This window comes from Arvicola amphibius, chromosome 10, assembly GCF_903992535.2.
Source record: "Arvicola amphibius chromosome 10, mArvAmp1.2, whole genome shotgun sequence".
Taxonomy (NCBI): Eukaryota; Metazoa; Chordata; class Mammalia; order Rodentia; family Cricetidae; genus Arvicola; species Arvicola amphibius.
This window is the reverse complement of record NC_052056.1, coordinates 61,474,786-61,545,167: the sequence shown is the minus strand read 5'-3', so window position 1 is coordinate 61,545,167 and position 70,382 is coordinate 61,474,786. Positions and strand designations below refer to the sequence as shown.

General features: G+C 45.1%; 3 protein-coding genes across 3 annotated transcripts in view; 2 read left to right on the top strand and 1 right to left on the bottom strand.

The window, feature by feature from the left end:
• Window positions 1-9,692: 9,692 nt before the first annotated feature.
• Pcyt1a (phosphate cytidylyltransferase 1A, choline) lies at window positions 9,693-39,920 on the top strand. Its single transcript, XM_038345303.1, is given in 10 exon segments — window positions 9,693-9,759; window positions 9,762-9,808; window position 9,882; window positions 14,726-14,824; window positions 22,703-22,819; window positions 23,887-24,038; window positions 26,753-26,831; window positions 27,381-27,523; window positions 36,003-36,191; window positions 37,374-39,920. Coding segments are annotated over 10 exon segments (1,101 nt in total). The 3' UTR covers window positions 37,581-39,920.
• Window positions 39,921-41,819: 1,899 nt separating this feature from the next.
• Window positions 41,820-46,585, bottom strand: Slc51a (solute carrier family 51 subunit alpha). Its single transcript, XM_038344414.2, has 7 exons — window positions 46,349-46,585; window positions 45,234-45,307; window positions 44,547-44,705; window positions 43,624-43,735; window positions 43,246-43,392; window positions 42,381-42,486; window positions 41,820-41,956 (listed from the first exon to the last, which is right to left on the bottom strand). Exons 1-7 carry the CDS (start codon window positions 46,583-46,585, stop codon window positions 41,820-41,822), a joined length of 972 nt encoding a protein of 323 aa, XP_038200342.2.
• Window positions 46,586-69,045: 22,460 nt separating this feature from the next.
• Zdhhc19 (zinc finger DHHC-type palmitoyltransferase 19) overlaps window positions 69,046-70,382 on the top strand; it is an 8,676-nt gene continuing 7,339 nt past the window's right edge. Inside the window, exons 1-3 of the mRNA XM_042055822.1 lie at window positions 69,046-69,188; window positions 69,537-69,658; window positions 70,193-70,332. Of these exons, the coding sequence (XP_041911756.1) occupies window positions 69,046-69,188; window positions 69,537-69,658; window positions 70,193-70,332 (405 nt within the window). The remainder of the gene's footprint in view (window positions 69,189-69,536; window positions 69,659-70,192; window positions 70,333-70,382) is intronic.

Below are 70,382 nucleotides of genomic sequence, written 5' to 3'. Positions count from 1 at the left end.
CATGATAGCTTGCTCCTATAATCCCTGCACCTAAAACGCTGAGGCAGGAGGATTGCTATGAGTTTAAGGCTATTCTGGGCAACATAGTGAGTTCCAGGTCAATGTGAGACTTTGTCTCAAAAAAGAAGTGAAAGTTGCTTTTCAAATTTATAAATTATGTAAAATTGTGGTAAGGAGCTAGCACAGTAGATAACATTCAAGGTTAAGTTATCTGACTAGAATAGAACAAAGAGCAGCATGAACCTTTTCAGAATTTTGATAAAAAATAAGCTTTAAAAGGTGTATTTTATAATCTTTTGATAGAAAGGTCAGTTGGCATCTCTGTATCACCACAAATGTTGGCTTGTGAGTCTCTGAACTAGGCAGAAGGTGTTTCTCCATACACATAGATCTTCCTTTGTACTACAGTACTATCTCTACTATCCACTGTGACACATTCATGTATTTAAAGATAATTATTAGGGCCGGGCGGTGGTGGCGCACATCTTTAATCCCAGCACTCGGGAGGCAGAGGCAGACGGATCTCTGTGAGTTCGAGGCCAGCCTGGTCTACAAGAGCTAGTTCCAGGACAGGCTCCAAAGCCACAGAGAAACCCTGTCTTGAAAAAAAAAAAAAAGAAAAAGATAATTATTAGGTACCTTTTTTTTGTGTGTGTGTTTCTTTTAAGGTATGGTTTCTCTGTGTAGCCCTGGCTGTCCTGGAACTTCCTCTGTAGCCTAGGGTGACCTCAAACTCACAGAGATCCACCTGCCTCTGTCTCCTGAGTGATAGGGTTAAAGGTATGAACCACTACCACCTCTCCAAAAGGAATTCATCATTTCTTTTTTTAAAATTATTTTTAGATTTGCCGATTTTATTCTTATGTGAATGGGTATTTGCCTACTAGTAGTGTTTTCTGATGCTGTCTGGTTATATTTGATTTTTTCCATTTATTTATTTATTTATTTATTTATTTATTTATTTATTTATTTTTGTTCATGAGACAAAATCTCTGGCTATCCTGGAACTCACTGTGTACGCCAAGCTCAGCTTGAACTCAGAGATCCAGCTGCCTCTGCCTCCCAAGCTAGGATTAAAGGTGTGCATAGGTCAAAGGGTTGTGAACACTAAGAGTATTAATAATTTTAAAGTGCTCTTGGCATGCAGGTGCTATATGAATGCTTACTATTTAGTAAGATCTTTTTTTCATAACAGCACCAACCTCCAAGAGTTCTTGCCAGAGCAGTGATTTTGAAATGGGATATACCCTATCCCTCGGTCACCTCAGGGCTCTACTAGTAAGACAGCCATCATCAGGTCCTGGAGAAAGGGCTCGGCATCTGAAACACTTGCTATGCAATCTGTAACTGCTGCTCTGAGGGTTTCAGCAACCCCTGCTGGCTTCCATATGAGCGCTTCCCCCCCCCCCACGCACACACAACACACACATAAATATGAACAAGAAAAAAGGGCCATTACCAGATGGAGGCCTTTAAACCTGCAAACTCAAACTGTGAACTAAAAAGCTTCTTTATAAATTAGTCAGTTTCATTATAGTAATGCAAAATGGACTAAAATACAAAAAACTGATATGGAGGAGTGAGCTTGCTGATGTTAGATCGTGGACAGTGCCCTGTAGAGGAGATCCATATTTTATATACTGCCAAGTACTGTCGCGGAGCTGGTTAGTATGTAGCAGCCACTTCAAAGGAACAAAAGTACTCGCTTCCTAAACTACTGCCTTGTATCCTATCTAGTACCCTCTGAACTCAGAGAGATCTTCACTTTAAAGTGTAGAAAAGTAAGAAATTTCCTTTGTCCTGGGTGGGTTGTTTGGGTCTCCACCTCCTCAGTATCCCCTCTGCAAGTGGGCGTTATTACTACAGGATATGTCTCCCAGAATCCTTCTCAATGAATCTTCTACAGCATCTAAAAAGAAATGAATTTTTTATAGTTTATTATTCTTCAGCTGGCAGTGGTGGTGCATGCCTTTAATCCTAGCACTTGGGAGACAGAGGCAGGTGGATCTCTGAGTTTAAGGCCAGTCTGGTCTACAGAGCTAGTTTCATACACAGAGAAACCCTGTCTCGAAAAAACCAAAAAGGAAGAAAGGAGGAAGGAAGGAAGGAAGGAAGGAAGGAAGGAGAGAGAGAAGAGGAAGAGGAGGAGGAGAAGATGAGGAGGAGGATTAAGTGACTGATAGGAGTACTATTAGGAAGCTAGTATGGAGTGATTACGATTAAAGTAGTAACTACAGACAACCACTGAGCTATCTTTCCAACTCCTGGTAGAAGGGGACTTAGAACAGCAAAGTATCCAGGCTAGAAGCAGTATTATGGGTTTTTTTACCCAGATTTACAAGGAGACTGAAGAGCAAAGGAATCAAAGGTTGAGATTTTGGAAGATTAGAGCCCGAGGAGCTGAGAAAGGTCATAGAAGGTGTTTGGGTGGAAGCCTCACCCCAGCCCCTGGCATTTATGTACCCAAAGAGTCTGGATTGTTTGGGTTAAAGCCTCACCTTGGCCCCTGGCATTCTTATATCCAAAGAGTTTGGAATGTTTGGGTGGAAGTTCCCATGGGAGTTGCCTCAGTCCAGACTCCACCCCCAGAAAGCCCACCAAGGATGACCCCTCCCCAGAGATAGTCAAGACCACTCCCAAAGGGTATTTAAACTGTCCTCCCAGAGAACAGTCTTCCTTTCCCTTCTCCTCTTTGGGAGGCTGGAAAGTCATCTGGGAGTGTTGGTATCCACTAAACCTGTGCCTTTTCTTATTCAGTTTGATTTGGTCTGATTTGGATTATTGCATCGGCAGAGAGGCTTATTGGGGTGCAGAAACTTTTCAGAAGGATGCATCCAGGAAGCTGTGTGCCAGAGAGTGGTATTGGCTCAGCACTGGGATGGTTGGAAAAGGCATGTAGTGTAGCTCAGAAATCAGCTTATTCTCACAGGCGCAGAGAACTTGCAGAACAGAATTATTTCAGCATGTGCCTTGGGGAGGAGGTACCTTAGGTTCATTTCCCTGTTTCAGACTGGCCAAGCACTTTGTGGCTGCAGCGTGAGTCACATGGGTCTAGGTACAGCTTGTACTTTGGTGTCTATGTACTGAGTATGCAGACTTGCAGAATGCAAGAGTTAAGGGGTCATGGTGGCTTCTACCCAGCTTTCAAAGGAAAACCTAGGAAGCAAGGCAGAGTTTCTCACAGGGTAGGAACTTCTTCAGAGAGCCCAGATAGACTGTTTCTGTGTTGTCAGGCATGTTGAGACCCCAGAAGGTACAGCTATCAGCAGTGTGAAGTGTGTGCCAGGCAGAGAGCTTCGGGCAGCGTGGAAAAGCAGCCCCAGGTGATAAGCAGAGGTCTTGGGGACTCACTTCTCAGCAAATGTATAAAAGAGGCTAGGCTTGCATTTCTTCAGTTAGAGTCTTTGCTGGGTTTCAGACTTTGCTGGTTGTCTCTAGCCTTATATTGGGTAAGGAATATCTATCTATTCTAGTCCCGACCCACCGTTTTATCTTGGAGGTATGTAACTCACTTAGTGTTTTACAAGGAATCAGAAACAGAGGTGGTTGCCTTGAGTGTCAGATGAGACTTTGGCCTTTTGAGTGGCACTGGAACCTGTTATGCCCTTGGCTGTGGGATGGACTGAAAGCATTTTTGCACTGTGAGATGATAGGGCTATGGACTGACGTGACTACAGTCTTGAATTGTAGCCACCATGATTGTTACTAAGTAATTATAGCTAATTTTTTGGCATATTTCCCCAGCAAACCATAAATGGATAAAATCACTACATGTAGCGATTTACCATAGGATTGTTCTTGTCTCCTTAACATTATCTTAAGATAAAGCAGATACATTTCAGACATGATAGTCATTTTTGTCCGACCTATAAATAAACACCTCCCTTTGACCCAAATTGCTCTAACTGGACTTGATACTGTTTATGACCAAACTTCTGTCAGTAAGTCCTCCAGCAAGTTGTGTTCTGTATGGCTTAGGTCTGTTCTGTACTTATTGTTTGAGTGTAATAGTGGGACTTTTAGGAGATGGAGCTTAATGGGAGGGTTCTGGGCTCCACCCCTCAGTAGGTGTTAAGGTAGGTTTATGGGACCCAGAGTCTGTCTATCTGTCTATCACGTTAGTTATTTGAGACAAAGTCTCTCTATGTAGTCCTGGCTGTCCTGGAACTCAAACTTGAAATTACCTATCACTGGGATTAAAGGCATACACCACCACATCCAGCCATATATATACACACACATATATATTATTGGCATTATCAAAAGTTATCCTTGAAGATATGAAATTATTCAGAAATCATGTTCTCGGCTTGCCAATATGTTATTGCCTATATATTATTGCCTATATGCAATAATTAAAATATCAACTATGTCATAAAATGTATGGGAAGTTAATATGTTAACACTATTTTATTTCAAACTGTAGAACCGTTCATTCCATTTTTTTATTCTACTTTTCTTTAATATTGAAGAAGATAAGCCTTGCAGAAAAAAACAGCAGCAGCAGCAACAACAACCAATTTCTAATAGGCAGGCCTTCAATACTACTAATTACATTTTTTATTACTTTATTAATACTAGGATTCAAAATTTCCACTTTCTCCCCTCCACCCGCTTCCCTCTCACTCCCTCACTCACCCTCCTCCCCTTACCCTCCAGTCCTAAGAGAGGGCAGGGTACCCTGCCCTGTGGGAAGTCCAAGGCCCTCCCCACTCCAACCAGGCCTAGTAAGGTGTGTATCCAAATAGACTAGGATCCCCCAAAGCCAGTACATGCCATAGAGACAAATCTCAGTGCCTCAGTTATATTTTTAAGTTGCATTTTAATTTTTAAATTTATTTTTATTATTTTAATTATGTATATGTGTGTGTGTGTGTGTGTGTGTGTGGTGGGTGTGTTCATGTGAGTGTAGTGTGAAAGAGACCAGAAGCACAAGATTCCTCTGGAGCTGAAGTTCCCAACAGTTCTTAGCTGCCTATGTGGGTCCTGGGCCTCTGGAAGAGCAGGCTACCTCCTCAATTACCAAGCCATCTTCCATCCCCTTACACAGTTTAATGTATGTCAATTATACCTCAAGAGTTGTAAAAATATGGCATGCATTATATAGCAATGCTATATGCATACGTCATATAGCAGATGAGCATGCGTTATGCAGCTCATTTTAGGAGTCAACAAATTGGGATTAAGAAGGAACTCCAGAGATGATCTCATTTGAGGGCTGATCTGTTCAGGAAACTGTAGAGATACTTGTTTTTTAAATAAAATATTTTATTTTGAAAAGGAAAGCTTATGGAAAAGTTGCAGGAATACTAAGATGAACTTCCTCGTGCTAAATCTAGGGTCATACTTTGCTGTTTTCCTCAGTGTGGGATCCAACACAGGGCCTTGTGACTGGTGGGCAAGTGCTCTACTGAGTTATACTTAAGCTCCACTTTTTAAATATATATTATGACACTTTCCTTGTTTTCCCTTCCTCTATTTGTGTTGGGGAAAAATCATAAAAAGGAAAGCCTATCACAAAGTTCCTGAATAGTAAGATAAAATCCTATATTCCTCACCTAGATTCATGTGTTGCAAATATTTGCCATTGTCAAAAAATAATATTTTCTTTTTTCCCCTTCTTCTTTCTCCTCGTACCTAGAGTAAGTTGCAGATATGACTTTGTTTCAGGAAGCTTCAGTGTATGGCTCCTAAAAGCAAGTACTGCATAACAGCACAATCACCAGTTTTGGAAAATTAGTTCTCAGCCTTTCATTGTTTCTCGTGACCAACAGTTTTTGAAGATTAGGCTCCTTGTAGGACATCCTTCAGTGGGAGTTTGTTAGCTTGTTTTCTCCTGACATGCTGTGTGGCTGGTGTGTCCTTAGCACCTCATAGTAGACGAGTGACTATGGGTGGTTTCGTGGCATGACACCCCCCCCCCCACATACACTGCTATCAAGATAACCCTTTTCCCTTTGTAATTAATAATTAATCTATGGAAAGATGTTTTGACATTGTGTAAATATCTTGTTCCTCAGCAAACTGTCACATGATAGGTTTGGAATTCTTTATCATACATTCTGAAGGTGGAACCTAGAAATGATAGGATTAAAGGGTAGGTCTACTTTGAAGCCAAAAAAGCAACAACTAGTCTTAAATATTTTACATTGGTATGAATTTTTGAATATTGATACAAATCTGAAGTTATTTTTGTTAGAACATATTGTATATGTTTCTACTCTTTTTTAAAAGTATTATACCTATGCAATTCATCTAACAATGTAAAGTAAATTTCTAGTCCTTGAAAGTTATTATTACAAACTATTTAGGATAATACAGAAATACAGGTTGATAATCACCTATTACAATTAAACCTATAGTCATGTTAAGTATGTTTTCAAGGCCATACAGAGATATTTAAATAGGCAAGTCATCTTCAAACACTTCAGAAATCTACAGAATATGGCATTTAAGATGTTTTAATATCATAGATTCTTTTTTTTATGACAATGAGACATGTCTGCTCCTGGTAGCTCCAATCTACTTCAGAGAAGATAATGGGCATCAAAGAATCTCCATATGGAGTTTGCTTTCTTCATGGCCAAAGTTAGCCACTGGGCAAGAAACTGCCCTTGCCTGGACTGCTGACAGTATGCTGTCCAAACTGGACAAGTAGGACACAAAAGATAGTGACTGCCGAACTTTGCCAAGACAAGGTAGGACAGTCCTTCAAAATCCCTGCTTCTCAGAAAAGTCTGTCAGATATACTAGGCCTGTAGACCAAAGATGGATGCCCCATTGTTACATAAGTACTTTGGGTGACTGTCAAGGCAGCCAGGTATCTATGTTGGTAACATTTCACCCTTCTGGAGTCCTTAAAGAAGTTGAAGACTAGATAGTCATAAAGTTTTCCCTAGTTATAATAAAAGATAAATTAGGTATAAAACTTTAGACTCATGGGTATAAATAATAAAGTATTTTCTTTAAATTTGCCAAATACAAATGGATTGGGTATTTTTTAAATATTTATTTATTATGTATACAATATTCTGTCTACGTAGATGCCTGCAGGCCAGAAGAGGGCTCATCAGACCTCATTACAGATGGTTGTGAGCCACCATGTGGTTGCTGGGAATTGAACTCAGGACTTTTGGAAGAGCAGGCAATACTCTTAACTGCTGAGCCATCTCTCCAGCCCCCTGGATTGGGTATTGTTAACTATAATTCTTACTTAAGAACTGTTTTGTTGTATATAATTTTACTATTTAATTAGACAAAAGAGGGAAATATGGAGTATTCTTCTTTACACTGTGTGGATATATGTTGCTCTGATTAATTTAATAAAGCTAACTGGCCAATAGCTGGACAAGATAAGGTTGAGGGGAGAACCAGACTAAGGACACTGGGAAGAAGGGCAGAATTAGAGGAGTTGCAAGCTAGACATGGAGAAGAAGCAGGAAGTGCAAGAAAAAAAAAAGAGGTAACGCCATGTGGCAGAATATAGATTAATATAAATGGGTTAATTTAAGTTGTGCAAGTTAGCTGGTAACCAGCCTGAGTTACTGGCCTAGCATTTATAACTAATAATTAGTCCCTGAGTGGTTATTTGGAAATGTCCGTCAAGACAGAAAAACTGCCTTCAGGAACCCTGCATGTGTCTTCGGTGTTCAATTGATAAAAACAGTGGCTTTCCTGCATTTAATTTTGCTACATTTACTTATTTCTTTGTTTTCCTCATTTTTTTTTTATGGGAGGCATGTGCATATGTGGCGGTCAAAGGACAACTTACTGTGTAACCGGTTGTCTCCTTCCACGGTGTAGAATCCTTGATATGGAACTTAGGTCATCAGACTTGGCAGTGGGAGCTTTTTCTCACTAAGCCACCTCACCAGCCTGTATTATATTTTTTAATTGGGCAAATAATAATTATGTATAGATATGGATACACTGCAATTGTGTTTGTGGTGCTGGAAAATTGAACCAACTGCTTTTGCATGGTAGACAAGTCTACCCACTGGGCTACATTTTCTAGCCTTTCCCTTTTGTGAGAAAAGATCTTGCTGTTAACTCAGACTGACACGGAGCTTGCCGTATAGGCTAGGCTGGCCTCGAACTCATCATTCGTCAGCCGTTGCCACCCAGTATTGAAAGTACAGGCCTGCACCACTATGTATGTGGTGCAGGGATGCTTTCTATGTGCGAGTTAGGTTTTGTCAACTTGGCACAAAACTGTAGTCCCCCAGGAAAGAGGGAACCTCAGCTGAGGAACTGAACAGCAGCGTCTAGAAGAGCCCTGTGATGGGAAGGTCTTAGCAAGCCTGTCAGGTCAGTGCATAGAGGTTAATGTTTAACTGAGTACTCAGTGTTGCTGGCACTTCACTTCCTTCCATGTCACATTGGTGTTGTGATGAAAGGCAGTTTCTGGGTGGTGCTCCTGTCAGTCTAGACCGCTATCTCGCTGCGTCAGGCTCCTGCTTAGCCGTGACTCACAGGGCGTTGACACTTCAGCTTCTTAAGAACCAGGGCCAGGTTACTTGTAGATCTTGCCACATTTCCACATGGGCCTGAGCTGGAGGAGGAAAAGGAAGCACAGCTGCAGGACATCTGGTCAGGACAGCTCTCAGCCAGGGCTTATGGGAGGCATCCAGGCAAAGAGGGATGCCTCATTCTCTGTTTTCTTTTATTCAGTGATTTTCTACTGTGCCATTCTTTATTGTAGGCAGAAGTGACAGTTGATCATAGAGCTTCCTCTATCCCAGTTTCTGGATGGTGCCTAATAATTCATCATTCAAAGAAGTTATTGCTTCATGCAGACTGTATTACCCAAGAAAATGCAAATTGGGGGCTAACCAAAGGGGGGAGTTCATCAGATAAGGCACTTGTCACCAAACTTGACAACTTGAGTCCAATCCCCAGAACTTGTGTGGTAGGAAAGAGGGAGCTAGTGCTCACAAGTTGTCCTTTGACTTCCCCCCCTTCCACATATATGGTACACGTGCGTGCGTGCAGAAGACCGAGGCGAGAGCACTCTACCCAAGACAAGCTTTTCCCATTGCACCTGCTCTGTTTCTGTGGTCGATGCAGAGTTCCATAAGCTGGGGTGGGTAACGCCTGCCTGTTAAAGTCCAGCATTTGGAAGGCAGAGGCAGCAGATGCCTCACAAGGTAGGAGGCCAGCCTGTGTTCTAGGCCAGCCAGTGCTACATGAGATCCTGTCTTAACTTCCCAATCCCCTCATACACTCAGAATCAAAACCAAACAAAAAGTCTGTATAGGTTACCCAGTCCCAGTCTGCTAAAATACTGTAGATTTCACGGTGCTTGTATTTCAGGTTAGGAATTTGTAATCAGTAAAGTTTAAGTGTGAATTCCCAAATCCCCAAAGACGGGAATCTGACAGCCCTGGCACTTCAGCTAACTCGACTTGGATAGGAGTCTTCCTCAGCCAAGTCTCTCAAGCCCTCTGCACACAGTCAAGATAGGGAAAGGGCAGTGTGTGGGCCGCAGTGCTGGGAGGAGTAAGTTTCGGGGCAGGAGATGAACTGTGGCTATTGTTCGCAGTAAGTGTGTAGTCTTCTCCATGCTTTATTGCCATTGGCTCATCTTGTGAAAGGTGGTGCTCTGTAATTACTGGTTTGCTGAGTGCATTTGTGTCTCTCAAAATACTGGTTCAGACATTTTTCTTACCATTTTTTTGAGCAGTTAAAAGAAGATGGATGCACAGAGTTCAGCTAAAGTCAATTCGAGGAAGAGGAGGAAAGAGGCACCTGGCCCTAATGGAGCACAGAGGAAGACGGCATTCCTTCCAAAGTTCAGCACTGCTCAGTCGTAAAGTGCAGAGCTGCGGGGGAACACCCTGCTGGTGGGGTGGAAAGCGGTGGGGCACTGACACTGGCGTCAGGGTTCTCAGGGAGTGCGAATGGTAAAGGACGGTGTGCTTTCCTGCCGTCTTATGGATCACAAGGCTCAGTCCGTAGAAGCTTTACATGGAAATTAAAAAAAAAGACTACGATAATTTGGGAAGATATACAAGTATCAAGCCAAAAATCAAATTTGTAGTAATAAAAAGAGACTTTCAGTTTCTGCTAGTAATTGGGTTTGGGCTATCATCCTCATGGTGTCAGTGTCCCGTGTCCTCCTGTCCTCTCTTGTCATTTCTGTCCTTCACTGTCCCCTTTGTACACCTCCACCTCTGCTCTTCCTAGGACTATCGATCGCCAAAACCTTGGTGAATTAGACCCATTTCAAACTTCCTGTCTGTCTCAACTTGGTACCTTCTTATGAGTCCCTAAAAACGTGTCGAAGACTTGGAGATGATTGAAAATACCTAGTGAACCACAATATTATTTTGAAACCCATGTTTCTTCTGGTTTTCATTTCCGCTATTAACCAGAGCCACTTATCAAATTATGACCTTTGCTAATTACTTCTGGAGCTCTCCTGGCCCAAGGGAAGATTTCTACCTTGAACAAACCAATAACTTCATCTACCTTCTATCTGTTTTATTTTTGAGATAGGGTCTCCCACGATGACTTTAACTCGGGGACAGTTCTCTCGCCTCTGAGTTCTAAGTTTACAGTTTGGATTACATTCCCAGGCAACTTGAATACTTTCTCTTACGTGTGGAGCCTGTGTCCTGGCCTGGTGTTTGATGCAGGTGGGACAGCCTGACTCCTTTCATTATTGCTGTGACAGTCAACAAGTGGAGAAGGAGGATTGTTCTGGAGAGGAGAAGGCTGACGTGGTAGTGGAGAACTGCAAAGCAGTGTTGGCAAAGATGGGGGACACTGGGGAAAATCCATTTTTTTCCCTCCAGTTTCCAGAGGTGTCCACATTGCCTCTAATTTTTCAGTTTTCCTGCCTTTCTTCCTATTTTATAAGGAGTTTTATGGTTGTATTTGCCATACTGTATTATCCGGAACAATTTTCCTGTCCTGATAGCCTAAATTTAGCCATGTCGGCAGAGCCCCTTTTGCTGAACAAGGTAACACTGTCACAGGTTCAATAGAATCACAAAGATGTGGACATTCTTAGGAGTATTGATTCTGCATGTCATAGGAAACCCAGAAGATGGCTTAGAAATCATGGAATAGCACATTGTGCCAGCTGGTGTTTTTCCCAGAAAACTCGAGTACTCGGCGGCAGGCAGAGTTCGAGACCCAGCCTGGTCTACATCTAGAGAGTAGGCCAGCAAACACTACATAATGGGATCCTGTCTCAAGAAACAAAACAACACAAAAAATTAGGGCATTATTCATTTTTGAAAGTCTCAGAGATTCAGATGAAAAGAGGTTGATGGTGCTTTCAGTTTTAGCTGTGTCATTTGGCACAGGGGACCCAGCTTCAGCTCCCTAGCTTCCAGTCCCTGTGCTGAGGAACAGAGCAGAGGGTGATGGACCAGTCTGTGCAGTGAAATGAGCTTCAGGGAAGAACTTGAGGGATCTCCCGCTGCCTTTAAATGAACTTTGCTTCCATCACCCAATCCCTGGAAAACTGATTTAACCTGGATCAGTTACTTGCTGCCCCCATCTCCTGAGTATACGCCAGCCTATCGGCTAATAGCCCCAACCCCTGGCTCAACCCCGCATGCTGACTGACCCTAGCGGTGAGAGCATCTGCTGAAGGAACTGTTGGCCATCACCAACTACACGCCTGTTTCTTTCCAACTTTTGAACTCTAGCAAAAGCAAACAAATTTGCCTTCTCTTATAATAGCTTTAGTGAACTATAGTTGACATATCTGCCTCACAGCCCAGCAATTTAGTAATTTTCTGTATATTCACAGATAGTTTTTCAGTTGTTACCATCACCAACTTTAGAGTATATTTAGCCACTTCAAGGAAGCCTTGATTCTACCAGCAAATCACGCATTTCTGCTCAGCTTGGAACCACTAACGTTTATCTCTGTGGTGCTGCCCCGTCTAGACATTATAGATAATGAAAACACATATTACGTGGCTGGCCCTTTTCATTATGTTTTAATTTCTTATTGCTACAATAATACTCCATCTTGTATTGTGCCATAATTTATATTCTGCACTGGACCTATTGATGTCTGAGTAGGGGCAAACATCGTTCAATGGCAGAGTTCCAGCGTGCCAGCAAGGCAGTCGACACTAGGGGTAAGGACACGCAGGAGCTTCCCTGTGGAAGATGGAAGCTAGCGTGAACTCTGCTCTCTAGGAGCTCCTTAGACTTAGAAGAAGCGCGTTTTCCTTACATGCAGAAAGGTTGCCAAGTGCTAGGTGGCTAGCTGGGCGGTCAGGATGAAATGGGAAGAAGAGGGGAGAGCTAAGGAGGAAAGAATTAAGGAAATTAAGGACATAACATTGTTCATTTTTCTCTATATATTTAGATTATTTGCTGATAGGGGATATTTCTAAAGGCAAAAATCAATAAAAATCATGAGGCTGGGGATGTACCTTAGTAGTAGAGTCCTGAATTTGATTTAACCAGCCCCTGCCCTCCTCCCTCAAATATCTCTCTCTCTCTCTCTCTCTCTCATCTCTCTCTCTCTCTCTTCCTCCCTCTCTCTTAAAAGGACAATGATCACTGATCATGGTGGTTGCATACTGGAGGCAGAGGCAGGAAGATCTCTGAGTTGAAGGTCAGCCTGTCTACAGAGCAAGTTCCAGGACAGCCAGGCTACACAGAGAAACCCTGTCTCATAATAAAAAATAAGTAAATAAATCAATCACAAATTATTTGTAAAAATTAAAATTTAGCCTATCTGAATATGTTTCACTCATAAATAATATATGTGGTATGTATGTATATATAAGTAAGCACCTAAACTGAGGAAAAGCCAGGGTTCTGCTTATGACTAAGCTCCCAGTTCCCTTTTCAGGCAACACATATTGGAGAACCCCTGGGTACCCAGTTGCTGCTATTGAGATTGTAAAGATGAGGCTATGACCCAGTTGTGGTAAATACCTATAATCTGAACAGTTGAGGCTGAACAAGAGGATTTAAGAAACTGGGCTGTATAGTTCATGAACAGTCTTTGCTTCAAAAAAAACAAAACCAGCAACAATAACAACAACAAAGGCAAGAAAAGGAGACAGGTCACAAATCATATATAGGTGAAAAGTACCACCTAGAAGGAAACTGAAGGTACCAAGAAGTTGACATTAACTGAGGGGTGGGGGAAGTAGTTGTTCTGATGATTGTGTGGCCAAGGACAGCTATGAGGCAGCCCAGCACAGAAGTGTAAGCTTACTTACCTGGGCTGGAAAGGTGGTCAGTGGTGGTACAGCACTGGCTCAACTCCCAGCATCCATGTTGGTGACTCACACCACTGTAACTCCAGTTCCTCTGACCTCTGCCAACACCAGGCATATAAGCTGCACACAGACATATGTGCAAGCAAAACACCCAACACACGAAATAAAAAGCCTTGATGGGCTAGAGACCACAGCTCAGCGGTTGATAATATGACTGTTCTCCAGAGGACCAAGGTTCAATTTCAATTCCTAGCATCCACATGGCAGCTCACACCTGTCTGTAACTCCAGTCCCAGGGCTTCTGACCACTCTCATGCAGATACACCAATGAACACAAATTTAAACACACACACACATTTAAATAAGCCTGGTCAAAGCAGGTGAATTAAAAAAATGTTTTTTCATTTGAGAACATTTCCTCTCCCTCCCTCCCTTCCTTCCTTCCTCCCTTCCTCCCTCCTCCCTCCCCTTGCTTCCTGTCATTGCACAGCCCTTGAGCACGAACTCTGTAACTGATAACTTTCATTTCACAGTGTCAGAAGATTGAACATCCCTCTAGGGATAGAAACTCCCACTCCATTGTTCTCATCATCCTTTCTCATAGAGCCTTTTCCCCTGGCATTATGAAAATAATGATTATTCTGCAAGGACCTGTAGACTGGGCAAAAGAGAATTGCTCTGTGGCCATCAGAAACCTGTGCTAATGAATACCAGAGATAGGACAAGGAAGAACGGCAGTAGGAAGCGGCTGAAGTTTAGGTTCATGTTGGTGTTGCCACAGGACAGACCCAGGGCACAGCTCGCAGTGTGTGTCCATCCCATTTGAAGTGCTCCCTACCGTTCAGTCTCCTCAGCCAAATTTTAATAAAGCATTTATATGAAACAAGTTGAAAGCTTGCGTTTATTAAAACATAATGCACTCATATAAAAGACCAGATCTTGTGAACACTGAAAGGCTGTATCAGTGGTGTGCTGGCAGACAGTTACTAAATAGTTCAGAAAAATTCGTCAGCTGATTAAACCATTGATTGCTTGGAAGACTACATGTCAAAGCCAGACAAAACACCACAAGGAAACTGCAACTTAAAGTCTCTCACAAACTGAGATGCAAAAACCCTCGACAATATATTAGCAGATTGAATCCACGAACAAAGCCTAGGCAAGCACTATGCTGTCTCCACAGGGCTGCAAGATGGATTTAATGGAACACACCATAATTAATCAATGAAGGAAAGAATTAGCATGATTATTTCAGTAGTCCAGTTTCTTGGAACTGAGCTTAGGTTCCCAGTCAGATTGCTCGGTTTTATCCTGAAACCACCGGAAAGACATTTGCTCTCCATGCTGTAGTTTATTCAGTCCGAAGAAGGTTTTCACTTTGGACACTTTCCCCCTTCTCGGTGTTATAGAGTTTCCATCACATCATGGAATAACTGTCCTATTCTTTAAAAGCTGTGCTATTTTGAGCACTTCAGTGTACACCATTGCGTCTGACTTAAACTTTCTGTCATGTTCTTGTTCAGGGCTTACGGCAGCATCTCCTTTTTCTGATGAAATTGAAGTTGACTTTAGTAAGCCCTATGTCAGGGGTAACGATGGAAAAGCCTGCAGAGGAACTCCGTGTAGTAACCCTTACTGTTTTGTTTGCTGCAAGTCCTAGCGTGCTAGTCTGCCGCAGTGTTCTGCTGCAGAGGATAGCTTCATTCTATAAAATTGTAAATGTTTTTCCTTGTTACATATTTATTCCCTGGATTGTTGGCATTGCTATCATGAAATAGAAGACAAAACAAAATAAAAAACCAAACCACAACAAAACCCTCACAACTATTTAGTCTGATGGTCTAAGGATGTCACTCAGTGGTAGGGGTGCCCACTTAGCACACTCAAGTTCTTGGGTTTGATCCCACTGTGGCAGGAAAGAAAAGATAGATGTTAGCTCTCGCTGGATTGTAATCTTGTTTGTTTTGTTGGTACAGTGAAGTCAAACCTAGAGCCTTGCTCAGGATTGGCAAGTATTCTATCTACTCAAGCTGTACTTCTTTGCCCCTATGATTATGATGTTGTGCTGTTTATATAAATACCGAATATTTAATATATCAAACTGTCATATATTTTTCCTAGCCTTATAATTTTCTCCGTAATTCTTTTTTTTTTTTTTTTTTTTTGTTTTTCGAGACAGGGTTTCTCTTTGGCTTTGGAGCCTGTCCTGGAACTAGCTCTTGTAGACCAGGCTGGTCTCGAACTCACAGAGATCCGCCTGCCTCTGCCTCCCGAGTGCTGGGATTAAAGGCGTGCGCCACACCACCGCCCGGCCGTAATTCTTTCTCATAGTGTCAGTCCACTATGATGCTCCTGATTGATGGAAGACAAAAACATCTCACTTAATTTTATCTTTAATGATACAATTGTATGCTTTTTAAAATGCTTGCTTTATTATTTTGAATGCCCATTTTCTTTATTTATAGGTTTAATATATCATTAGTTAACAATTTTGGCCAAGTATAGGTTTTTAGTGAGCACTCATGTGCGTGCATGTGTGTACACGTGTGTGCATGTGCATACTGATTGTGTGTGTGTGTGTGTGTGTGTGTGTGTGTGTGCATTCTGTGTATATGTGGGCATGTGTTCCAGACCACATGTGTGGAAACGAGTGAGTTCTTTCCTTCTGCCTCCTCATGGGTTCTGGAGATCAAATGCCTGTCACCAGATTTGTGTGACAAGTGCTTTTATTTGTTGAACTGTGTCATTGGCCCCTGATAATTATTAATATATGTTCTGGGGACTCTTCTGCTTTGGATAGTTGGTTTTGGGGATCACCATAAATAGAAGCACCCAGGTGTGTGGCGCCACACCTGTAACCTCAGCTGGGGGGGTGGAGGCAGGAAGATCAATTTCAGGTCGTCTTTGGCTACCACTAGAAAATTTGAGGCCAGCTTGAAGTTGAGACCCTGTCTCAAAATACCACCCACTTAGATGACTCACCCATTAACTCCAGCTTCAAGGGCTTGACACCCTTCCTGGCCTCTGTGGGTATTGCATGAACAAGATACACAGACATATATGCAGGCAAAATACACCCCCCCACACACACACCAAAAAACCAAAAACAGAAAAACAAACCCAATACAACAACCGAAAACCAAAATAAACCACCTATCCTCACAAACAAATGGAACCCCTCATAAGCATTTACTGTAAATACTACCATGCAGGCAGATATTCTTTCCTTCTTGTCTATAAATCCTCCATTCTCTTTTCCCTTTTTCTACTCCTTTATCAGTTCTGATAAGTATTCTGTCTACTCTACAAATATAGGGCTGGACTTAGCTCTAAGCAGACACAGAGTAAGAGGCCATTACAACCACAGCACATTCTCATAGAGACGTAATGTGTTTATGAATCTTACCCCCTCATCCTTTTTCCCGGTTGGCCTGGAACTCACAAAGACCATCTATCTCTGTCCCCCCACCTCTACCCCAGCACTGGGATAAAGGCTCCACCTCTGCTGGATGTGACTGCTTCTGTTTTTTTGGTTTTTGTTTGTTTGTTTTTGTTTTTTTTGTTTGTTTTGGGCAGGGTCTCTTCTGTAGCTCTGGCTGTCCTGGAACTCTCTCTGGATCAGACTGGACTCAAACTCACCGAGATCCACCTGCTTCTGCCTCCCAAGTGCTGAGATTAAAGGTGTGCACTGTGATTACTTCTTAATTGTACTTGTTTGTTTCCTTCTAAGTGAAGAGTAATAAAATCCAGTTATACCTGCTGCTGGGCAATGTCGATGACTAGGAATCCCGAGACCCTTTACCATGTTTGGCTGTGTAAATTATTATGATCCCTAGATTCCTAAGACAACAAAAATCTAGTTCCTGAGAGCTTGTTTTCTGCAAAATATTTAGATATGGTTCACATTGATCACAGCCTTTTTCTTCATGAAGTAAATTTAATTTATTTAGTTATTGGGACAGATTTTCACTATGTAGCCTCTTAAATTTTTAAAATTACATTTATGTACTTATTTTGTGTGTGTATACACACACACACACACACATATGGTTGTTGACACAGTATACATGTTGAGGTCAGGGACAACTTTTCAGTAGTTGGTTTTCTTCTACCATAAGTCTGGGACTTGAAGTCAAATAGGCAGGCCTGGAGGTCAAATTTCAAAATGCCGACAGACAGTTCATGTTTCACAGTCAGCTGTAGTAGTAGAACTTGTTGTAGTCAACAACTTTATGCATTGCGTAATGACACACATTCAGAATTTACACTTTGCTCAGGTCTGTTCACAGTTATGCAGTTTGTTGTTAGCATCCGCGCATCACCGTGGCACCTCAGAACCCAACAAGAAAAGTGGTGGTGTGCAGGGAGAGCGCAGGGAGAGCACGGGCTTAGCATGCCTGAGGGAGCGCAGGGAGAGCACGGGCTTAGCACGCCTGAGGCCTGAAGCCGTGTTTAGGAGGAAAAGAAGAGAAAGTATGCTGCAGTATTCTAGGTTTTGAATCTTATATAGAACACTGATTATTTAATTATTTAAATGTTTTAGAAAAAAATACTTTTTTTTTTTTGAGACAGGGTTTCTCTGCATAGCTCTGACTGTCCTGGAACTCATTCTGCAGATGAGGCTAGCCTCCCTCAAACTAATAGAAATCCTCCTGTCTCCATCTCCTGAGTGCTGGGATTAAAAGCGTGAGTCAGCACCACCCAATGTAGAATATAATTTCTAAATAATGCTTGAGATTATCTTCATTTATATATATGAAAAAATTCAGAAAGCAGGTAAAGTCAACAGAAAATAAGAAGTAAAGCCAGCTCTGCAGTGAGAGATAGCAAGTGCTGCAGTGAGGCTAAAGCCTAGATCCTTCGTCTTGTTCTCCACAGCCGAGAGGCGTTCTCTTTGTGTGTGTTATGCTAAGCAATGGGAGGAGGGGGGCGGAGGGCTGTTGATGAAATTACCTGCATCTTATTTCTTATTAGTTTTGTTTTTTGTCTTTTTATGTGTGAGTGTTTTGCCTGCATGTGTGTATGCCCACCATGTATATGCCTGGTGTCAGAGAAGGCCAGAAGAGGCATCGATCCCCAAGACCTGGAGTTACAGGTGTGCAAGCTGCCACATAGATGCTGGGAACTGCACTTCAGTCCTCGGAGAGCCACAAGTTTGGGGATTTTAGTGAGCTCTCCTGTAAAGTGGCCAACTAGTTGACCTCTTGTTTTTTTTCTCGCATCTTCTTCTTGCTGCATCTTTCTTATTGTTAGATAAGAATATATTTGTGTCAGTGTAGGACAAGGAATAAAAACACGAAAGGCCTTGTGCCAGTCAGGGGAATTCTAATAACTGACACAGAACTGTTTCCTTCCTGTTCATGTCCCCAAGGTTCTCACTAGGAAACTGAAGGGAGCTTGAGAGGGAGGCTGTGCAGTCCAGAGCAGAAGTCTCTAGTCAGAGGTGGAGCTGTGATAGAGCAGGTGCGCTCACCTGCAGGCATGTGTTGGAAGATGATGAAGCAGCAGTGTGTTTAACTCAGAGAAAGGAAGGAAACGTGGATCAAAGTCAGGGGTTCCATGACTGATGTCTGAGAGGGTGTCTCAGCAGACAGTGAATTGAGCCTGGCTTAGCTTACTTAACCAGAGTAATGCAGCCACTTTTTTTTTTTATAACCCAGAAGGCGATAGAAGGTTGCTCTTAGTAAGCTGAGACGGTTGCCAATCGGGGTGTGCTTTATTTGGTTAAAGAATTTCTGGGGCTTGCTTTTCCCAAGACCTGTGCAACAGTGGCTCCTGCTGACCACTTGGTTAATATAGCAGCCTGTGTTACTGAACACTGGAGGTGAGGTCTCAGTACACTGAGCTGTCAATGGCTGGGAAGGACGCTGTAGAGGTAATAGGACACACGGAGGTTAGGTTGGCTGGAGAAAGGTTCTGTGATGGCTTTTTGTGCAGACAAGCAACTTCCCTCAGTAACGTTAGCTCTTCCACTCTCTGGATAATGTGATTCCTCGGCCAGGCTGCCCTTGTTTGCCCTGGCTATACTGTAATATGTTCATAGCTTTTACAGTCTTCCAGCCTTTACCTTTTGGGATCAAGTGATGTCATATAATAGCCCCTTTAGCCTTGCTTGGGAAAATCCAGTGTTAGTTTCTTCATTAGTTCAAGGATTAAGATTGTATGTTTGATTTTTTTAATTTTTGCTTGTTTGATTTTGTGACAGGGTTTCTCTATATAGACCTGGCTGTCCTGGAACTCACTCTGTAGACCAGGCTGGCCTTGAACTCATATCCTCCTACCTCTGCCTCCCAAATGCTGGGATTAAAGGTGAGTGCCACCACTGCCCAGCTGATTGTACGACTCATGTTTTATTTTACTTTGTCCTATAGATGAATAAATTTAGGCTTAAAGAGGAAGGTAACTGGCTGACAACTTGAGCTAACCCTTATATTATAGAACAGTATTAATATATGTCTTATAATATTAAATATATTATAGGATAAAGGTGTAACTCAGTGATAAAGCAGGCATAGGAATTCTTGGGTTTAATTCTTAGCACCAAAAGAAAAAATGCCCATTCTATTATTTTTCATCATATTAATGTTTTACTTTATTCCAAAATTTTGGGCTAGCAAATGACTCAGTGGGAAAGGAGCTTGCTTCCAAGACTGACAGCCTGAGTTCACGCCCACAGCCTCCATACTGGCTCCTGTTCCTTGTCCTCTGATTGACAGCCTGAGTTCACGCCCACAGCCTCCGTAGTGGCTCCTGCTCCTTGTCTGCTGTTCTCTACATGTCACATGGTGTGCTTGTATGTGCTCACTCTCTGTTTCTGTGTCATACACACGCATACATACTAGATAAAAGCTTAAATAATACAAACAAAAATGTGTTTCCTGTATTGTAAAATGAATACGTCTTGATGATATGACATCAAAGAATGTAAAGGGAGCCATCTTCCTCTTCCTGCTCATGTCTCCCAGCCACATGTGTCCCTCCTACAGCAGCCAGTGTGGCTCTTAGTTTACATCCCTCCCACCTTGTCCTGGATTCAGTTTTCCAATGAAGTGTTGTCTTCATGCCTTTGCTATTGCAAATATAAGTATTTACAATGAAAGTATATTTGAAAGATAGTTTCCCAGAATGAGAATGGCCAGGTCAAAGGAGCCAGGCATTTCTCATTTGTCTTTGGTAAATATTGCTGAATTTCCTTTCTAAGAAATTATGAGCTAGGCGGTGGTGGCACACGCTTTTAATCCCAGCACTCGAGAGGCCGAGACAGATGGATCTCTGTGAGCTCATTGAGGCCAGCTTGATTTACAAAAGGAGTCCCAGGCCAGGCTCCAAAGCTACAGAGAAACCCTGTTTTGAATATATATATGCTTGTGGGAAAAAAGGCTATTTTAAAAACCCAAACCTCTTAATAACCATTTCCTCTTTCCTGATCCACAGCCCTTAAGAGTTTTTAATTAGCAATAATCATGCCCCGAATAAGCCTCATTGGCTGGGATACCACTGAGGGAGAAGTAAATTCTCCAGACTTGGTCCATCAGATTGGGCTCTGGCCCTTCTTCCCTAAAAAGGCGCCAGTGTTCCTACTGCTGGCTTCTACGGCTACAGTGAAACAGCTCCTCTTCAGTGTCACAGTGACCAAGGTCCTTAGACTGCTGGGATTTCTCATTTGGAGCACAGCAAGCATTATGCCAGTGTTTGTTTGTTTGTTTGTTGTTTTATTTTTTGCCTTGGAATTGGTCTCATACACTGGGAGATACTTTTCTGACTTTACATAGACCACTACCATTAAAAATAATTCAATAGACAGTTCCTTTTATTCGAATTAATGGAAAAATGAAAAGCCATAATGAAAAGTCCTAAAACATTTATATTTTATTTTCAAGCACTTCATTTATCTGAGAAGTGTCCCGTCATGCTTACTAGGAGGGAGAAATGCTTCCAGGTTATTCTGCTCTGATTATATATCCATCCTCCCTCTACTTCAGCCAAACCTCCAGATCATTTATTACTTTCAGGCAGCAGTAGGCTTTATTTGGTTGATTTTTTTGAGACAAGGTCTCACTACATAGCCCTGGCTGGCCTAGAATTTGCTATGTAGACCAGGCTAACCTCGAACTCAGATCAGCTTGGCTGTGCCTTTCAGGTGCTAGGATTAAATACATGTACCACGGGGGCAGGAGAGATGGCTCAGAGGTTAAGAGCACTGACTTTCCTTCCAGAGGTCCTGAGTTCAATTCCCAGAAATCACATGGTGGCTCACAACCATCTGTAATGAGATCTGGTGCCCTCTTCTGGCGTGTAGGCACACATGCAGCCAGAACATTGTATACATAATAAATAAATAAGTCTTAAAAAAAATACATGCACCACTGTGCCTACTAGGATTAATTTTTTTTTTGGTTTTTCGAGACAGGGTTTCCTAATTAATTAGGTTAGGATTAATTTTTTAAAACAAAACGTTAGTTATTAACAAGCATGGCAAACTGAAAACGAGAGTCAGAACAGTTTCATTATGTTCCGTCTAAACACAGAGGAAGATGGCTCCCGTTACGTTCTTTCAGTACTCTGTGGATATCACACCATCCAGACGTATTCATTTTACAATACAGGAAAATCTCAGGTGAGAGCTTGGAGCTTAGTGGTTAAGAGTGTGGGCCACTCCTGCAGAACCCCCATATTGGGCAGTTCACGGCCGCTTATTGTAAGTCCCACTCCAGAGAATCAGATGTCTCTGGGACAGGTAGGTGTACTTACATGCACATACCTCCCCCCCCATACACATAATTCAAAGTTAATCTTTTTTTTTTTTAAGGTGAGGATTTTGAAGTTCAGAATATGTATATGTATTGCCAGGCAGTGGTGGCCACACGCTTTTAATCCCAGCAATCAGGAGGCAGAGGCGGATGGACCTCTGTGAGTTTAAGGCCAGTCTGAGCTACGGAGCAAATTCCAGGACAGGTTCCAAATCTATACCAAGAAACCCTGTCTCGAAAAGCAAACAAAAAAATGTGTTCATTGACTATATATTTAACGTCACTTCGAAGGTAGAATTAAAGGAAAAGTACTCAATCCATATAAAAACATGGACTGCTATCTAATTCCAGAGGCCATAGAGAAATTGCTGCTCTCACTAAGGGAAATCTGTGTTGTTCAGGAAATCTGTACTCATTTGCTGAGACTATGTAATAGTAAAATGGCTTATGTTTCCATTTATTTTATTTTATGGTAGTGGGGGCTGACCTTAGGGCCTTATGCAAGATCTCTACTATTGAGTTATTTTTTATTGTGCTGCGTTGTTCAGACTGGCCCTGATGTCACTGTGTCGTCCAAGCTGCCTCAGCTTTCAGAGTGGCCAGGATTACAGGTCTGTGTCACCAGGCCTGGCCCTAGAGAACAGAGGGGAATGAAATGAATGAGAGTCCCACAGTGCTGCAGTCACAGCGTTCAGGTGTGAGAGGTTAAGTAAATGTATTTTTGTGATGAGTTCTTTTATTTGGATTCAGGTGAGCGGCCTGTGAGAGTTTATGCGGATGGAATATTTGACTTATTTCACTCCGGTCATGCCCGGGCTCTGATGCAAGCGAAGAACCTTTTCCCTAATACCTACCTCATTGTGGGAGGTAAGAGAGCATCGGATGGTTCTGGGTGTTGTTCTCTCTTTGTGGGAGGTAAGAGAGCATCGGATGGTTCTGGGTGTTGTTCTCTCTTTGTGGGAGGTAAGAGAGCATCGGATGGTTCTGGGTGTTGTTCTCTCTTTGTGGGAGGTAAGAGAGCATCGGATGGTTCCGGGTGTTGTTCTCTCTTTGTGGGAGGTAAGAAAACATCGGATGGTTCCGGGTGTTGTTCTCTCTTTGTGGGAGGTAAGAGAGCATCGGATGGTTCTGGGTGTTGTTCAGAAAGAGCAATCTCCCTCATGTGTGACTTGAGTGCAGTCATCGGCCCCGATTTCATTTATGAAAGGAAGGGTGTGGCACAAGCTGCCCCAGATATGATCTATAAGGTAGCTCAGCCTGGGGAGGGCAGCAGCAGGCACACTGAAAGGGCCTGGATTATCTTGCAGTTCATAGCTGAGGTTCCACAGTTACAGAGGGGCACTGATCTCTACTTAAAAACACCTCATCAGCTTTGACTTCACAGAGGTAGAAAAGTCTGCCAAGCAAACGTTATGGTCGAGTCCAATCTTAGAAAAATAAGGTGTTTTTAAAATTTATGTGTAGGAGTAGGTTTGTTAGTTTTTTGTTTTGCTTTGTTTGGTTAGTTGGTTGGTCTTTATTTGTGTATTTGTACCATATGTGTGCCTGGTGCCTGAGGAATTCAGAAGAGGACATTAGATCCATGGGACTAAAAGACAGGTGTGAGCCACCATGTGAGTTCTGGGAGTCAAACTTGGGTATTTTATAAGAGCAGCCAGTGTTCTTAGCTACTGAGCCATCTCTCCAGCTCGAAAAACTCCACTGGTGTTCATTTCAAAGTCAAAATCTGAGTTCCGTTTTACCTTCTTTTCAAAAGTGTGAGCCTTAGTGTAGTTAGTTATGAAAAACATTGGTGCCCAGGCTGAACTACATCCAAAAGGTTCGTCTCCTGATTGGATGGGGATGGCCTAGAAGGTAGAAGATGGGGAAGGCTGGTGACTGGGGAAGGGTAGACAGAGGGGCCTTGACTTACGACTTTGGTGCTGTGAACCCAGTCTGCAGTGACGAGCTAACGCACAACTTCAAGGGCTTCACTGTGATGAACGAAAACGAGCGTTACGACGCCGTACAGCACTGCCGCTACGTGGACGAGGTGGTGAGGAACGCCCCCTGGACACTGACGCCTGAGTTCCTAGCCGAGCACCGGGTAAGAAACTGGCCATGTACTCATTCCTAGTCCCAGCATCCCCTCGGTGCCTGAGACAGAAGGCTAGGCTATCCGTCATGTATTTTTATTACATATGGAGAACAAGGCCCGGAGAGACCGATGGATGTGCCCCAGGTGCACTATTAGCAGGATGCCAATGAACTGTCTGGCTACCTGGCGTTTTCCCCTGCACAGTAGGTGTGACCTACCCTTATTGTGTGCTCATCTCTTTAGAATAGCCATAGTTCTAGCCGTATATTGACGGAGTTTATCTGTCTGGGTTAGAAGACAGTTCAGCAGGTAGAGAGACACTTGCTGCCCAGTCTGATGACCTGAATTTGAACCCTGGACCCACATGCTAGAAGGGAGAACTGACTCCTGCAAGTTACCCTCTGGCCTACATGCACACATTCATGAACAAGCTGTATACATACAAAATGAATAGATTAAATTTTTTAAATGTAAAAAAAGATGTTTATATTCCAAAGCCAAGAGACTGAAGCAGGAGGACCACAGGTTTGAGGCCATAATAATAATAATAAAGACTTTGTCTCAAAAACAAGCAAACATATGCTGGAGAAATGACTTAGTAGTTTTAAAAACAGTGTTTGTGTTCTTTCAGAAGACCAGAGTATATTCCCAGCACCCACGGGGAGTGGCTTGTAATTCCAGCTGCAGAGGATCCAGTGTCCTCTTCTGGGCTCCATAGAACTCCATAGACAACTGTACACACAACACACACACACACACACACTACTAATAAAATCTTTTTCAAAGGGGCTGGAAAGATGACTGTGTGGGTAAGAGCACTTGCTGTTTTGTACAGGATCTGAGTCTGGTTCCCAGCACCACATGGTAGCTCACAACTGTCTGTAACTCCAGTTCCGAAGGATCCAACACCTTATAGCCTCCATGGGCACCAGGCACACACAAAATATAAAAATAATAGCTTTCAACAAGACAAACAAAAACTGAATTCAAGAAGAAAAGCTTTGCATTTAGGAAATAGCACATGTTCTCTTCTGTTGATTTTTTTTTTTTTATTTTTCTTATTGATTTTATTGAGCATTTTTCTCTGCTCCCCTCCCTTCCTCTCCTCTTCTGTTGATTGAAGTTTACTTTCAGCTTTGCTTTGGAGCTAGAAATTGTGTGGGGACAAAAACCATGGGTGTTTTCACTCTTGTTTAAGAAGTAATTATTATTTAAAAAACCCCTGCCTTTGAATTCTCCTGTATTGAAGCATGCTTTCTACAAAGATGGGCATGAGCCTGGTGGTGGTGGCGCACACCTTTAATCCCAGCACTCAAGAGGCAGAGGCAGGCAGATCTCTATGAGTTCGAGACCAGCCTGGTCTACAAGAGCTAGTTCCAGGACAGGCTCCAAAGCTACAGAGAAACCCTGTCTCAGAAAAACCAAAAAAAAAAAAAAAAAAAAAAAAGATAAAACCCAAAAACCAAAGGTGGCCATGAAAGGGATGGATTTGTTACAGTGGTTAGAAACCCTCAAGTTTGAGAAACAGTGTATATATTGTTACTTCTCTGCATGGGTGTGTGGATCATTGAAGGAGGCAGGAAGGAAACAAAGCCGCCATGCTTCTGAAGCACTTCTTGAGTAGGCCAGAAGCCAGTGGAGATTTACTGTAACTGTTTAGGATTAGGACAGACCATTTACTACATTTTATTACTTTATTTACTGTTAGAGAACAGCGTGTGGGTGCCAGTTTTCTCAGGGATGAAACGGGATAACAAGGCTTGGCAGCAGGTGCCTTTACCTGCTCGCCAACTCGCCAGCCCAGGACAAACCTTTGTGGTTCTCCAGCTTCCCTCCACCAGCTCTTAACAGTGAAACCCAGGGTGATGAGCAAGGCATCCTCTGCAGCACAGCTGGCCCCAGACAGAGGTGCAGAGAACTTGCTATGCCCCCTTCCTCCTTGTGAGCAGTAAATCTCCACCACGCGGCTCGCTTGCTACCGAGCCTTCGCTATCCTGTCAGCTTGTTCATGGGTGATGGAGAGGTTAGCTTAGGTCCTGAGGAGTTTGCTTCACACTTGTGCAGCGTCTGGGGGTTGGGTTTGCTCGAGTTAGTATTGCATTAACAAAGGTTTACGGGCTATCTAGAAAGAGTCACTAGATGAGTGTTTGCAATCTTCCTAAAAGAAGTCTATTTACAGCAATGCAGTGATAAACACTTGTTGCTTTGGGCTTTCTATTTCTCGGTAGAATAAATATATTTGTTCTGGAAAAAGACATTAGTTGCTATTTGTAAATACTCCTTATCTTGGGAACTAAGAGAAGAAGCAGTTAACTAAGCAATAATGAAATCTTTCACCCTTTTAGAAGCCTTTTTTGTGGCTGATTTCTATAGACCCAGAAAGACAGGGAAATTCCCTTCTTTCTAGGCTCTGTCTACTAACTGGCTTACCAGAAGCCTCTCCTGCTCCATTGACCATAGCAAGCTGATGGCATATAGAGGGAGGCAGCACTTCTCTCTTAGACCAGAAGAAACTGGCAAACTTCCTATATAGAAGACATAAATAATTAGGTTGCTTTTCAGACAGATTGTGGAATGTATGAAACAGGCAAAAAGGTACAGAGAAAAGGTTGTTTTGAGGTGTGACCCTTGCCAGTTTCCCTTTTTCTGAGCCCAAGAATATTTACAGGGTCTTTCCAAGTGGTAGTTAGCCTGGAGATGAGCTGACATTTTCTTATTTTCAGATTGATTTCGTAGCCCATGATGATATCCCCTATTCTTCTGCGGGGAGTGATGACGTGTATAAGCACATCAAGGAAGCAGGTGAGTGAGCCGAGGTCCAGCTTCACTTTATGGGGTCTTGGGCAACTCCAGAGATCCAGCTACGGCACTGCTTTATGGTAGGAAGCGGGAACTCTGAGAAATCCACGTTCTGCTTCCGGTCAAATTGTGGACAGTGGCCTAAGTGAGCACCACCAACACCTGTTAATTCTTGGTCCAAACAGCTCATTTTCATCTCTTAAATTTAGGACAAGTCCCATATTTTTCTTACTGTTGGGACAGCGCTTGCTTCTTTTCTCCTAGGCCTTGATTCCTGTGTGCCAGATCTCTAGAGTTAGTTCACTCTCTTCCTTCCTTCCTTCCTTCCTTCCTTCCTTCCTTCCTTCCTTCCTTCCTTTCTTCCTTTCTTTCTTTTTTGTGATCTGGAACTGACAGTGTAGACCAGGCAGGCCTTGAGCTTACAGAGATCCACCTGCCTCTACTTCCCAAGTGCTGGGTTTAAAGGGGAATCTGTTTTTTGAGAAAAAGAAGTGTATTAGTCCCAGGTTCTGTCTAGGACATGACAGTGTTTGTCTGTTTATTTCAACTCAGGCATGTTTGCTCCAACACAAAGGACAGAAGGTATCTCTACATCAGACATCATCACCCGCATTGTCCGTGACTATGATGTGTATGCGAGACGGAACCTCCAGAGGGGCTACACTGCCAAGGAGCTCAATGTCAGCTTTATCAACGTGAGTTGCAACCTCATCTTGCAGTTCCCTGCTTCTGTAGGGCACACCTTGCTTCGCCGTCTGGGCTGCGCACGCTTTTCAGTCTGCTGTGATTATCATTCCCCAGAGGTAATGCACGCCGCTTTTCAGGAAAGACCACACTAATCACTTCACCCAGGTTCTGCCCTCATGGTCTAAAAGATCAGTGTACTGATACAAGGACAGGCAAACAAAGCCAGACATGGTGGCACACACCTTTAGCCCCAGCACTCAGGAGGCAGAGGAAGGAGAGCTCTGTGGGTTTCAGGCCAGCTAGGGTTGCACAGTGAGATCCTATCTTTAAAAAAAATAAAATAATTCAGCAAAAATATGTGCCTATGGTTACAACACAGATATAGCTGTTCTAGTAAAAGAACTAGGGATACAATCAGAATGTTGAGGCTAGAATTAGTAACATGACTCACTGTCTCAAAAAATAACAAATATCAGTATATCAGTATATTTAGAGAGGCTCTTAACTGTTTGGTTGCTTTTTTTTTTTAAATCGGGTGTTCTTTTGAGAATGTGTTGAAAACTATGGATCTTTCCCATGTGGCTAATGACACACAGCATTTTATATACAGTTTCCCCACATGGGCAAGTCCTGTTTCAAAAACAAACACCATGCAAGTACTTTTGCTTAATATTTGCTTTTAGAAATGCTATAAATTTTATATATACACAGTACTTCAGTAAAGTTGATTTAAAAAGGAGAAATCGAGTACTGAGCTACCTCCAGGAACAGGAGTAACCAATGGGGGTAACTAGAACTGTGACACTAGGAACAATCATCTGAGCTTTGGATTCGCTGGCACCTAGAAGATCAACAGAATCTCAGACAACCCCACCACACCTATTAGAGGAGAAGATGAGTAGAAAAGGTAAGATCACACACTACACCACAAAGATTAACACAACACCAGTAAAACCTAAAGACCCTACAACAGCAAGACCTGAGCAACCAAATATGGATGAACCAGAAGAAAATGATCTAAAAAATAACCTCAGGAGAATGTTTCAAATTCTTAAAGATGAAATAAGAAATTACCTTAAGTAAATGGAGGAAAAAACAAACAAAAAATTGGAAGATATCAGCAAATCATGTAAAGAAAACCAAGAAAAAGAACTCAAACATATAAAAGAAGCTACTCAGGACTTGAAAACTGAGATAGAAAAAAATAAAGAAAACACAAGCAGAAGGAATGATAGAAACAGAAATCATGAGGAAAAAAATCAGGAACCACAAATGCAAGCATGAACAGCAGAATACAAGAAATGGAAGAAAGAATCTCAAGCACTGAAGATACAATAAAGGAAATAGACTCATCAGTTAAAGAAAACATTAAATTTAACAAAAGCTTAACCCAAAATATCCATGAAATATGGGACACCATAAAAAGGCCAAATCTTAGAATAATAGGTGTAGAAGAAGGAGAAGTTTAACTCAAAGGCACAGAAAATTTAACAAAATCATAGAAGTAAACTTTCCCTACCTAAACAAAGATGTGCCTATGAAAATACAAGCTTACAGAACATCAAATAGACTGGGCCCCAAAAAAAAAATCCTCTTGCCACATAATAATCAAAACACTAAACATACAGAGTAAAGAAAGAATATTAAGAGCTGCAAAGGAAGAAGGCCAAATAACATATAAAGGTAGACCTATCAGAATTACACCTGACTTCTCAGTGGAGACAATGAAAGCCAGAAGGTCATGGTCAAGTGTTATGCAGACATTAAGAGACCACGGATGTCAGCCCAGACTACTATACCCAGCAAAACTGTCGATCACCATAGGACAAAACAAGATATTCCATAACAAATCTAGATTTCACCAATACCTAATCACAAACCCAGCCCTACACAAAATACTAGAAGGAAAACTCCAACCAAAGGAAGATGGCTACACCAACAAAAACTCACATAATTGATGATCTCATTACTGAAGAAGAAAAAAATGCACAAATTAACATCACCAATGACAAAAACTATATTAACAGGAGATAGCAACCACTGGCCATTAATATCCCTTAATGTAAATGGACTCAACTCACTTATAAAAAGGCATAGGCTAATAGATTGGATACAAAAACAGAATCCATCCCTCTTCTGCATATAAGAAACGCATCTCAACTTCAAAAACACATCATCTCAGAGTAAAAGGTTGGGGAAAAATATACCAATCAATGGACCTAAGAAACATGTGGGTGTAGCTATCCTAATATCTAACAAAATAGACTTCAAGCTAAAATCAGTCAAAAGAGACAAAGAAGGTAATTTCATATTAGTTACAGGAAAAATCCATCAAGAGGAAATTTCAATACTGAACATCTATGCCCCAAATACAAGGGTACCCTCATATATCAAAGAAACACTTCTAAAGCTTAAATCATATATTAAATGCCACACACTAATAGTGGGAGACTTCAGCACTCCCCTCTCACCACTGGACAGGTCAGTCAGACAAAAGATTAACAGAGAAATAAGAGAACTAACAGATGTTATAACTCAGATGGATTTAACAGACATCTATAGAATATTCTATCCAAACAGAAAAGAATATACCTTTTTCTCAGCACCTCATGGAACCTTCTCAAAAATTGACCACATACTCGGTAACAAAACAAACCTCAACAAATACAAAAAAATTGGAATAACCCAATGTACCTTATCAGATTGCCATGGAATAAAACTAGAAGTCAACAGCAATACTAATTCCAGAAAACCCACAAACACATGGAAATTAAACAATGCTCATCTGAATCATCAATGGATCAAGAAAAGGAGAAATTAAACACTTCCTAAAATTCAATGAAATGACCACACAACATACCCAAATTTATGGGACACAATGAAGGCAAGTTCATAGCACCAAATGCCTACATAAAGAAGCTGGAAAAATCCCACACTAGTGAATTAACAGAACATTTGAAAACTTTAGAACAAAAAGAAGCAAACTCAACTAAGAGAACTAGACAGCAGGAAATAATCAAATTGAGAGCTGAAATCAACAAAGAAAACAATACAAAGAATCAATGAGACAAAGAGTTGGTTCTTCGAGAAAATCAACAAAATAGACAAACCTTTATCCAAACTAACCAAAAGGCAGAGAGAGAATATCCAAATTAACAAAATCAGAAATGAAAAAGGGGGGTATAACAACAGACACGGAGGACATACAGAGGATCATCAGGTCATATTTTGAAAACCTGTACTGCACAAAATTGGAAAACTTAAAGGAAATGGACAACTTTCTGGATAAATATCACTTACCAAAATTAAATCAAGACCAGATAAGCAAATTAAACAGACCTATAACTGCTGAAGAAATAGAAACAGTCATCAAAAGTCTCCCAACCAAAAAAAGCCCAGAACCAGATGGTTTCAGCTCAGAATTCTACAAGACTTTCAAAGAAGAACTAATACCAATACTCCTCAAATTATTCCATGCAATAGAAACAGAGGGAACATTGCCAAACTCTTTTCGTGAAGCTACAATTACCCTGATACCCAATACTAAGAAAGAGAATTACAGACCAGTCTCACTCATGAACATTGATGCAAAAATACTAAATAAAATACTAGCAAATCGAATCCAAGAACACATCAGAACCATCATCCACCATGACCAAGTCGGCTTCATCCCACAGATGCAGGGATGGTTCAACATATGAAAATCTGTCAACGTAATCCACCGTATAAACAAACTGAAAAGTAAAAACCACATGATCATCTCATTAGATGCTGAAAAAGCATTCGACAAAATATAGCATCCCTTCATGATAAAGGTCTTGGTGAGAGCAGGGGTACAATGAACATACCTAAACATAATTAAGGCAATATACAGCAAGCCAATAGCCAACATCAAACTAAATGGAGAGAAACTCCCAGCGATTCCACTGAAATCAGGAACAAGACAAGGTTGTCCACTCTCTCCATATCTATTCAATATAGTCCTTGAGGTCCTAGCTAGAGCAGTAAGACACCAAAGGGACATCAAGGGGATACAAATTGGAAAAGAAGAAGTCAAACTCTCACTGTTTACATAAGTGATCCCAAAAATTCTACCAAGGAACTTCTACAACTCATAAACACTTTCAGCAATGTAGCAGGATACAAGATTAACTCTAAAAAAATCAGTAGCCCTCCTGTACACAGATGATAAAAGGGCCGGGGATTCTTCCAGAGAATCAACACCCTTTACAATAGCCACAAATAGCATAAAATATCTCCGAGTAACTCTAAACAAACAAGTGGAAGACTTGTATGACAAGAATTTTAAATCTTTGAAGAAGACACCAGAAAGTAAAAGACCTCCCATGCTCTTGGGTAGGCAGAATTAACATAGTAAAAATGGCAATCTTATCAAAAGCAATCTACAGATTCAACACAATGCCCAGCAAAATCCCAGCAAAATTCCTCAAAGACCGCGAAAGAACACAACTTCATTTGGAAAAGCAAAAAACCCAGGATAGCCAAAACAATCCTGGGCAATAAAAGAACTTCTGGAAGCATCACAATCCCTGACTTCAAACTCTACTACAGAGCTAAAGCACTGAAAACAGCCTGGTACTGGCATACGAACAGACAGGAGGACCAATGGAACTGAATAGAAGACCCGGATATCAATCCACACATCTTCGAACCCCTGATCTTTGACAAAGAAGCAAAAAAATACAAATGGAGAAAAGAAAGCATAATTTAACAAGTGGTGCTGGCATAAGTGAATATCAACGTGTAGAAGAATGAAAATAGACCCATATCTATCACCATGCACAAAACTCAAGTCCAAATGGATCAAAGACCTCAACATAAAGCCAGCCACACTGAACCTTATATAAGAGAAAGTGGGAAGTACACTTGAACACATTGGCACAGGGAACCACTTCCTAAATATGACCTCAGCAGCACAAACACTAAGAGAAACAATTAGTAAATGGGACCTCCTGAAACTGAAAAGCTTCTGTAAAGCAAAGGAAAGACAAAACGACAGCCTACAGAATGGGAAAAGATCTTCACTAACCCCACATCAGAGGTCTGATCTCCAAAATATAGAAAGAACTCAAGAAATTGGACACCAAAAGATCACATAATCCAATAAAAAAAATGGAGTACAGACCTAAACAGAGAACTTTCAACAGAGGAATCAAAATGGCTGAAAGACACTTAAGGAAATGTTCAACATCCTTAGTCATCAGAGAAATGCAAATCAAAACAACTCAGAGATTTCATCTTATACCTGTAAGAATGGCCAAGATCAAAAGCACTGATGACAGCTTATGCTGGAGAGGCTGCGGGGTAAAAGGGAACACTTCTGCATTGCTGGTGGGAATGCAAGCTGGTACAACCCCTTTGGATGTTAGTGTGGCGATTTCTCAGAAAATTAGGAAACAACCTTCCTCAAGACCCAGTAGCCGGGCGGTGGTGGCGCACGCCTTTAATCCCAGCACTCGGGAGGCAGAGGCAGGCGGATTTCTGTGAGTTCGAGGCCAGCCTGGTCTACAAGAGCTAGTTCCAGGACAGGCTCTAAAAAAGCTGCAGAGAAACCCTGTCTCGAAAAACCAAAAAAAAAAAAAAAAAAAAAAAAAAAGACCCAGTAATACCACTTTTGGGTATATATCCAAAGAATGCTCAATCGTGCCACAAGGACATGTGCTCAACTATGTTCATAGCAGCTTTGTTTGTCATAGCCAGAACCTGGAAACAACCTAAATGCCCCTCGGCTGAAGAATGGATAAGAAAAATGTGGTACATTTACACAATGGAGTACTACACAGCAGAAAAAAATAACGACAGCTTGAATTTTTGCAGGAAAATGGATGGAGCTAGAAAACATTATTTTGAGTGAGGTAACCCAGACATAGAAAGACAATTATCACATGTACTCATTCATAGGTGGTTTTTAAACATAAAGCAAAGAAAGCCAGCCTACAAACCACAATCCCAGAGAATTTAGACAACAATGCAGACACTAAGAGAGACTTACATAGATCTAATCTACATGGGAAGTAGAAAGTAGAAAAAGACAAGATCTCCTGAGTAAATTGGGAGCATGAGGACCTTGGGGGAGGTCTGAAGTGGGGAGGGGAGAGGCAGGGAGGGGAGCAGAGAAAAATGTATATAAAAAAAAAAAAAACAAGAAATCTACTAACTATATTGTATACAACACCCAATTAGCCAAAATCCTATATTTAAACAAAATAATCCCAATTATTTGTTTCCAGCTCTGTGAAAGAGTAAAGGTAAATCAGAATAAGCCTTGATGGTGTATCCCAGGATTTGGGAGACAAAGGCAGGAGGGTCACTTCAGGTTCAAGGTCAGCTTGCTATATAGTGTGTTTCAGGGCAGCCAGGGCTACATAGGAGATCCTTTCTCGAAAAAACAAACAAACAAAAAGTAGGTGGGCCAAGTGTGGTGGTGCATACCTATAATCCCCAGCACTTAGGAGGCTGAGACTGGGGGATTGCAAATATGAGGCTCATCTAAGATGCATAGCAAGACTGTCTCATCAACCAAAAGCAGGAGCTGGAGAGGCGACTCAGTGGGTAGCGCACTGGCTGCTCCTCCGGAGGCCCGGTTCTTTTCCCAGCACCCTTCAGCTCACACTCATCCATAACTCTTGTCCCAAGGCATCCAATGACCTCTGGATGCCCAGGGCACTCCATATATGTAGAGCACCAGCAGCGTGCAGACAACACAACAACAAAACTACCTGTATACATAAAACAAAAATAAAACACAAATGGTTCCTCTTCCTTCCCCTCCCTTCACCTGTGCAGCCAAGAGCAAGCTGTGTTACTAAGCTCTACCGGGGCCTCTTTCTTCCTTCCTTATGATACAGAAATTAGGAGACTACCTTATCCCTTTCCCCATCCCTACATGGTTTTGTTTTTAACAAAAGGTCTGAAGTCATAGCCCAGACTGACCTGGAACTTTTGATCCTCCTGCCTTGGCCTCCTGAGTATGGGGTTACTGGCAAGTGCCGCCCTGCTTAGATGATACAGTACTTTACATTTGACTAAATACCATTCCTTCTCCATAGAGCTTTGATACCATTTTATACTAATGTTTAGGAACGTTGGTAGAACCAACTTTTTATCATTTTCCAGATGAGCAAGCATATTTCCAACTTCATTTTATTTATTTATTTATCTATTTATCTATTTATTTATTTATTTATTTATTTATTTATTATTTATTTAGGTTTTTTCAGAACAGGGTTTCCTCTGTAGCTTTGGAGCCTGTCCTGGAACACACTTGGTAGATCAGGCTAGCCTCAGACTCACAGAGATCCTCCTATCTCTGCCTTCTGGGATTAAAGGTGTGCATCACCACCTCCGGGCACAGATCTCCAACTTCTAAGAAATAACCATGGGCTAAGAAGATGTCTCGGTTGGTAGAGTGCTTGATATGCAAGCACTATGACCTGAGCGCGACCCCAGCACCCATGTACAGAGCTAGGGACGGCAGCGCATCCTCTAAGACGGCAGGGGCACTGAAAGTCAGCAGCCGGCCAGCCTAATAGAATCAGTGTGCTCCAGGATCAGTGAGAGAGCCTGTCTCAGGAAAATAGTGGAGAGTGGGTAAAGACTCATGATGGTGACCTCTGACCTACACACACATGCATAGACATGTAAACACACACACACACATACACACAGACAATTTATCTAACATCATGGAATGAGCTAGAGATGGGGCATCTAGAATAATGAATTAATTAAGGATCTAGTTTTTCCATGTTGACTCTGGCATAATTGGCTTGTTTTTTGGTAGTGTGTAGTGATCTTGTTTCTATACATTCCCATCTGAAAGAGTCATGTTGGGTATATTTATTTATATTTTATTATATTAGATTTATCTTAAGAACCTTGACTTTGTTTGGCTGCATGCTGATCTGTTCCTGCCCTCGCTGTTATAGTTAGTTTAGTCCAGAGCTTTTACAGTGTTAAAATTATCACACTTTCAGCCAGGTGTGGAGGTGTGCACCTTTAATCCCAGCAGTTGGGAGGCAGAGGCAGATGGATCTCTGAGTTCGAGGCCAGCCTGGTCTACAGAGCAAGTTTCAGGACAGCCAGGGTTACACAGAGGAAACCCTATCTCAAAAAACCAAAAAAAGGAAAAAAAATTATACTTTCATATAAGATGACTGTCCTTAGATTATCTTTCCTATTATTATCCTAAATAAATACAGGACAGATTAAGCAAAGCAGAATTTTAAAATTAAAAGTTTAATTTATGATTTTTATTATTATGTATATGTCTGTGGGTAGGTGTGTGTGAATGCAGATGCCGGCAGGGCCAGAGGTGTCAGAGCTCTTGGGCACTGGACACAGAGGCAGGTGTAAGCCGTCTTAAGTGGGTGCTGGGAATCAAACCCAGGTCCTCTGGAAGAACAGGACCTGAACCATCTCTTCCAGCCTGGCACTATGTCTTAAAAAGCATTTATTTTGTCCTAGGAGAAGAAATACCACTTGCAAGAGCGGGTTGATAAAGTAAAGAAGAAAGTGAAAGATGTGGAAGAAAAATCAAAAGAATTTGTGCAGAAGGTGGAAGAAAAGAGCATTGACCTCATCCAGAAGTGGGAAGAGAAGTCCCGAGAATTCATTGGAAGTTTCCTGGAAATGTTTGGTCCAGAAGGAGCACTGGTGAGAGCCCTCCTTCCCAATACTTGAGGGAATATGGGGGGGAGGTTTTTCATTTATGTATTCTTTCTTTTTTCTTTTTTTTCTTTTTTTCTTTTTTTGGTTTTTCGAGACAGGGTTTCTCTGCAGCTTTTTTGGAGCCTGTCCTGGAACTAGCTCTTGTAGACCAGGCTGGCCTCGAACTCACAGAGATCCGTCTGCCTCTGCCTCCCGAGTGCTGGGATTAAAGGCGTGCGCCACCACCGCCCGGCTTGTATTCTTTATTTTTGAGACAAGAGCTCACTATGTCGCCTTGGTTGGCTTGAAACTTGCAGTGTAGACAAGGCTGGCTGAGGACGCAGAGTGATCTGCCTGTCTTTGTCTCCCAGCTGCTAGGATTAAAGTTGTGTGCCACCACACCAGGCTTATTTACTTATTATTTTGAGGCAGTATCTCCCTAAGGTGCCCAGACTGGCCTTGAACTCTGTTTGTGGTCCAAGGCAGGTCATGAACTTGTGATACGAATACTTCAACCGCCAGTCGGTGTACAGTGGATTCAGGAATTACACTGTTGTGGAAAGGAATATCGACTCTTTGAGTAGAAAGGAATGTCAAAATTAAGACGTTATCTTATCCAGTCTTATGTTTTCCTACTAATTTTGTCAGCTCTCTGTCAGCCTTGACATCTGGAGTCAAGATAACTAGGTAGCCTCAGCTGTTCCTTCTGTGTTTTGCACTAACATGGAAGAGAAAGAGAAAGAGCACAGATAAGGAGCCTCCTTTTTGTGAGGAGCTGCTGTGGGTCCCCAGTGAGACTAGCAGTGCCCTCAAACCAGACAGAGCTCCATTAGTGAGTCTTTGTGGTGGCCCGGCGTGTGGACTGCAGTCCAGCCTCTGAAGAATGTCTCTGGTGGAGGTCAAGAAAGGCTAAGAGGCAAGCAGGTGGAGACAGGAAAGCGGTCCAGTGTGGAGAGGGAGCTTAGGACAGACACAGTTGTGCCCTCCTGTCTCCTTCACTAGTGCTTGGCTTTAGCAGGGGCAGGGTGATTCCCATAAGTGCTTGAGACCATAACTTTGATCCTCAGCAATAAAAACGAAACGTAATTACAGGGGAGATTCAAAATCATTTGCGGTTTCTGAGGCTCTGGTGGTGACCCGTGGGGCCCATAGGTGTCTGCTAACTCTGCCTTTGGTCTCCCTCCCCAGAAACACATGCTGAAAGAGGGAAAAGGTCGGATGCTGCAGGCCATCAGTCCCAAGCAGAGTCCCAGCAGCAGCCCTACTCACGAACGCTCCCCCTCCCCCTCCTTCCGGTGGCCCTTCTCTGGCAAGACCTCCCCATCTTCCTCCCCAGCAAGTCTCTCTAGGCGCAAGGCTGTGACATGTGACATCAGCGAGGATGAAGAGGACTAACTTTTCCTCCCCGTACCCTCTCCCTTCCCCTGCCCATCACCTCCAGAAGCTCTCTGTCGAATTCCATTTTGTGATCCCAACACTAAACCTAAGGATATCTACATAGAAAAGACAAATGGGCAAGAGGACCTGGGAATGGGGGACAGAACAGCCCGTGCCCCAGCCCTCGTCAGCCACCCTGAGAAGGCTGAGCACACCGTAGAAGCCTGCCATGCATCCATCCCCCTCCCCAGAACTTTGCTTTGCTGTTCATGTTCATGTAATCTTGACAGGGAAATTGACATTTTTATTAATTTTTTAAAAATTAGTCTTTCAAATATAGTAAGTAGAGCTAATTTTTTGCCCCTGAGGAGTGGGCAGAAGAAGGAAGTGTGTAATACCCAGAGGCCTTTCTTCCTGATACACTAGTGCTTGCCTTCCATTCTGGAGCAAAGTGACTCACCAGGTCCTTCCAACAGAGAGCCATGCTGATGGGTCATTTGGCGATACTATTGCAATTTCCACTTCCCTAATATATCTAAAACCTGAATTAGCTCCCAATCCCCCGCGTGTCCTGCCGGCCCGTGTGTCAGCATGGCTGTGGGAAGGAAGAGATCTGAGCCTCACTTCTCTTGCTCCCTGAGGAGTTTCTTGTTGGACCCCTTGGGGTCCATGCAGACACTGATGGGGATGCAATCAAACCAGAGAGCATCAGTTGCAGTGTTTCTGCTGCGTTCATCTCAGAAAATTCTGATACCCAACTATTTGGGAGCTCTTGTCAATCTCTTTCCTGCACCCTGCATGTAAAGGAAGGAGCCCTGAGGGATGCTGGGACCGCAGAGGAGAGCGGGATGGCCGCAGTCTAGTGACGGGCAGTTGTGGCTGAGCTTCTGTCGGGAATAAGTCCCTCGCCTGCAGCTGCCAGTTCAGCACCATGCCTGGCTTTACACAAAGGATGCTTTGTAAATGTTTCAGCTTGAACTTGGCCCGTTAATCCATGTTACTTATTGCCATATTTAATTAACACTTTGAGTTTTCACAGGTCGTACAGCAAAAGCACTTTGCTCTCTAAAACACTTGTCAGGCTCTGTTCCTCCTAAGAATGCTCTTGGGTTGAATCAGTGTCCCATGGAGACTCTGTCCCCTAAGAGCTGCACTTGACAGGGACTTTCCCTACTGTCCCCTCTAAACTACTAGTACACAGAGGTCCGTCCCCCTAACCCACCCATGCTGGTGCCTATGCCTCCACTGCACCTATTGGTTTCTAGGGGAAACAGAGAGCGATGATTCTCAGCACTTGCTATGGAGTATGAGCTGATGTTTTCAGTTGGCACTACATGGCCCGGCAAGTTCATCACTGTCAGTCATCCTGTAGCTGGATTTAGGGCAAACTGTTTATTCTAAGACCTGCTTGTCATTACTCATAAATGCCCCTTGTAGGGGTGGAACTTTAGTGTTTTCAGCAAAGAAAACCACATTTTCTTTTTCCTTGTACCTCTGCTGGGACTGTAAGCACCTCACAGTCCTCCCCAGATACTCTCCGGTGGAAGCTGTGCTAAGCCTCAGGGTCTGAGGCTAGCACCACATGATGCCTGCATGACAGGACTCCCCAGGCTCCTAAACTGTCTTCCAGGCAGGCAGAGCAGAGGAGAGGGCCGGAGAGCCACATCTTGGTGTCTCAGTAGCCTGTGGGAACGCCACTCCTTAACTCCTCGTGAAGTGCTGTTTCCACTCAGATCTGAGTCCTATGGCCTGGAACCCTTTCTCATACTTGTTGAAATGAGTGTTTTCCACATCATGTAGCACTGCACAGCTCCCTTTACCCTTCCTACTCTTGTCTTCTCTTCGGTGATCCGTGTTTCTCTCTGCCTTATTCTCCCAGGTACACACAGGCGATGACATCAGTACCTACTCGCCTGCTTGTTCTCTCAGTGTATATCCCCAAGCTAGCACTGTGGAAACGGAGAGGGTCTCAAACCTCAGAGCCTCTGGGCTGAGAAGATGTGTGCCATAGCTAGGACTAGCCTACACTCGTGTCCTCGGAGCGTCCCTCACCCTTTCCTGCCCTCTAACACTCATATCCTCAGATGACTTAGACATGAAGCAGAAACGCTGAGGGTACGGCAGCATGCTAGGTGCCTGAGGGTCCGTGTCCTCCTAGGTGCTAGAAAAAGGTGCTGTTGGGATACTGAGCTGTCGGCCATCTGTACCCAGTTAAATGTGGCCAAGCGTTTGGATGTCGTGTCTGGCCAATCTGTACCTCTTCCTGTGCAACAACCTCAGCTGAGGAGCCTTTCCCTGAGGCCACATACGAAAGCAGGCAGCATGAAAGGGTGGGAGAGCCGTAAGTTGTTGGGCCTTGCAGCCGTAGGGAGTGGCTGCAGACCGGAGACTGGGAAGAGGCCAGTTAGCAGTTAGCCTGGACGTGGGCTGGGCAGGGACATTGCTCTTTTCATATACCAGGCTGGAGACTGGAGAATAGAGGGTGCCACAGAGAAAAAGCAGAGATAGATGGCTAGTACCCGCAGCAGCTGCTCCTGAGAGCTAAGCCAGAGACCCTCTGTAGACCTGAGGGGACAGGGAGAGTGCAAAGGCTGAAAATCCCCAGCAGAGACACGGAGAGCTCTTTTCAGTTGTTCTCACTTGTGGCCAGACATCTGGGAAAACCCTCCACGGTGGCTCGTCCCAGTGCTTTGTCACTGTCCCCAGTGCGTGTTCACTCATGCCGTTCACATCCCGGAGCCTGTCGTCTTTGAGATCTGTTCCTTACCAACTTTCAGTCTTGTTTCCCTGCTTGGTTTGATCCCCTAAAGCCTTAGCTTCTAGATTTCTGTCAGCATACATGTGCCGAAATTGAACCCACACAGGGTTCAAAGGAAGCTTCCCTAGCAATGTTTTAAAAACTAATGGTATTTTTTTTAAGCTTACCAATATAAGTATTTTTAAAGGTTGTATTTTTCAAAGTCATAACAATGATTGTTTTCTCTCACAAATAGATTATCATGGGATAAAGAATGGTCCCTAGCTTCTATTTTTCAGAATAAATAAGTACAACATGTTCTTGGACTTTAATATTATTAAAGGTTAATTCTCCTGAAAGAAAAAGAAAAATAGTCTGTCTGCCAGAATGTTTTGTTGGTCCGAGATTGGGGTAGAGAACAGGAATGGCAGGATTAATATTCGGGTGGCCCAGGTCGGCTTCTGCTAGGTTTGAAGTGGGCACCTCCCACCGTCTTGGGGGAACTGTTTTAAACAGTGAGAACTGACTGCTTAGGTGGTTTGCATCTAGACTCCTGAGCAGGAAACACTGTTGGAAAGACTCACCTGTGCCATGAACACCTGCCCATCACTGTGGGAGTCAAGGGGAGTTTGCCTCAGAGTTCAATGTATCGTTTTTCTGTCTAATTTGTTCAGAGTTATTTTGGCTTTTGTCATTTAGCCAAATAAAGGCCATGTGGTTTTGCCTGGTGTTTCTATTTCCTGTAGTTTTGGCCAGGCATATGTGTGTTGATAACTTTTTCTTTTCTTTTCTTTTTTTGTTTTTGGTTTTTCGAAACAGGACTTCTCTGTAGCTTTGGAGCCTGCCCTGGAACTAGCTCTTGTAGACCAGGCTGGCCTCGAACTCAGAGAGCCTCCCAAGTGCTGGGGTTAAAGGTGGATGCCACCACCGCCCGACTTTGTGAGGAACCTTTTACTTGCATTCTCGGTTCCTGTGAGTTTGTGTCCCGATCTCTGCCCTCAAGTTCAAGCTTCATGGCGACATGAATGACAGTTCCATTTGCAGCTTCTTACCGAAAACTTCAAAAGCTGGCACCAAGGGGCTTCAGCCCTCCCATGGCCAGCTGATACCCCCAAGGAAAGCGCGGCTTGTACTGCCGAGCCGGCTTCTTCGGGAGGCTAGCCCGGTGCTGCTCTGCCCAGCTAAGGTCTACTCCCACTGATAAACCATACATGGACCACGTACTCTTCTCCCCTTTATTCTGCTGTGCAAAAGCTCAGGGTGACCAATCGCGGCAGCCACAGAGGCAGTGTGCCCTCTGCAGAGTCTCAGCCACCACCCTGTTTGTTTCAAATGTTTAAATGCTTTCCCTGAGCAAAGCTCCACGCAGTTCAGCACCTTCCCCTCATCCCTATAGCCACACGGAATCTGCCAGCCTGCGCTGCCAGTGGGAGCCTGAACTGCTGGTTCAGGTTGAGGGACAGAAGGACTCTCATGCTCTCCTGAGGACAGTATCTTTTCCATAGTCCCAGCCACTTGCCTCAGGCTTTGAGTTTCAAGTCCGGGTCTGGTGCCGAAGAAGTCTCATACCCAACCTTGCCATCTTTCCGTCGGTAGTACATCCGTGCCAGCACCGTCATCAGGAAGGTCTCCACGATGAGCATGTGGCAGTTCATCACTGCAGTGTGGAGCGGAACGTGACAGAGGTTACGCTGCGGTCCTGGCGAGCAAGCTGAGAGACTTCAGCTTACCTCTGAACCAGGACCTAGGGATACCAAACTGCTGTGCGGAGCAAGGCAGACTAATGGTATCCAGAACTCAGCTTTGACGTCTGTGATCTGAGTCTGCTTCCTAACTGTACCCATTCCTGTCCCAAGGTGAGGCCTGAACCCCATGCCTCCTGGTTTGGCCATTAGGACTGGCCACAAGCTGGGGACATTGCAGTTCTCTCTGAGAGAGGGAAGGGGCCTCAGAGCCTCTGCCTGGTTCCTAGGATTCTTCCTGTACATTCTGAGCTTGCCCAACTTCAGTCCCAAGGGCCTCTCTCCCCTCCTCTGTCCCCAGGCTCACCCGCAACACAGGAAGGAGCCCTATGCACTTACCTTGAGACCTGGTTTTAGAAGGAAAGGGAGGTGAGCAAGCAATCTGCCCGGTGCTAGCCAAGATGGAGAAAATGGAGGGCTGCAGGGCCGTCAGGATGACAAGAACCTGTGGGCGAGGAGAGGCAGGTGTGGGGGTGGTGGCACCTGCCAGCCCTGGTCCTGAGGCCAGTGCAGCTTGGGCATACCTAGCCTCTGCAGTTGCGGAGGCTAAAGTTTAGAACTATTGAAAATTGGTGCAGATTTCATCTTCAGGCAAATTATAATCCTGCTTCCACCTCATTCATTAGGGTTGCTCATAAACAAATTCAGCCTCTCTCTCTCTCTCTCTCTCTCTCCTCTCTCTCTCCTCTCTCTCTCTCTCTCTCTCTCTCTCTCTCTCTCTCTCTCTCTCTCTCTCTCTCTCTCTCTCTCTCTCTCTCTCTCCTCTCTCGTGCCACCCAGTGGCATCTAGCACATAAAATGCAGACAGACAGGTGGACAAGGTCGTGTGATGATGGAGGGAGAGGTTGGAGTGACAGCAGAAGGCCGGGCAAGGACCACCATGGATTGCTAGCCAATTCCAGAGAGGAAGTGGCAAGCCGGGTACTTCCAGGTTCCAGAGAGATCACGGCCCCGCCTACATTTTGATTTGGGGTTTCCAGGCTCTAGATGTGTGCTACAACACGTTTCTGTTGCTTTAATCCTGGCTGGTGGTATTCTGTGGTACAGAAAGGCAAATAAAATAAAAGATGCAATGGAAGAGGATGGAGATGATGTTCCAGATCTCCCAGGAGACCCAAAGGTTAAGACTCGTGGGTCCACTTCTGCCTCTGTTATCCTAACTTGTCACGTTTTGTCAAACACACCGTTTCTGGGGTTTAGTTACCTGGAAGACAGCAAACTTGGATCCCATATTCTGTTCACTCAGGTGCAACTTGGCTTGCCGGAAAATGATGGCCAGTGACCAGAGAGCGAACAGCGTGGACGCGCCGAGGAAAGTGTTGATCCACAGAGCCGTGCTCTTCTCAGAGATCTGGTGGCAGATCAGAAGGCAGTCAGGAATAAACCCTCTTTTGGTTTCTCCTCTTCCCTGTGGAGAAAGGTGATACAAAAGCCCCAGCGCCTGGACCATCTCCCCACCGGATTCTCTGGGCTGCTACTCTTCCTGTGCCCGCCCTGCCCTGTGTGTTGCTGGTGCTCAGATATTAGTTCTGGAACCCAAAGATAACGAGTCTTAAGACTCTTCTGCCGTCTCTTGGCTTACATCTGACGGATCAAAGATGCCATCAGGGATGAGAAACAGGCCCACTATGTTCAGCAGTATCTTGAAGAAGGCATACTGGAAAGGGCCCAACATCAGCAGCTGAAGCTTCTTCCTGAAGGAGGGAGAGAGTTAAGAACATGGACCTGTACACCACACACCCTGAGGAAGCCTACCTCCTCCACTGAGCTCCTGGACTAAGGCTGGGCTGCCATCGAGACACAAAAATGTCTCCTGGGTGAAGGCACGGTAGAGGGTAGTCTGAGCCTCTGACAAAGCCTTTTGAGCAGGAGCTCCAAGTACTGACTCAAGTTCATTACTCAGAGCCGGCAGAGGGACAAGCGAGCACTCAAGCTACAGTTTTCCCTTTGCCACTAAAGTATGCGGTGTAAGCTGGACATGACAGAAAACAACTTGAACCCCAGCACTCGGGAGGCAGAAGCCAGTGGATCTCTGTGAGTTCAAGGCCAGCCTGGTCTACAGAGATCCAGGACAGCCAGGGCTACACAGAGAAACCCTGTCTCAAAAAAAAAAAAAAAAAGTAAGTGAGTAAGGAAGGCAGTGAGCTGAAGTATTAAAATTCTTCCTCTGGGGCTGGAGAGACGCCTCAGTGGTTAAAGGCACCGACTGCTCTTCTAGAGGACCCAGGTTCAACTACCAGCACCCATATGGCAGCTCACAACTGCCATCCAGTTCCAGGGGACCCGAAAGCCAAGGCAAAACACTAATGCACATTTTTAAAATATGAATTATTCCTCTGTTTCCCTCTCTCTGGGGTGCTGGGAGCCCTTGGGGGGGGTTCTGGCTGTGGGATGCCTGCTTTTGTCATGACTTTGTCCTGTACAGCCCCTAACTTCAAGAGCCTTGAACTAGGATTACACTCACGTGTTCCCTTGTCCCTGTGAGATTTGTCTCCCCTGTCTCACCTGGTAAGTATGAGGGGCGGGCAGCAGGGGCAGCAGCAGCAGCAGGGACCCGTGTGCACCCTCATCGGGATGTCCTTCAGTGTCCTCAGAACTGCTTCCTTCCCACCGAAGCCTTCCACCATGACCAGCATCAGCAGGTAAAAGACTATGGCATAGAACCTGGTCGAGAGAAGCAGGATTGCAAGTACGTGATGGGAGCGCCACAGTGCACCCCTTTGCTGCTAAAGAGATGAGATGGGGCTCTCTGAGGGAGAAGGCACAGGGCCAGGCATTTTAGTTGGCTTTTCAAGACAGGGTTTCTCTGTGTAGCCCAGGCTGTCCTGGAACTCCATCTGTAGATCAGGCTGGCCTCTAACTCAGAGATTCACCTGTCTCTGCTCCCACATGTTGGGATTAATGGTGTATGCCACCACTGCCCAGCTGGGGCTGGCATTTTAGAGGCATGACATGAGGAGCAAGAGAGGTGACTGGGTCCAGAGGACTGGGAACAAACAGGTGTCCCAGGAGTGTGCCCCAAAAAGGCATTCCCTGAGCACAAGCGGAAGTTCAAGAGCCTTTCATTAGCACAGGTTGGCAAGAGCTAGATTAATATCAATGGGGCTTAACAGACTTTGGAGGCTTGGGGGTCAGAAAAGAACTGTAGAAGGGAGCTCATCCCCAGTGGTGGGTGCGGGGTCAGACACTCACGAGGTTATGACCATTTCCACGAGTGTGAGGGCGCGAGGGATCCAGAGACCAAAGCAGCAGAGCACAGACACCACCTGCTTGCAGGAGACCATGATGCAGATTAGGGCGGGATGAGCCAGACCATCCCAAGTTTTTGTAGCTAGGGTTCAAAAACGCCAGATCTGTGCGTCTGAGGCGCTCGTCCTTCCACTTGCTGACTGCTGTGACTGGGTCGGGGTGGAGCCTGCATCTGGCCCTGGGCTCTGTACCCAGAACCAACCAAAATAGAAACAAGGACTGGCGAGATGGCTCGGCGTGTAAAGGTGCTTGTTTCCTATGAAAACCTGGCAACTTGAATTCAATCGGCAGAACCCGTGTAAGAATGGAACATGGAACAGGAGACCTGACTGCACAAATTTGTCTTCTGACCTCCACACCTGAGCTGTGGCATGCGTGCTCCCCCCCATTGCACACACACACACACACACACACACACGTAATAATAATAATAATAATAACAATAACAACAATAATAAATCCATTTTTAAAATAAACAGAATTGCAGCTGGAAAATAACTGAATAAATTAAACCCAGGTCCTATGCAATGGCTGCATATGTAAGTTAGAGTCGCTGGAGCTATGGCTCAGTAGCAGTGTGTTCAGTACCCACGAGGGGACAAACAAGCCCACAGCAGCAGGGTGGCTCAGTGGCAGTGTGTTCAGTACCCACGAGGGGACAAACAAGCCCACAGCAGCAGGGTGGCTCAGTGGCAGTGTGTCCAGTACCCACGAGGGAACAAACAAGCCCACAGCAGCAGGGCAACACTGAGTCTGACCCTCTGGAAACAAATGCCTGTCTATTGGAAGGTGGCTTGCTCTTAACAGCGGTGCCATAGTGAAGGGAGAAAGAGTAGCACAGCTGGTGCCAAGTGGGTTGCTGTCTCTGCAGCCCTCAGCAATAAAAGACATCATCCCACCGGCAAACAGGTGGAAATCAGTTCACATCCCCAGTGCAACATGGTGCTAGCAGGCAGCTCGGTTCTGGAGCAAATGAGTTTGGGATAACTCTCAGGCCAGCCTGCCCCATCTCCCGGGGCCAGCGCCAGCATCTGAAGGGCCAGTGCCAGCATCCTCACCGTTGGCGCAGAGCTACTCCAGATCAGAGTCCTCCTCTTGATGGGGCAAAGGGTGTTCTTGTACAGATAAAGAGCATCCTCCAGGAAGATGGCAATTGAGCCCACGGTAAGAAAGGTCAAGATGATGGTGAGGGCAATTTCCAATGGGCCCAGTTCTAGAGGAGAAAGAGAGTAGATGCCAATGAGTTGAAGGTCAGATGCTGCTCCAGTAATGCCTACTGAATAGAGCCCAAGCATGTGTGTGTGTGTGTGTGTGTGTGTGTGCGTGTGTGTGTGTGTGCACGTGTGTGCATGTTTTAAGACAGGGTCTAGACTTGAGCTCACAGAAATTCTCCTGCCCTTGACTCTCAAGTGCTTGGGATTAAAGGTGTGTACCATCATTTCTGACCCTACGAAGGGTCTTTAACTTTTCCTCACAATTAAAAACATCTTCCCAAGCCATCAGACTTCTACATTGTTTGAGCAGGGTCTCCCACTGAACCTGGAGCACACACCAATTTGACTGGACCTGCTAGGCGACGAACTCTAGGGACCCATCCATCTCTGCCTCCCTAGTACTGGGTGTACACATGTACCTCCCCATGCTTTTTAGTGGGCCCTGGGGATCCGAACTGAGGTCCTTAATGCTTGTGTGGCATTAAGCTATGCCCATTGAGCTATCCCCCTTAGCCCCCAACATTTTTAAATTTTCCATTTCAAAGGTGAGATGGCCATGCATAGTCTAACACTAGCAATCAGTGTGCAATGGTGATGTGCTCACACAAGCACATCAAAGCTCAAACCCTGTTTGGTCCCTTGTTGGAAATCTCCCAGGAGCCTATTCCTGGCTCTCCCCCTGGCCTCTGAACTGGGATCTTCATATCCTGCATTCTCCAGACTCAAGGCAGTTTTTCCTAAACGAGGTGGGACAACACTCTCACAGCAGAAAGGTGGAGGGGTCTGTAGAGGAAGACTGGGTGGCAGAAGGGACAGCTAGGGCTCCACAGCCTATCATTTCTAGGGTAACGATAATTCGCAAAAACTAGTTCTCATTTTATGAAAAACTAGAAACAGGAGATTGAAGGTTCTGAATAGAAAAGGGGCTGGGGAAGTTAGCCACCCTGGTTTGATCAGAGTTCTTTGTATGCGCGTGTTGAAATACTGCCCTGTACCCCATCAATGTGCACAATTATTCCACACTAATTAAAAACGCTTTCATCCCAGCTCTCTCTGTGTTCCAGAATGCAGAGTTCATTCTTCCAGCCCTCATGATGAGCTGTTTCTGCCCCCGCTCCCCAGGGCTTGCTTTTTGGCCTCTGCTTTTCTCCCTGACCTCTGGGTGTCTGGCTCCTGGGCCTGTGCTGGACTTTAGCCACACGTCCCGCAGCCAGCGTGATGAGACCTGCCCAGTTGAGTGAGATTCTTCATGTCTTTCCATACTTTCATTTTACCTCCACTGCTGAGGCAGGGACCTTGTCGGGATATTCTCTGTTCTGTTGCCAAGTAACAGTTACTGTTCTTTAAGTATGCTCGCTATTCAATTTGACACAAGCTAGAGTCATCAGAGAGGAGGGAACCTCAGTTGAGAAAAAGCCTCCATAAGATCGGACTGTGGTCAGCCTTTTAGGGCATTTTCTTAATGAGTGATTGATGAGAGAAGGACCCAGCCCGTTGTAGTGGTGCCACCTCTAGACTGGGGGTCCTGGCTTCTATAAGAAAGCAGGATGAGCAGGGCAGTGGTGGCACATGCCTTTAATTCCAGTACTTAAGAGGAAGAGGCAGGGGGAAAGCTGTGAGTTTGAGACCAGCCTAGTCTACATAGAGAGTTCTAGAACAGCCAGAACTACACAACAAGACCCTGTCTCAAGAAACTAATAATAAATAATTATAATAAACAAATACATACAATAAATAGGTTATGCAAATGGAATCTTACAAACTCTAAATGTTTTTTGCCCAACCTTATTTCTGTAACTTTTATGCTTTCATCATGAGAAGCTGATGCTGCAGTCTCCTCGAGGCAGAGAGGCGAGTTTCTCTAGCATACGCCTGGAATTAGAAGTGCTGGGCTGGAGGAGAGGGGAGCTCGGGCTTCGTGGGTACTCTGTTATTTATAGGTATTATATATTATATCGGGTGTGACTACCGCACATCAGCTTTTTGTTTGTTTGTTTTTGTTAACATGGCCCTGGGTATCAGACTCGGGTCTTCAGACTTGTACAACAAGCATTTTTACCTCTAGAGCCATCTCACTGACCCTTTCTTGAATTTTAAGAAATTATTTGCTGTTTATAACCATAAAGTCAATTTCTACCTTTTTAATTAAAAAGTTTTAATTTTACTTTTATGTCCTTAATCTTCCTGAGTTAAATTTCCTGTGCAATTATTTCCTTGGGACTAGACAGGTGTTCTGCACCTCTACCTAGGAGCCTATCCCACAGCATCCTTTGGTGTGCACCCCCATGTCCCACAGCATCCTTTGGTGTGCACCCCCATGTCCCACAGCATCCTTTGGTGTGCACCCCCATGTCCCACAGCATCCTTTTGTGTATACCCCATGTCCCACAGCATCCTTTGATGTGCACCCCCATGTCCCACAGTATCCTTTTGTGTGCTCCCCCATGTCCTACCGCATCCTTTTGTGTGGACCCCCGTGGTGGCCTGGCACTGCCTCTGGAAACTTGTTTTTCTCCTCCAGGCCCTTTGCCATTGTGACCTCATTGCTTCATCGCTGGCAGGGAAGCCTCCCTTTTTACACCTTCCCCAAACCATCCTGACTCTCTAGATAAATGTTAGGTCAGTTTAATTTAAAACAATATTAAAGATTATAACTGGAATCATATCACAAGCTAAAAAATACCCTGGTCATCAAAAGCTTTAATAGTTTTAGAATAGCCCTTTCTAATCATGTAAGACACAAAGAAGCTGGAAGCATCCAGTTTCACCGCATCCTCCTTCCCTTCGAGTCTTCTGGGGGTCATTGCCACACTCAGGATCACTCTCCTGTCTAAATATTTACCAGGGCTCCTGCTTTGTGTCGGCTGCATGTTCCGCTTCTTTCCTTCCCGCTGCCCCGGTTCAACCTCTTGTGGCCAGCTTGACAGGGTCAACAACCTCTAGGTTTTAACCCTGCTCAAGGCTCTTTCCCCCCACGTCATTCTGACTACTGATTAAAGGTCCTGAAGCGCCATCCAGCCCCTCCCAATCTTACAGCCCTCAGTGGAGGCTCCATCTTGAGGATAAAGTACAAACTCAGGCTTGACCTTATTCCAGCCCCACCTCTCCTGCCCAGCCCTTTCAATTGCCCCAAGCTCCTCCACGAGTACCCAGCAACCTTGCCAGAGGAACCTTCCCCATGTGGGAAACTCACCGCTCCCTCTATAACCATTGATATATGAGGCTCCTGCCCCAGCCTCACCAGACAGCCTACTTGACTATGAGACCCAGAGAGTCAACCTGTTTCCAAATCCTTGCAGGTTCTACCTGTGCATGCAGTCTGGTAGCAAGGAGGTACGAAAATTAATGTGTTGTGTGAGGCAGGGTTCCAGAGGCCGGGTACTGCTGATACTTCAACTCTGTAGGGAGCTTTCCTGTGGAGGGCTGTGCTGTGGAGGGCTATACTGTGGGGGCTCGTACCACAGGAGGCCGTACTATGGAGGCTCCTACCATGAAGGACTGTACTGTACCCTGCAGGTGGTCTAGTGGCCTCCTTAATATCTACCCGTTAGCTGCTAAGGGCAGGCAACCTCCAGTGTGGCCACTCAAACTGTCTGCAAACATGCCAAATGCCTTTCTGGGTATTACCTTCGGGTGTAAGATGATGTTTGTCCCTCCAGCTCCACTCCCTAGTTATGAGGCGCTTAGAGCTGGGTGCAGCCAGCCACCTGCTGGCTGGCGCTAACCAGAGTGCCACCAGGCGTCTATGGACCCCTGCAGCCGAAAACACTCTGGCTCAGAGCATCTGAAGCAGAGCTATCCTTAGCCCAAGGACCTGACCACAGCCGCTTCCCTCGGCACTTGGCAGTGTCCTCCTGCTTAGGAGGCGTCTATGTCGGAAGGAACCACACGTTTCACACCAAGAGCCCCACGTTTCAGAAACAGATACTCATGGAGTAAGCAATGAGATAAAACTAGCCTGGCCATTTCCCTCCTAGAAGCACACACACCACTTTGTTCTTGGTGGTTTGGAGGCAGAAAGCGCGATCTCAGCTGCCTCCAGTGTCTGCCATTTTCGAAAGCAGCTGGACACCGGGAGGACAAGTTTGCAGCCTCACGCCAGCCGAGCCCGCCCCTCTGCAGAGCTGTGAGCTCTCAGGGAGTATGCACACATTCCAAGGGAGATGTGGGGCTTGGATTATTTAGGTACCATCTTGAAAGCCGGAAACACAAATAAATGTCCCAGATCCTAGTGTCCCTGGTTTGAACGCATCTTGAGGCTGGGGTGGGTGGAGGCCCAGACTCAGGTTCGTCTCCTGAACTAGATTTTCATGTCTCATTGTGGTCCTCTGGGTCCTTGGGAGAACTGACCTTCTCCAAGGCCTTAGCCATTATGAACGTCGGGCCAACCATCCTCTCACATTAGCCAGATGTGAACCAGCTCCCCTCAGCTCCCCAGTTGTCCTGACTTTCAACTCCTCCCTGACTCACCTCTCAGGAGCTGAGCTGCCGTGGGAGGGTAGGAGAAGCAGGCAGAGGAGATGCTGTAGTTGGTTTTCAGCAGCTCCAAAAGATCTGCTGTGTACCTGGAGAGACACCAGTTCTCAGAACCAGGCAGCTGGGGAAGGGGTGTGGCAGACTACATAGTTTGAAACCCCTCAAACACTCCTGAGTGCAAGGAGCTAGTCCATTTTTCCTTGAGGCCCTGGAGAACTGGCTTAGGTTAGAGTATAAAACAAGCTGCCCGTTAGCCATGGGCAGCTCCATCGAAGCCAAGGAGGATGAGCTGGGTCCAAAAGAAAGAAGGGGACCCGTAGCCAGACATGGCAATGCAGGCTTGTAATCACAGCACTGGGGAAGGAGGCTGAGGCAGGGGGATCTTAGTTTAAGGCCAGCTTCAATTACATGATTGGACTCTATCAGAAAGAAAGAAAGGGGGGGGGGGGAGGGAGGAAGGAAGGAAGGAAGGAAGGAAGGAAGGAAGGAAGGAAGGAAGGAAGGAAAGAACCAAGGAAGCAAGGAAAGAAAGTGATCCCATAGCACCAGGGGTGGGCCAGCCTGCTTTTTGGCCAGGGGCTCTGTGTGTGTGTGTGTGTGTGTGTGTGTGTCTGGGGGTGCCTTCTGCAGCCTCCGCCTCTGTAATGGGCTCTGTGTGTGTATGTGTCTGTGTGTGTGTCTGGGGGTGCCTTCTGCAGCCTCCGCCTCTGCAATCTTTCTCTGCTCCTGTAGGGAGGCAATTCACAGCCCTGAAGTGGCCACACGCTGATCCAATCCCAGTTTTCCCGAGGCCTGAGGGGATTCCCAGTTTTCCATCTTATCTTGTTCTGAGTGCTGGAAGCCAAAGGGCCCTGTGAGGGAGCCAGGAAGGGATAGGCCAGGGTGATAGGGGCTGCCACTGTTCCTTAGCAACTGGCTCCCAGCCCAAGACCTGCCGCCCTCACTTACCTGGGATCAAGTCTTATCTGAGTCCTGCCCAGCTCCATTCTTCTGTTCTCTCAGGTAGACACTGCAGGCGGGTGAGGAGGGGTAGGAAGGGCCAGCAGACTGGGACACCGAAGAGCCCGGAGGTTTCTGTCCGGCACTGTGGCGCTTACGGCCTTGTTCTGTGCGAAGAAGAAAGTGCAAGTCTGCCTTGCGGGCTCTACCTCAGCAAGCCTCCAGTATGGCAGCCTTTTATCTCGAGTTCACCCCAGAGGAATTTGATCCTCTGTGCTGACCAAGTTCCCCCGACTCCTTACTCCTCCCTATAGGTTAGACTTGGCCCCTCCCACCTCTCTCAGATCTGCCTTTGAGCACTCCTTGTCCCAGGGCTACCCAACCCACTTCATACTCCCTTAAGGAGTCTTCTAAGGTTTGCTGGATCCAAGACAATGCTCCCCCACCCCCAGAAGAGGGGGACAAAGCCCTCGCTTGGTCAGTAACTCCAGGTGAACCAGGCAGAAGCATAGGCTCTGGCCCCTTGGAGATGACAGACTCAGGATGGAGGCCTCGCTGTGGCATGTGGGTGGTGATGGCTGCTTAGAAAGGCCAGAGGAGGCCTGCGAGCTTTGCTGCTGCTGCTGCTGCTGCTGCATTTTACACAGGGTCTTGTTATACAGAGCTGTCCGACCTGGAGTTAGTTTGTAGACCAGGTAGACCATGAGCTCACAGAAACCTGCCTGCCTCTGCCTCCTGAGTGCTGGGATTAAAGGCGTGCACCACTGCCGCCAGGCTCAGTGTTTGCTTCTTAAAGGTCAGTCCTGGTTGGGGTGAGGACAGATTTGACCACACCTGGACCTGAAGAGCAGGACAAGCTGGGACTGCATCCCATCTGAGTGTCAGAGCGCACAGTCAGAGCTGAGCACATTGACAGGGCTTCTTTTAAAATGCCAAATTAAGGTTGAGGAGATGGCTTGGTCTGTAAGCACTTACCCTCCAAAGAAAGGATCCGGATTCGATCCCCGGCACCCACGTAAAAACAATGGGTGTGGCAGCATGTGCTTGTAATCCTGCGTCTGGGGAGGTGGCGGTGGGAGGACTCCAGGGACTTGCTGGCCATCTAATCTAGCTGAGCTGGTAAGCTCCAGGCTCAGTGAGTGACCGCATTTTAAACAATAAGATGGGGCTAGGCCTGGTGGTACACACCTGTAATCCCAGCGTTTGGGAGGCAGAGGCAGGTGAATCTCTGAGTTCGAGGCCAGCCTGGTCTACAGCTCGAGTTCCAGGACAGCCAGGGCTGTTACAGGAAAACCCTGTCTCGAAAACAAACAAACCAAAAAGATGGGGCGTGATTGAGGAAGATGCTCCATGCTGACCTTGCCTCTAGAGGCTGCACACCGACACTCACAAACGCACCCACACACCCTTCAAGTTACGTGCTTGAGAACTTCTTTATTGGGCTGGAGAGACAGTACAGTAGCGAAGAGCACTGGCTGCTCCTCCAGAGGTCCTGAGTGGAATTCCCAGCAGCCACATGGCAGCTCACGACCATCTGTAATGGGATCTGATGCCCTCTTCTGTTATGCAGAACTACATGCAGATAGAGCACTCATACACTAAAACAATACATAAGTAAACATTTTTCTCTTCAAAAGAACAATTTCATTGGTTTCTCCTTCCAAATAGACTTAAACTCCTTTGAGGCTGAGCACGGGGTGCCGTGACCCGAGATCCTTGGCACGAAGCCTGGCACACACTGTGTGCTCCTTGGAACTGGCTGGTACCATTGACAGAACAAGGAAACCAGGGAAATGGCAGCAGGTGCTTCAGGGATGCCAGGCGCTGTGGGAAATGGAGAACGTTCCTCATATAAAACCTTATCACCCTCTTACAAAGCAAGGGCAGTCTCTAGTCCCAGTTCAGACATCAAAGCCCAGGGCAAGGGAGGTTAAGAAACCAGGTTAGAGTGTCATGGCTTGAACGGAGGGCACATGGGATAGAGGGGGCCTCGCAGGGGAGGCTCAGTGCGAGATTTTCTGTAGTGTGACCAGGAAGTGGGGTCCATAGGAGGTATAGCAGGAGCTTTTCTCCCCACCCCACCCCCACACACTTCACCATGTCTCTTGAGTTCTGCCGTACCCTCTGCAGAAAGCCTAGTTCTCAGGACAGGGCAATAGACCACCAGGAGTAGGCGTGCCACGGGCCAGTTACCTCCTGAGGTGGAGGGAAGGGCAGGAAAAGGGGGTAAGGGTGCCCATCCTGGAAGTCAACGGCCTCAGCCACACCTAACAGGCACGAGCTGACTCAAGCAACTTCCACTAGAACACGCCTCAGGCCATTCGTCTGTGACCGCGAGAAGCCTTGAGCTTAAACTGCACCAGCTCTGAACTTTAGACTTCCCTGGAGATGATGTCCTCAAGGCTGGGGTCGGGGTGTAGAAGGAGGTGGGGGGACCTGAGGCTGGGCTAGGGGCCAGGGGAGACGGCCATTTCTCACTGGGCACAGGTGGAGGGAGGCAGCCTGATGGGTGTTCCTGTCCTAGCTGAAGTCTCTAAGTGGCTATTTCTGTTCATGTGCCCATGAGATCGGACCAGCATGCCAGCTCTGCTCTTCAAGGCTAGTCCCCCCTCAGTTAGATCTGAGCCAGTCAAATTCTTCTCCTGGGCGCCCGGACTGACAGCAAGCTAGCTGTCAGTCATACTTTCAGAACTAATAAGAACCAGCCAGTCTTCGTTCCCGCCCCCCCGCCCCCCCCCGCCCCCCCTCCTGCCAATAGTTTAAATTAGCATATGTTAATCGCATGAAATAATGACTTCAATGTGTTATCTTATTTTTAGCTTGGCGGCCAGCTGAGGCTACAGAATAAAATTCTCTCTCTGTATTAATAAACAAACAAAATGTTAACAAAGAAAACTTGCACGCGGAACTGTGTCACGTGGTATTTCCTCTTCCGTGGTGGTCTGTTTAGCATTACCTGGCAGGATGCTAGCAAATTGGTCAAGGTCTATGCGACCTATGGCGTGCAGAGCTTGCTTCCCCGGTAAGGCTGAAGGAGGTCTCTTTGTCTGTGTTGCTTGCCCGCTTTTCCATTGATGGACACCAAGTTCTCACTGCTGTGAGCAATATTGTTCCGAGAACAGTCACACAAACATCTCCGAGACTCTGCTGAGAGCTGCTTTGCTACCAGACCCTGCAGCGGGCAAGCGGTAGTTCTATTTCTTAGGCTTTTGTGAACCACCATACACTTTCCTACGGCAGCCAGACCATAATGTACTCTTGTGTCTAGGATCCCTGGAGAGGGCACGAGGTCCTCACGCTCACACAGATGAACACTAGAGAAAGCAGGAACGTGAAGCATGCAGTCTTGCCTCTTCAATGAAAGAGACTTATGTACCTGTTTTTCACCCAGAAGGCTGAGAAAGGATGTTGTTGATAACCTGTGATCTTTTGTTGTATATAGAGCCAGACCTCATCTGAACCCCCAGATTCCATTGCCAATACTAAAACCCATTCTTATGGAAGAGCCACCCCCCCCCCCGTACTTTAAAAAGGAGCCTGTTATTATGCTTATTCTAGACCCCTCCTCCCTAGACCTGTTGCAGTATATTTGACCACATCTTGAACCCCGAATCCTGAGATTGCATTATTTATGGAAAAACCTGTTTCTAGTTGTGGTGTGGCTCAGCCCTAGCACGTGGCCTTAATCCAAGAGCTTTCTGCTTCAGTACTGTAAACACGATTAAATAAAGCCAACCATAGGTCAAGAGGCAGAGCAAGCAACCAGTTGACAAGAAGTGAACATAGGATTCTTAAGAAAAAAAAACATAGAGAGTAAGAGGAAGTCAGGAGGACACATAGAGATAGATGCACAGGAAGTAGAAGGGAAGGGCATTCATTTTGAGGAGAGTTTTTGAGATGGCTGAGGAGAAAGGAGAGGTTACTGGGTCATTGGCTGAGGAGGAAGATCAGCTGGGTGCTTTCTCTGCTTCCCTGAGCTAGTAGGCTTTCACCCCAGCACCTGGCTCCCGAGTCTTTATTGGTAAAATCAAATGACTGAAAATTTGTTAAAAACAACATAGACCTTTATCCTGAGCATTGTCAGTCAATGGAACCCATACTTTGTTTTGTTTTGTTTGAGACAGGGTTTCACTGTGTATCCCTGGCTGTCCTGGAACTCACTCTGCAGACCAGGTTGGCCTCAAACTCATAGAGAACCGCTGCCTGCCTCTACTGCCTGTGTGCTCCATGTCCGGCTGTGATTACTTCTTTTACACATGAATGTTCAGTTGTTCTAGCCCTGTTTATTGAAAAGACTACTCTTGAGCTAGAGACATGACTCAATGGTTAGGAGCATTGTTCTTACAAAGGACCTGAGTTCAATTCCTAGCATCCCAATGACTGCTAGGAATTGGGTCAAAATCATCTACAACTTTAGTTCCAGGATAAATGTGATACAGACATACATGCAAAGCAAAGCACTCATACATATAAAACAAATCTTTTAAAAAAGTTCATGGTAAGATTTTTTTTTATTTGTTTATTATCTTTGGGGTGGAGGTTGCAAGGGCAGGGTTTGGATGTGGAGCAATGGGAAGACAAATGGGATTGGGGTATGTGATGTGACATTCACAAAGAACCAATAAAAGCTAAAAAAAAGAAAAAGAAAAAGAAAAAGAAAGTTACTCTTCCCATGGAATAACTGGCAGTCTTCTTGAAAACAAATTGACCAGAGATATATGGGTTTACTATTTTCCTCCATATTTCTGTTTTGTTTTGAGACAGAATCTCATACAGCCAAGGTTGGCCTTGAACTCACCATGTAGCCAACATTAATTTTGAACTCTTGATCCTCCTGCTTCAGGCCCTGGAAGGCTAGGATTCCGGGTGTGAACTACCACGCTCACTGTACTCCAAACTTGATTCCCCTGACCTGTATTGTTAGGATTAATTGGCAGGAGTGCCTTGGTGGGTGGGGCCAAGGTATGCCTCAGAGATCACACCATGCAATAGATCTCACCAAGAGATTTAGTGGGGATGTGTGGAAGACCATCTCAAAGCAGGGACATGAGAGAGAGCAAACTGTGATGGCTGGGACCTCTTAAAGGGTTGGGGACTTGGGGTGGTGTAGATGCTTGTGATGAGTCACTTAAGGCAGGCGGGGGGAGGGGCGCACAAGTTCAGCATAGACGTCTGTGTCCATGCCAGTGCCATCAGTTTGACTGCTGTGACTTTGTAACTGGAAAGAGGGAGGCAGTTTTCCAATTTCGTTCTTTTTCAAGATTGGCTATTTGGATTCATTCTCATTTCCATAAGATTTTCAGGACTATTTCTCCCTTTTTGGGGAAAAACTCTCAGTTGAAATTCTTCCTTTTCCATTTTTTCAAGTGTGTGTGCATATGTGTGTGTGTGTGTTCTTTCATGTATATGGATGCGCATGGATGCACATGTATGTAGAAGCTTGATATTAATGTCAGAAATCATCCTCTTTTTCATTTTGTTCTTTGAGACAGAATTCCTCAACAAAATCCCAAACTTGCCAGTATGGCTGGTCTTGCTAGCCAGCTTGCTTCTGAGGCTGGAATCACAAGCGGATTTCTGGGGATCTGAATTCTGGTCCTCACATTTGCTCAGCAAGTGCTTTAACCACTGAGCCATCTCCCCAGCCTGTCAGATGGTCTTTTGACAGATGCTGCATGGATTGGGGCTAGATTATAACAGGGCCCCAGACCTTTGCACAACTGACTCCATGATAGAAGTGCCATCCAGGCTGTAACACTCAGCATGTTGACAGCACCACCTGTCAAAACCTTGTGTTTAGCTTCTGTAGTTCTCTGTTCTTGTTAACTGAAGTATGTCAACCCAGAACATGGTTTTTGTGCTTAAAAGCTCACCCGAGAAAGGCTCAGGGATGTACTGGAATCATGAACACCCAGTGTAGTGGCCAGTTGACTAATAAAGTCAGTTTCTGCTGACTTAAACGCATGTCCGAACATCATCATCTCTAGTGACTACCCATGTCAGGGATGTAGTTCAATCGGTAGAGCACTTGCCTGGAACTCATGAAGCTCCGGGTTTCCATCCTTGGCATCACATACACCATGTGTGGTGCTGCGTAGCTGTAATTCCAGCATTCTCCAGGTCTAAGTGGGAGGGTCAGAAGTTCAAAGTCATCCTTGGGTCTAGAGTGACTTGGATGCCAGCTTGGGGTACATGAGATCTTGTCTTGAAAGAAAAGACCAGCCGGGTGGTAGTGGTGGTGCATCCCTGTAATCCCAGCACTTGGGAGACAGAGGCAGGTGGATCTCTGTGAGTCTGAGGCCAGCCTGGTCTACAAGAGCTAGTTCCAGGACAGGCTCCAAAGCTACAGAGAAACCCTGCCTGAAAGAAAAAGAAAAAAGGAAAAAAGAAAAAGAAAAAAGAAAAAAGAAAGAAAAGACGAGAGAAAGGGGGTTGCTGTAAACTCACTGCAGACTAGTGCCGTTCTGACAGTGTCAAGCCTTTCAATTGTCAACTCAGGGCTGTTAATGATTCAGGGTCCTTTGTCTTTCCCAGCTGTACTTTGTACTTTTCTGTCCATAAGGATCATACTTTCTTTTGAATTGTTATTAAGATTTTAAAAAGTACAATGAGCTGCCTGTGGCATGACCGCTGGAGATGGTTGTTTCATGAAGCAGGAGCCCCGAAGGATTGTCTCACCTTTAAGGATGTTCAGCAGTCATTTTTCTGTGGGTATTGCGTGTCCAGTTTATACAGCATAACATCAAGCAGTCCAGGCAAGAGCAGTTTCTTGCCCAAATGGCTGACCAACTCCATAAGGAGCCTCTTTGTTGCCTGTCTTCCTCTTGAAGTAGATTGGTGCTGCCAGGAGCAGACGAGTCTCATTGTCATGAAAAGTCTAAGTTCTTAAAACATTTTTAAGTGCCATATTCCATAGGTCTCTGAAAGGTTTGAATATTATCTAACTAAAATATATCTCTATGTATCTAGAATACCCAACAATCATGACTACAAGCTTGACCATTATAGATGACTATCTATTAACCTATATTTCCCAATTATACATTACATTTCCAAATGAACTGCACAATCACAATATCTTAATCAAGAGCAGAAACATACATATACCAAGATTAACCTAAAATTTGCATCAATAGACCAACATCCATACCAATGCAAAGTATTGATCTCTATAGCATATCCCCCTTTAAATGTAAACAAACATTTATAAACAGTATTTGGGAATTTGGGCATAGTTATCTCCAAACTGCTTCCTGCTTTTTGTTGGGTGAAGTAATTTTGGGGGAAGTTTATGGCGACCTTTCAGGAGGTCTTAGTCCATTAAACCACATTAGTCTAGAATTAATCCATAGGTTTTGTTTCTGTAGAAACAAAAGCAGAACCTCTTTTTTAAATTCTAAAGTCAAGATAACTTTATGTTGGTTTAACTTAGCAGCCCATACAATGAAATGTCTCTCATTACATAGCTCTTTAAAGTCAAAAAATTCAAAGAAAACACAATAATATACATAATCCAGACTCTCTATGTATATTCCATCTTTACATGGCTTATTTTTCTTACTCTATTACTTGTTCTACAAGTTTAATATTTATTTTATTATTTTTACTCCTTTAATCTATGACTGTCTGTACTCTTTTATATTTACTGTCTCTTTACTCTTTTTCTTCTCTCTCCTAAGTCTACATATATTTTTTAAACACACTGTGACTCATTTAGCGTTCTTTTATGTCTGAATCTGTTCTATTGTATATCTGTAATTCTTTTCTGTCCTGGAGAGCTTTTAAAATGGTAAGCAGTGTTGCTAAGACTAAGGCTGCTTTGCCTTTTGGCTCTGCCCAGTTCAGCATGGCAGAGATCTGTTCCATGTGAGCCATGCTCACAGCCCCATTTTTAGGCACACAGCTGGTCTATGTTACCATTAAGCAAGTTGTATCGCTCTACTCGCAAACTCCATTTAAATGCTCGGTCTCCTGAAAGAGCCAGAGTTAGTCCTGGCAGCACGGTCCAGGAAGTCGCCATTTCAAAAATGCATTTTTTTTCCTTTTGTTACCACTGAGTCAGGAAGACCTCTCTTAAAGGAACTGCAGCATGCCACCAGCAAGCAGAGCCCATTCTGGAAAAAAAAAAATGCAGATAAACTTGGTTTTTTAGTGTCTAGAATTCCTTTCCAAGCCCTCTCAGATTTTATATGGATTTAGCTAGCACACGTTGAAGTGCCAATTTGTTATAGGAGGCTGTTCATTTGTTCCTGGCTGCCCAGAACTGAAATAAGCACATAGAAACTATATTACTTAAGTCACTGCTCTGGCTTACTCTTATATCTTAAATTAACCTATTTTTATTAGTTTACATTTTACCATGAGGTTTGTGGCCTACTGGCAAGGTTCCACTAGCAGCTTGCATCTTTCTCCTCTGGCAGCTCCATGGCATCTACTTGACTCTGCCTTCTTTCTCCCAGCATTCAGTTTAGTTTTCCCTGCCTAGCTCTGTTCTGCCCTATCACAGCCAAGACAGCTTCTTTATTCATTAAACAATAAAAACAACACATATACAGAAGGACTTCCCACATCAAGTTCCAGGACAGGCTCCAAAACAACACAGAGAAACCTTGATTCAAAAAACCAAAAAAAGAAAAAAGGAAGAGAAAAGAAAGAAAGAAAGAAAGGAAGGAAGGAAGGAAGGAAGGAAGGAAGAGAATGAAAGAAAGAAAGAAAGAAAGAAAGGAAGGAAGAGAATGAAAGAAAGAAAGAAAGAAAGAAAGAAAGAAAGAAAGAAAGAAAGAAAGAAAGAAGAAAAAGTGATGGGGACTTGAATAAATATTTGTAAACACTCATTTATGACAGCAATGCTTACAGAAGCCAGTTTGGGAACAGCCTAAGCATCCACTGGTGATGAATATATAAAGAAAATATGGCATAAACATAGCATGAATTGTTTTATGGCTTTTAAAATAAATGAAATTCAAGCCAGCCACGGCGGTAGGAGGTTGAGACAGAAGGATAGGTATGAGTTTGAGACCAGCCTGGGATGCAGTATAAGAGCCTGTCTCACAAAGAAACAAAAGAAAGAAAGAAAAGAAAAAGGGAAAGAAAAAGAAAAAGAAAAGAAAAAAATACAAAAAAAAACAAACAAAAAGAAATGGGAGCAAACCTTTGGTGCTACCTAGCCGGCAATAGACATTGTTCTCAATGTAGCTGAAAGACACATCGTTCTTGGTAAAAGCTTGATAGGGAAGAAGGGAGGAGGAAAAATAAAGAGGTAAAAGAAAAACTATTTTATTTAAGAGGTGCTTCTGGGCAGGGCGTGGTAACATATGCCTTTAATCCCAGCACCTGGGAGGAAAGCAGAGGCAGGCAGATTTCTGAATTTGAGGCTAGCCTGGTCTATAGAGTGAGTTCAAGTACAGCCAGGGCTACACAGAGAAAAAAAACCCTGTCTTGAAAAAAAAAACAAAATAAAGCAAAAAGTGTGTGGGAAGGGGAACACTCTGCTTGGCAGTTGTCCGGGTTAGCTTGGTAACTATCTAGAAGAAACAATATTCTGGCTAAAATCGATGAGATTTTATCAAGGATTCTAATAACTACCCTAGTAGTTATTTATTATATAATTAACAGCTAGTTAATTATCATACACAGAAAGTCCCAGACTTTTTCGAACCCTTGTTTCCAGCTGAGCCGATCTTTAAAGTTCTGTCTCAGCTTTTGTAGTTTGCTGATATCAAGTGGCTGTGTTGCCTGGTTGATTACTTTTTGTTAAGACTTACGTTTATTTTTGTGAATGTGTCTGTGTGTGCCTACACCACATGTGTGCAGTGCCCACAGAGGGCAGATGGGGGACACTGGGTACTCTGAAGTGGACTTGCAGGTGTTGATTGTGAGCCATGGCATGGGTGTTAGGAACCGAAGCTAGAGTCCTCTGGAAGAGCAGCCTGTATGTGGTGTCTGTGTGCCCCTCAAGCCCCCTGACTACTTTTCATGTTTCTTGGAGGTGCTGAAAATTAGTAACAAATGCTCTTTTCACAAGATTTATAGTCCCGATGGCCAACTATCCTTGTACACACATCATTATTGTTGTCTTAAACCTATCTTCTCCATTAATCAAAGCTCTCCAAGTAGCCTTTCACGGTGTCCTGTTGGGTGACAGTAACTGTGAGCTTGAGGAAGGGGCTTCAGAATGTGTGGGCTCTGCTCTGGGATTGGCTTTATTTTACATATGTAGACATAAGCGTTGCAGCTCAGATGGAAAGGAATCCTGGTGACAGGGAGTCAAGGAACACCACAAAGTCGCACTGCACAGCAAACCTCACACAAGAGATTTATTGGGAGGGGAAAAATCAGGATGGTGGCTGCCTTTGCTCGGGCGAGAAACAGCAGGGAACTGACCATAAGGGAGGGTTTATATAGAGTTTCTTAGGGGTGGGGTGGTACTTTTCAGGGTGGGAATTGGTGAGATTTCAAGTTCAGGGCTTGGACTTTTCACTCTGTAGCGGGGAGGCAGGGTCTGGCCATAAGGCAGTTAGAGTGTTCTGTGGGTGAAACCTGGCAGTTGGAGGTCCTGAGGGGAGGGGCCTGGCCATGAGGGGCTTACATTAGGTGCCTGAAGACCCCCTTATTTTATGGTCAGTAGATCTGGAACTGTATCATATTACAATTAAAGACATAAATTCTGTCTGAAGAGTTATTTAGGTGAGACTGGAGAGGTGACCCAGTGGTTAAAACAACTGACTGTTCTTGAAGAAGACCTGAGTTTGGGTCCCAGCACCCACGTGACAGGTCACTACTGTCGGTAACTCCAGTTCCAGGGATCTGTTGCCCTCTTCTGGTCTCCTCAGGTACCACATGGACATGATGCTGTTGCATACATGCAGGCAAAAGCTACTCTTACACACAGAATATAAATAACTAGGGGCTGGAGAGAAGGCTCAGGGATCAAGAGTCTGTACTACTCTTGCAGAGTATCTGAGTTCGGTTCCACATGGCTGCTCATGACTACATGTAACTCCAGCTCTAGGAAATCCTTAGCTCTTTTCTGGCCTCCATGGTACCAAATGTGCAGGCTCTCACACATACACATATACATAAAAATAAAAAGAAAGAAATCTTTTTTTGTTTGTTTTTCTTTTTTCTTTTCATTTTTTGAGACAGATTCTCTCTTTGTAGCCCTGGCTGTCCTGGAACTTGCTATGTAGACCAGACTGGCCTTGAACTCAGAGATCCACCTGCCTCAGCCTCCCAAGTACTGGGTTTAAAGGTATGTGCCACTACATCTGACTCTTTTAAAATATATTAATTAAGCCAGGCAGTGGTGGTGCACGCCTTTAATCTCAGCACTCAGAAGGCAGAGACAGGCAGATCTTTGTGAGTTCGAGGCCAGCCTTGTCTACAGAGTGAATTCCATGACAATCTCCGAAGCTACATAGAGACCCTGTCTTGAAAAACCAAATATGTATACATAATTTAAAAGTTATTTAGCTGTTTCCAAAACTCTAGGTTTTTTTTTTTTTAACCCATCTCCTTGGCCATTCCGAGGCCAGTTTTGCTTATACTATGTATGCAGACACAGCCCTTCCCTCCCACAGCCCCAGCTGTCCAGCGCTCCTAACCTTCTAGAATCAGACAATAAGCAATGCAGAACTTTGTAAGACCACAGAACAGGTGCCAGCTTTCTGCGGGGATTTTGTTTTCATGTTCTACACGTAAAGTTCAGTTGAGTTCCATAATTATGGGCTTGTCATATCTAATTAGATGAAATTTGATTTGTTTATATGTGTGTGCATTTTTTAATCCCAGCACTCAGGAGGCAGAGGGAGGTGGATTCCTATGAGTTTGAGGCCACCTTGGTTTACATAGTGAGTCCAGGCCAGACAACACTACATAGTGAGACTTTGTCTTTAAAATAGAAAAAAAGAAAGGAAGGAAGGAAGGAAGGAAGGAAGGAAGGAGGAAGGAAAGAAGGAAGGAAGGAAGGAAGAAAGAAAGAAAGAAAAAAGGAGAAAAGGAAAAAGAAAGAAAGAAAAAAGGAGGAAAGAAAGAAAGAAAAAAGGAAGAAGGAAGGAAGAAAAGAAAGATGTGTGCACATACGTCTATAGACAAGGGTGCACACACACTTGCTTGTGCATGTGGATGCCAGACATCGACACCGCATGTCTCCTAAAATTGCCCTCCACCTTATTTTTTTGAGACAGGGTCTCTCACTGAACCTTGAGGTCACCAGTTCATCGAGGCTGACTGACCAATGAGCTCCAGGGAGCTACCTTACTCTGCACCCCCAGCTCTGGGGTTACAGAGTTGAATGCCTGCATGCCTGCATGCCTGCATGCCTGCATGCCTGCATGCTTGGGTTTTTACATGGATGCTGGGCTGCAGACTCAGGTCCTCATGTTTGTGCGGCAAGTAGTTACTCACTAAATAGATTTACCTCCCAGCTCCAGAGGAAATTAATGTTTAAAGGTCACATTTCTTCACTGAGGACAGCAGGGTATGGTGGTGCATGCCTTTAATCAATCCCAGCACTTGGGAGGCAGAGGCAGTTGGATTTCTGAGTTTGAAGCCAGCTTGGTTTGCATAGTGAGCCCAGGCCAGTCAAGGCTACATAGTGAGATTTTGTCTTTAAAAAAGAAAGAAGGGGAAAAAATGAAAGAGAGAGAGAGAGAGAGAGAGAGAGAGAGAGAGAGAGAGGGAGGGAGGGAGGGAGAAAGGGAGGGAGGGAAGGAGGGAGGGAGGGAATAAGGGAGGGAGGGAGGGAAGGAGGGAGGGAGGGAGGGAAGGAGGGAGGGAGGGAATAAGGGAGGGAGGGAGGGAAGGAATAAGGGAGGGAGGGAGGAAGAAGGAAGGAAGGAAGGAAGGAAGGAAGGAAGGAAGGAAGGAAGGAAGGAAGGAAGGGGCGGGAGAGATGGCTTCGTGCTTAGGAGCACCCTCTGCTCTTCCAGAGGACTCAAGTTCCCTTCCTAGCACCCAAGCTGAGCAGCTCCCAGCCTCCTGTGATGCCAGCGCTAGGGGCTCTGATGCTTCCTTCCAGTTTCTCTTCAGAAGTATGCATGGCACATACTCACACAAATACACATAAATATACCTAAAATAAATCTTATCGGACCTGGAGAGATGGCTCAGGGGTTAAGAGCACTTGTTGTTCTTGCAAAGGACCAAGGTTTGATTCCCAGCACCCACATGGCAGTTCACAACCATCCTTTATTTCAGTTCCAGGGGATCCGATGCCCTCTTCTGATCTTTGTGGGCACCAGGTGTGTATATGGTACATGTACATATATTCCGATAAAACACACACATAAAACAAAACAAATAATCCTAAAAATCTAAGAGTTTAAAAACTTGTTTTTGAAAAGATAAGGGGCAATTGAGAAAGATACCTGATATTGTCCTCTGACCTCTACATACACAAACACGTGCGCCCACACTTGTGGGCTTACCCCTGAACACACACACACACACACGAGAGAGAGAGAGAGAGAGAGAGAGAGAGAGAGAGAGAGAGAGAGAGAGAGAGAGAGAGAGAGAGAGAGAGAGAGAGAGAGAGAATATAAATGTGAGTGGGAAGAATCCTGTGACGGAGGTCTGGGTGTTCTGTCACCAGATAAACATGGCCCCACACAGCAAAAAAAGCCCAGGGACTTTCTCATTTAACACGAAGCTCCAGGAGGCAGTTCAGGGCTGGGACAACCACTCCCAACACAGGTGGGTGTTGGTAGCAAACTGACTTGTTGCCACAAACATATCTTGTTCAAGATAGACTGAAGGGGACAGAGAGAGTTCTGTCACCTGCACCTTCCTTTCCTTAATTGGGGGGAAGTTTGCCATACCTATTCAACACCAAGCCTGTCTCTTTGGTAACTCTGGAAAACCCTTCGCCTGAGAGGAATGCAATGTGTGTGTTGGGTTCAATTAGTGGAGGCCCCCAGGGAGATTGGGAACTAGGGATCCTTGAGAGATCGTCCTCAGGAATGGTGAGGATGTATTGAAGATGGGTGTGCGTCTATGTGGTTTCTCATCCCCAGACTCTTGCCTGATGGAGGTTCCAGGTGGTGCAGGCATCAAAGGAGGCGCTGCTGAGATCAAGAACTAGAGACTCTCTGAGGGATGCCCTCCAGAAGACTGGCCAGCAGGAAAGTAATAAAGAGAAGGCCTCAAAGAGATGGAATGTGCGCAGAGAATCTGGATTATGTATATTATCTTGTTTTCTTTTAATTTATTGACTGGAGAGAGACATTTGGTTCTGGTGACTGCTAAGAAAGGTATCTTGACTTTAAAATTTGGGTCTAAGGATTTGTTGCTTTGGAAAGAGGTTCTGCTTTTGTTTCCATAGAAGATGAAGACCTGTGGAATCCTTCTAGATTAATGTGGTTTGATGGACCAAGACTCCCCGAAAGGCCTCCGTGAACACACCCAATAAACAGCAGGAAGTAGTTTGGAGAGAATGACTCCCAAATTCCCTAAATGATTGTTTACTGGAGGTTGTGGGGCCGAGGGAGACGCTGTAGGCAGCACAGCAGGGAATGAGGCTCATCAGCAACTGCAGCAACAAGTGCTGGAGCCGGAGCCGCCAAGACCCCGCTGGGCTGCCCATCCGTGCCCGGCATATGGAAGGCGTGGCGGGGCAGGGAGGTGGCTGCGGTCCCTGGCTCTGTGCGAGCAGTACACAAGAGTTGGCGGGCTTTCCTGCAGGACCCAAGGGATCCGTGCAGTATCTGCGGAAAGTCCCAAAGTCTGCCTGCCGCCCTGGGTCCCAGTGGAGGCGGCGCATCGTCCGGGGCCAGTTGATGCCCCGCCTGGATGAGCCGCCCCCGCCAGTTGTGGTGGCCCACGCCGGTAGAATTTGCTGAAGAAGGAAGAGGCAGGAGGATCTGGAGTTCAAGGATGACTGCCGACATCCGGGCCGAGACTTCAGGGATTACCATGGCTGTAGTGGCTGCTATTGTCACCGCTGTGGTCTCCTCTGTGGCAGCGGGAATTGCCATCAGCCAGATGGCTGCTGTGACTATCTTGTAGCCGGATTCAGCATTTAATATCATTCATGTGGAAGAAAAACAATTGGATTTCTTGTGGAATTTGCATGTGGTTGGTTGCTCTCCTTCCTTCCAACATATCTGTGCTATGCTCATGCCAGTCCAGAACCTTGGTCTAATTATATAGAAAAAGGGGAGATATTGGGGACTGTGGGTTCCCCCTGAATTTCCTGTGACCCCCTCCTGCCTGCTGGAGTAAACAACTTGTTTTCCTATGCTTGCAGCTGCTCTGAGCAAACAACTTGTTTTGCAGCTGCTCTGAGCACGAGACCCTCAGGAGTTCCTGATGGCAGGGGAGTGGTTTCTGGTGGGCTTACAACTGAGAAAGAAGACGCTGTATAGGCTGCCCTGGAACATAATAGAGCATTGTCAGTTCTCTCTCTCTCTCTCTCTCTCTCTCTCTCTCTCTCTCTCTCTCTCTCTCTCTCTCTCTCTCCTCTCTCTCTCTCTCTCTCTCTGTGTGTGTGTTTCAATCTCCAGCCCCTTTGCCCGGCTTGTGAACTGTACCATAGCGCATGGCACGTAGAGCAAGCATTGTGCTACAAGTTAGCACTGGACCCGAAAAGATAACGCAAACAGTAGCCATCTTATGTGCTTTTGAATGTCATATGACCTTTGCAATAACCTGTGTTCTGTTGCTACAACAAAATACTTGAGAATTGGTACTTTTAAAGAAGTTTATTTAGTTCATATTTTTGGAAGCTTAAAGATTACCAGCCATACCCACTGGCCTTTGGTGAAGGTCCCCTTGACCGCATTACATGGCAACGGGCATCATGGCCAGGACAACTCGGGGGTGGGGTCTGTAAGCTCCATCTTGAGACAATTCCTCCTGGAGGGGGATGGGAAAGTAGTGAAACTGACCAGACCAGAGACACTCAGAAATGTACACTAGTTACAAGGCCTGTCTGCAGGTGTGCAGGGAGCCCCAGGCGTGTGACCCTTGTGAGCTTTTCCATGATGAAGCTGTTTTGTTTTTTTTTTTTTTTTTTTTTTTTTTTTTTTTTTTACATCAACCATGCTTCTGTAAGTAACCTCAGGAACTACTGGTTCACCAAGCTAGATTTGGGAGGGCTCAGTCCTTGGGTCTGTCATCAGTTCTGTCTGGGGTGAAGCAATATGGGTCCTCATCACTCCAGGAAGTCACATGACTGGCAGGTTCTGTGAGTGGGGAGGGGTCAGGCCTATGCTTTTTATAATAACCTGCTAATTAGGGGTCCCATGACGACTACATCGATCCCTTTAAAAGTCAGTCAGGGGGCTGAAGGTTAACTCAAAGGTTAAGAACACTGGCTGCTCTTCCAGAGGTCCTGAGTTCAATTCCCAGCAACTATCTCTAGTGAGATCTGGTGCCCTCTTCTGGCATGCAGGCACACATGCAGACAGAACATTGTATACATAGTAAATAAACAAGTCTCTTAAAAAAGAGAAAAAGAAAGTCAGTCAGTGTCCCTGGTAAGCCCTCTCTTGCTCTCTTGAGACCTCCAGCACATCAACAGGGCCTCAGCCTGTGAATCTTTGGGGGACAAACCCCAGCAGCTTCCGAGGCAGGGTCGGGGCACCTTAGTCTCCAGCAGGAATGATGGCGAGAATGACTGGTACTGAAAGTGACCAGAAGCAGCCAGAGATTCTGTCCCTCTGTGTCTGTGACATCATACTGACACCTCTTCTGTTCTCCTGGACTGGGGCTTCGTTGCTATGGCAATGAAATTCTGGGAGTCATTAGGGGAGAGAGTAGCTAGTGGCTCATACTCACCCTGTGAGTGAGTAGCTAGTGGCTCATACTTACCCTGTGAGTATGAGAGTCATACTCTCCCCTGCCTTCGTGGTGTGTGTGTGTGTGTGTGTGTGTGTGTGTGTGTGTTCCAAAGACTGCTGTCTTCCTTAATTAATCTCACCTTCCTTTCTGAGACAAGGTCTCTCACTGAACCCCGGAGCTTGCCGTTTGGCTTGACTGCCTGACCAACAAGCCCCAGGGATCTTCCTGTGGCTGCTGAAGGTATGCCCTGATCCACCCTGTTTTTACACGGGACCCGAGGACTGAACTCAGGCCCCATTCTTGCAAAGCAAGCCCTTGGTCAATTGAGCATCTCCTCTGCCCTAGCCATGCCTTTAAAAGACACCATGACACTTGTGAAGGAGCCGCAGCCACTGCCTGTGGTCCCTCTGCCATGGTTCCTCCCAAGCCTGTTCGCTGCCTTCAATGTGATGATGCTGGTCTTTGTGAGCGGCCTTTTCTTCGGCTTCCCGTGAGTGTCCCGCATCATCTGTTAGGTTTCTGACACGGAGACAGGATGGAAACTAAAGATAGTACAGAGGCAGGGGAATGCAGGAAGGAGAAACGGGAGGCCCGGGGAATAGCTGTCTGGTTAGAGGAAAACTTGCCAGCAGAGTTTTGGAGTATTGGCGCATGGGGTGGGGTGGGGAATAGACAGACTGGTGATGCTGGTGACGTTTGGTGGGGCCCCTGTGAGTCTGTCGCTCACCTGGATACTTAGAACTGGATTTAAGTTCCGGGAATCCTGACCCAGCTGGACAGGGCCTGGGGAGGAACTCCAGGCGGCTCAGCTCAGGACTGAAAGTGGCTCTGGTCTCAGTTGCAGGTGGCTGGCTCAGAATGGGGAGTGGGTCTTCCCAGTGGTCACGGGCCCACTCTTCGTCCTCACCTTCTACAGTCTCGTTTCGCTCAACTTCTCAGATCCTGGTATCTTACATCGAGGTGAGGGCTCAGCCCCCTGGAAGGAGGAGGTGGTGCCCCAAAGGCTGGCACCCCACCTCCAGTCTCGGGACCTCTGTACCCCATGCAGTACTCTTCTGGCTGTAGCATTTCATTTCCTGAACCACCAAGGAGTGTGTGTGTGTAGAGAGGGGGCCACAAACAAACAAAACAAAACAAACAAACAAACAAAGAAAAAAAAAAACATGGATCCTGGATGTTGGATGTTTTTCAATTGCTTCAGAGGGATGGGCTGCACAGGCTGGAGAAAAGCCAGGAGGCAGGCTTGTCCAAACCATGCAGTTTCTATTCCATCTGCCCACTACACACAAAAACTTCAAGTGGTCCTGTTGTTTCAAAGGCAGAGTTCTATACACAAGGCTGGCTGGAGCATGCCCCCGCCATGGTCAGCTTGCTCCGTTAGGTCAGCGATTCCCTTGTTCACCTCTTCCCCACACTCCCTGTGCCAGGGCTGTTACAGGGCTGCCCAGAGCAGCAGTGTGACGGCTACTACCGCCTACCCCTCTTCTGTGCCAGGCTCCGCTGCCGAGGACCCCATGACCGTACACGTGGTGAGTGTGAACCAAAGAGCCTTCCGCCTGCAGTGGTGCCCAAAGTGCTGCTTTCATCGCCCACCCCGGACCTGCCACTGCCCCTGGTGCAACATTTGTGTGGAAGTGAGCCCCCCCCTTGCTACCTACCTATTTGCTAGCCCGTCCCCTAGACC

Excerpts from the sequence above, each read along its gene's own strand:
- Slc51a (XM_038344414.2), bottom strand. The coding sequence starts at position 46,585 with ATGCTTGGGCTCTATTCAGTAGGCATTACTGGAGCAGCATCTGACCTT. Across the intron at positions 45,308-46,348 it reads GGAGTAGCTCTGCGCCAACG|GTGGTGTCTGTGCTCTGCTG; the intron begins GTGAGGATGCTG and ends TCCTGCAAGCAG. Across the intron at positions 44,706-45,233 it reads GTGGAAATGGTCATAACCTC|GTTCTATGCCATAGTCTTTT; the intron begins GTGAGTGTCTGA and ends TCTCTCGACCAG.